Genomic DNA, 56,667 nt, shown 5'->3' on the forward strand with positions numbered 1-56,667 from the left:
GTTTATCCCAGGAAATTGGATACAGTTCCCTATGCTATAAAGTAGGCTCTTGTTATCTATCCATTCTAAATATAATAGTTTGCATCTACTAATCTCAAACTCCCAGTCCATTCTTTTACTTCCCCTTCCCCTGCTTTGACATCCATAAGTTTGTTCTCTTTGTCTATGGGTCTGTTTCTGTTTGGTAGATAGGTTCATTTGTACCATATTCTAGATTCTACATAGAAGTGATATCACATGGCATTTGCCTTTCTCTTTCTGACTTAATACACTTATTATGAAAATCAGTAGTTCCATCCATCTTGCTGAAAATGGGATTATTTCATTTTTTTAATGGCTGATTTGTATTCCATTGTGTATATGTACCAGATCTTTTTAATACATTCATCTGTTGATGGACATTAGATTGTTCCCAAGTCTTGGCTACTATGAATAGTGCTGCGATGAACACTGGAGTGCATGTATCCCTTTGAATCATTGTTTGTCTGGGTTTATGCCCAGGGGTGTGATTGCTTGATCACATGGTTAATTCTATTTTTAATTTTCTGAGGAAACTCCATACTGTTTTTCCTAGTGGTTGCATTAACTTACACTCCCACCGGCAGTGTAGGAGAGTTCCCTTTTCTCTACACCGTCTCCTAACAAACAGCATTTGTTATTTGTAGACTTTTTTTTTTTTTTTTTTGTCTTTCTGTCTTTTTAGGGCTGTACCCATGGCATATGAAGGTTAGAAGGCTGGGGGTCCAATCGAAGCTGTAGCCTCCAGCCGATGCCAGGGCCACAGCAACATGAGATCCAAGCCGCGTCTGCGACCTACACCACAGCTCACAGCAACGTGGATCCTTGACCCACCGAACTAGACCAGGGATCAAACCTGCTTCCTCACAGATGCCAGTCAGGTTTGTTAACTGCTGAGCCACAACAGGAACTCCTATTTGTAGACTTTTTAATGATGGCCCATCTGACTGGTGTGAGTCTTTTACTTACTTACCATAAACCCCAAACATTAAAAAATTTAAATAAATAACTATTTCCTAAGTATTATTTCTATCTTATTAAGCATGTGCTGTATATATTGGAAATGAAACAGGATGCCTTATATATTCAAGATTTTTTATTATGATTGATTTACAATGTTTTGTCAATTTCTGCTGTACAGCAAAGTGACCCAGTCTATATATATATATATATATATATGTGTGTGTGTGTGTGTGTGTGTGTGTGTATACACACTCACACACATATTCTTTTACCTAACAAAATATTAGCAAACCACATACAAATATACATTAAAAAGATCATACAACATGATCAAGTAGGATTTATCCCAGGGATGCAAGAATTCTTCAATATCAGCAAATCTGTCAATGTGATAACCACATTAACAAACTGAAAAATAAAAACCATATGATCATTTCAATAGATGCAGAGAAACCCTTTGACAAAATTCAGCACCCATTCTGATAAAAATTCTCCAGAGAGTGGGCCTAGAAGGGAACTACCTCAATATAATAAAAGCCATGTATGACAAATCCACAGGTAACATCATTCTCAATGGTGAAAAACTGAAAGCATTTCCACCAAGATCAGGAACAAGACAAGGATGTCCTCTTTCATCAATGTTATTCAACATAGTTTTTGAAGTCCTAGCCATGGCAATCAGAGAAGAAAAAGAAATAAAAGGAATCCATATTGGAAAAGAAGAAACAAAACTCATTGCTTGCAGATGACATGATTCCATACCTAAAAAATCCTAAAGACACTATAAGAAAACTATTAGAGCTCATCAATGAATTTGGTAAAGTCACAGGATACAAAATTAATACATTGAAATCAATTGCATTACTATATACTAACAATGAAAGATCAGAAGGAGAAATCAGGGAAACAACCCCATTTATATTGCATCAAAAATAATAAAATACCTGGGAATAAACCTACTTAAAGAGACAAAAGACCTATACTCTGAAAACTGTAAGACACTGATGACAGAAATCAAGGAAGACACAAATAGATGGAAAAATATATCATGCTCTTGGATTGGAAGAATCAATACAGTAAAAAATGACAATACTACCTAAGACAATCCACAGATTCAGTGTCATCCCTATCAAGTTACGAATTATATTCTTTATAGAACTAGAACAAAATATTTTAAAATTTGTATGGAAACACAAAAAAACCTTGAATAGCCAAAGAAATATTGAAAAGAAAAAATGAAACTGGAGGAATCAGGCTCCCTGACTTCAGGCTCTACTACAAAACTACAGTCATCAAGATGGTATGGTACTGGTATGAAAACAGAAAAGTAAATTAATGAAACAGGATTGAAAGCCCAGAAGTAAACTCAAACACCTATGGTCAATTAATCTATGACAAAGGAAGCAAGAACATACAGTGGAGGAAAAATAGTGTCTTCAATAAATGGTGCTGGGAAAACTGGACAGCTGCATGTAAGAGAATGAAATTAGAACATTGTCTAACACCATACACAAAAATAAACTCATAATGGATTAAAGACCTAAATGTATGGCCAGACACTATAAAACTCCTAGAGGAAAACATAGGCAGAATGGAATTTGACATAAATCACAGCAACATCTTATTTGATCCACCTCCTGGAATAAAGACAATTAAAACACAAATAAACCAATGGGACCTAGTTAAATTAGAAGCTTCTGCACAGCAAAGGAAACCATTAAAAAAAAGAAAAGACAACCCAGAGAATGGGAGAAAATTTTTGCAAATGACTCAATTGACAAAGGTTTAATCTCCAAAATATAAAAACAACTCATACAACTCAACAAAAACAAACAAACAAACAAACAACCCAATTGAAACATGGCAGAAGAACTAAAAAGATATTTCACCAAAGAAGATGTACAAATGGCCAGCAGGTACATGAAAAAATGTTCAAAATCACTAATTATTAGAAAAATACAAATCAAAACTACAGTGAGGTACAACCACACACCATTTGGAGTGGCCATCATTAACAAGTCAACAAATAACAAATGCTGGAGAGGGTGTGGAGAAAAGAGAATCCTCCTACACTGTTGGTGGAATGTAAATTGGTACAACCACTGTGGAAAATAGTACGGAAATAGCTCAGAAAACTATATATAGAACTACCGTATGACCCAGCAATCCCACTCTTAGGCATATGAACAAAACTGTCTTGAGAAAGATACATGCACCTGTATGTTCATTGCAGGGCAATTCACAATAGCCAAGACATGAAAACAACTTAATGCCCATTGAAGTATGAATGGATTAGGAAGATGCAGTACAATGGAGTACTACTCAGCCGTAAAAATGACAAAATAATGCCATTTGCAGCAACATGGATGGGACTAGAAACTCATATTGAATGAAGTAAGTCAGAAGGCTAAAGACAGACACCATATCACTTACACTGGAGTCTAAAATATAGAATAAATGATCTATCTACAAAACAAAAAAGATCATGGACATGTATGACAGACTTGTGTTTCTCAGGGGATAGAGGGAAGGAGTGGGATGGAGTGGGAATCTGGGGTTAGCAGATGAACATGATGAAGTCTAATATATAATTTTAAAAATACTTGCTTATGTACATCAGTAACCTAAATATCAAAATAATTCTATATTAAGATATTTTGTTTTCAAAATAACAAGAGATGTGGATTAGAAGCTCTTTTTACTTTTTTTTTTTTTACCAAATTCATTCTACAACTTTCTTAAATGCCTTCTTTCTCTAGTGCCAACAGAGTAGGCTGTAATTAATACATAGAAAGCATATTCTCAGGGTGCTTACTATCTAGTGCATAGGAAGAAAATAAACAAATTAAAAATTCGTACATATTTACATTTCATTCATTTATTTAATATGTGAAGCACTATTCTAGATGCTGGGAATTTGTAGTGAACAAAAGTCTCCTGTCCTTTAGGAACTTGTAAAACATTGGAAGACATTAAAAATTTAAAATACAGTAAATGCATGTAGAAATTTTTTTAATTTTCATTTTTATTTTCATTGTTCTGTCAATTTTCTACTGTACAGCATGGTGAGCCAGTTACACATACAAGTATACAATCTTTTTTCTCACATTATCATGCTCCTTCACAAGTGACTAGACATAGTTCCCCAGCAGAATCTCATTGCCTATCCATTCCAAAGGCAATAGTCTACATCTATTAACCTCAAGTTCCCAATCCATCCCAATCCATCCCCCTCCCCCTTGGCAACCACAAGTCTATTCTCCAAGTCCATGATTTTCTTTTCTGTGGAAAGGTTCATTTGTGCCATATGTTAGATTCCAGATATAAGTGATAGCATATGGTATTTGTCTTTCTCTTTCTGACATACTTCACTCAGTATGAGAGTCTCTAGTTCCATCCATGTTGCTGCAAATGACATTATTTTATTCTTTTTTATGGCAGAGTAGTATTCCATTGTGTATATATAACACATCTTCCTAATCCAATTATCTGTTGATGGACATTTAGGTTGTTTCCATGTCTTGGCTATTGTGAGCAGTGCTGCAATGAACATGTGGGGTGCATGTGTCTTTTTCAAGGAAAGGTTTGTCTGGATATATGCCTAAGAGTGGGATTGCTGGCTCATATGGTAATTCTATATATAGTTTTCTAAGGAATCTCCATACTATTTTCCATAGCAGATGTATCAACTTACATTCCCACCAATAGTGCAGTAGGGTCCCCTTTTCTCCACACCCTCTCCAGCATTTGTTATTTGTGGACTTATTAATGAAGGTCATTCTGACTGGTGTGAGGTGGTACCTCATGGTAGTTTTGATTTGCATTTTTCTAATAATGAGTGATGTTGAGCATTTTTTCATGTGCTTGTTGGCATCTGTATATCTTATAAAAATGGCCATACTACCCAAAGCAATCTACAGATTCAATCCAATCCCTATCAAATTATCCATGACATTCTTCACAGAACTACAACAAACAATCCAAAAATTTATATGGACCCACAAAAGACCCAGAATTGCCAAAGCAATCCTGGGGAACAAAAATTAAGCAGGAAGCATAGCTCTCCCAGACTTCAGGAAATATTACAGAGACACAGTCATCAAGACAGTGTGGTACTGGTACCATGACAGACATGCAGACCAATGGAACAGAATAGAGAACCTAGAAAGAAACCAAGACACCTATGGTCAGTTAATCTTTGACAAAGGAGGCAAGAACGTAAAATGGGAAAAAGACAGTCTTTTCAGCAAGTATTGCTGGGAAACCTGGACAGCTGCATACAACTCAATGAAACTAGAACACAACCTCACACCTTGCACGAAAATTAACTCAAAATGGCTTAAAGGGAGTTCCCATCATGGCTCAGTGGTTAACAAATCCAACTAGGAACAATGAGGTTGTGGGTTTGATCCCTGGCCTCACTCAGTGGGTTAAGGATCTGGTGTTGCTATGAGCTGTGGTGTAGGTCGCAGACAGGGCTCGGATCTGGCATTGCTGTGTCTTTGGCGTAGGCCAGTGGCTACAACTCGGATTAGGCCCCTAACCTGGGAATCTCCACATGCCACAGGTGCTCCCCCCCACCAAAAAAATAGCTTAAAGACTTAAATATAAGACAAGACACCATCAAACTCCTGGAAGATAACATACGCAAAACATTCTCTGACATCAATCTTACAAATGTTTTCTCACGTCAGTCTCCTAAAGCATCAGAAATAAAATAAAAAATAAACCAATGGGACCTAATCAAACTGACAAGTTTTGCACAGCAAAGGAAACCATAAAAAAACCAAAAATACAAAAAGACAACTTATAGAATGGGAGAAAATAGTTTCAAATGATGCAACTGACAAGGGCTTAATCTCTAATATATACAAACAACTTATACAACTCAACAGCAAAAAAGCCAACAACCCAATTGAAAAATGGGCAATGGACCTGAATAGACATTTCTCCAAAGAAGATATACAGATGGCCAACTTGTGGAAATTATTGAGGGGATCCAATGGCTGCTCTCAATAGAATAACTCCCAACAATCACAATTTCTTAGGAATGAAGAAATAGAGATGACTTCATGCAGAATGAAAGTCATGTTTTGATCATGAATCAGGTCCGAGCTGCAAAAATTCTTCGGTTTTACTCACAAGTGAATAATACAGATTCACTTCCTCTAACTTGCCTTGAAATGTGTAATACAAAGCAGCAGATGGCACCATCACCTCATTTGCTCCTGCTTGGTTTTGCTAAATCTTTTTGTTTAATTCATACTGACTCAGCTCAGATCACACACCACAGGGAATCTTCTTTTACTTTTTGGTTACACTGTACCTCACTTATTCACCATCCAAGGCTACCAACTGAGATTTAAGACCCATTTTTACTGATGAGGAAACAAACAGGAAATCAAACAACACATCTAAAGTCACTTAGTCAATCCAGTGACAGAATCAGGAGCAACAAGGCAACCTAATTAATTTATTAGATAGTATATTAAATTGAGAATTTTGCCAATTACTTGAGGATTTTTCCCCCTATGCAATTAAATTGTCCTATCTCAAGTAGTTTCCCTTCTTAAAAAATGAGTGGCATATACCAGGTGAATAACTTTCAACTGTCTTATGGGTTCAATTTTTCTTTTCCTAAATAAACTTAGGTGTGAAATGCCCATATAGAAAACAGCAAAACCAGGGATGCTATGGTTGTATCAGTACTGGGGTGAGCTAAACACTTTCCTGTTTGGCCTGTACTGTATCACATTTTGCTATAGTTTTCTTCCCTATTAAAAATGATACTGAGTTTAAAGTTACAGCCAAAAAAGAAATATAGTTAACATATTTGACCAAAATATAGATGGCCGATACAGTAACAAAAGCAAATGAAGTGGAGAAAGAAAAGCCACTGTGGGTGGAAAAAAGAGGGACAATGCCATCTGTCACCTAAAATGAACATGCATGCAAGAAACACCTCCCACTTGAAAATAGCACCCTTGAAAATAACACCCACCTTTCTTTGTTTTCTCCTGGCCTCCAAAGGCAATTGGAAGACATTTTTGTTGCAACTGGGACCAGAAATTGAAATTACCTTTAGTTCATCTCTTAGTGCATAAGAAGTATATATTTGTTTTCTTGCCTATTTCCATCATTAGACAGAACTATTGAGACACTGGCTGAAACAATGAGCACAAAAAAAAATCTATAGAGACAAAATTCTTAGCATTTTGGAGTTTATAAACTGAACCAGAAAATAACATTGAGGAATTTTAGGCTATAATATTTGAAGGCACTGATATATATTTTGTACATATATTATTATTTTTAAAGTGTTTTCATTTTCTTCATATATATATCATAAGCATTTATTCATGAGAGCTGGAACAAGAAGCCTTAACCAGAATATTGCCTTGTTCAGCCTCATCGGGGATTATGCATATTTTGTGAATCAACTTTTTTTTTTTTTGCTACTCTGTGCATGCCTGTGCTTGATTCTGAAAGAGCTGTGAGTCTTGATTTGGGGACTACAAATAAATTTTAATAGGTAGGTAAATTGACATTCTGGAATCCATGAATAATGAGGATCAACTATATATATATTTCCCATTAGCAGATCTGTGTCACTTTTCTTCTAGTAAAAATCGTATTCTTTATGGAAGTTAATTCACAGAATTCCCAGTTGTGCTGATTGACATATGTGGTTTGGGAGCAAATTGGAATGGTTTGGAATTGCTCAAGTTCACTCAGAGCATCACCTGGTTTACATTATTTGTAATTGCCCATTTTGGAATATTTCAGAGTTTCGAAAGTAGATTTGAAATAAACAGTGATAGGATTTCATAGACATTATAAAGTCAAAGAAACAACTTGAGTAACTTCATTGTCATTCCATGTGGTCATTTGCAATTATTATTTGTACTTAATCAATTTTTCAACCTGCAGAGACATTGGAAGGCTTCTAAAGTTGATCCTGAAGAAAGGAAGATATAGGAAATCTTGTAATTTCTGGAATTGTAAAATGGGATTTTTTTAAATAAACCTTTGCCACACATATCCTATGTATAAAAATTTTCCCATTTGTACATCGTTGCTTCAGTGAAAAAAAAAACTTCAAAATTGAAATGAAAAGCATTCAAATCAATTGTGAGTAATTAAATTGATGTCTTAGAATGCAGTTTACTCCACATGAAACCAAGAAAAAGATTAATTTTGTCCATATCTTTGACAAATTTGGAGAAAGGATCCAAAACAGTAATATTGTTACTTATTACTGGTGACATACCTATATGTAGGTATAAATTTCTTTTCCTTTTCCAAAGGGTGTTAATATAACTGAAAATATTGTATTTATAATTAAAAGTAGTTTGTACAATAATATTTGTTTTTATTTTAATGTACACATTTATGTGTACTTTTTTTTTTTTTTTTTTTTTTTTTTTAGTGGTGTGATTTTGTCATAACAAAAATCTTTTTTTTTTGTCTTTTTGCCATTTCTTGGGCCGCTCCCGCGGCATATGGAGGTTCCCAGGCTAGGGGTCTAATCCGAGCCGCAGCCACCGGCCTACGCCAGAGCCACAGCAACGCAGGATCCAAGCCGTGTCTGCAACCTACAACACAGCTCATGGCAACACAGGATTCTTAACCCACTAAGCAAGGCCAGGGATCAAACCTGCAACCTCATGGTTCCTAGTCAGATTCGTTAGCCACTGAGCCACGACGGGAACTCCCATAACAAAGATCTTTAAAAAAAAAAATTCACTGCCTACTTTTATTTTCCAGACATTATTATCATTCATTCTATTTCATTGTTGTTATTAATTTTTTTAAATTTTATTTAATGTTTGTTGTACGGGAAGAGGGAAGAAAAAGTAATAATGCTAAGTGAACTGTTCAAAATATGTTGGGTACACCACTGCTCAAGAAACTCATGGATTAGTGAGGAAAGCAGTTACAAGCATCTAACAAAAAGAAAATGACACATAAATATGTTTCTTCCTTGGGAAGACAGGGAAGTTTCAAACACAGGTGCCACATGAGAGTGAAGTTTGTATGCGCTGTAAACACTTCTCCCCAATGAAATGCAAGAAAAGGGGCTTGAGTTAGAGTGATAGCAGAGGTTCTATGTGGAATATGAACAGGATAGTACATGAAAACCATGAAACCATAAACAGATTCAGAAAAGAGAAGGTCATAGGTAAAAGATAGTGATGAGCACATATTCACCATGAAGAATGTAACAAAGAGAGCCTTTGGTTTACTTAAAATTTTTAGAGGCTCTAAGAAAGGATTCTCTGTCATTTGTAGTAAGCATAGAACATTGTGACTAAAGCTAAGTAATTTTTGTGGTCTACCCAAACCAGGGCGTACCTGAACAATTTAGGTAATTTGGGGGGGTTATCCCCCAAATATAATGTGAAATCAGTTGGGATGGGGACTGGGCCTCATGCCCTTTTGTATCCAAGCTCCTGAGGATATACTAAATGTTCAGTCAATGTTTAATTGCTTAACGGATGGAAGGAGGAAAGAAGACCCAAGTGAGCATTCAAATTAGAGGTGAAATTTGAGGATTTTTTTTTTTTTAATTTATGAACATAAAAGGAGACATTACTTTAGAATGTTTCTGTCTCCTGAAGACTTATATTTTTGGGGGAGGGAGGTACTGCATCCAGGGCATATGGAAGTTCCTGGGCAGAGGGTCAACTCTAAGCCACAGATGGGCCAACATCAAATCCTTAACATGCTGCACCATAGAGGGAAGTCTGAGACCTACATTTTCTTTTTCTACAATGGTTCTTCAGTGAATCTTAAATTATTTTTTAATAATCTTATTTAATTCATATATATATTTATTTCTCTTTATTCATTTATTTATGTAAAATTTCCAAAAAATCCCATTAGATGTTATGCCTCAGTATCTCCTGTGTTTCCTTTTCCTAATAATTACTAACTCTGCTAATCCTACTAATATAAATATTTATTTGGGGAGGATATTATCTTTAAGATTTAATTCTGGAAGCAAACACTGTTAACAACCATTTAATATACGTACAAATGAGGAGTTCCTGTAGAAACTAATCCAACTAGGAATCATGAGCTTTCAGGTTCAATCCCTGGCCTAGCTCAGTGGGTTAAGAATCTGGCATTGCCGTGAGCTGTGGTGTAGGTCACAGATATGGCTCAGATCTGGTGTTGCTGTGGCTGTGATGTAGGCCTGCAGCTATAGCTCCGATTGGACCCCTAGCCTGAGAACTTCCATATGCCCTGGGTGCAGCCCTTTAAAACAAAACAAAACAAAACACAACAAAACAAATTTGCATTTGAAAATGAGAGCGTGATCAGGTTGATTGGGCTGCCCTCATACCGTTCTTTTCACTGGTTTTATTGATATAATATTCAATCTGACGATTCAATTAATTGTACTATTAGTTTATAAAATTTATTTTCACTTCTAGAACTTTTCTTAGATTTCTCATTTTTCTTTGGAGAACAAACTTGCTATATAAGATGCAATTTTTCATCAAATCTCACTGAGAATGTGAATTAGATAGCTGTTTGCTGGGTTTTGTCTGTCTATTTATTGGTTAACTCGGGGGTCTTTTTCTCTGAATATGCAAACTATCTCTCCCCACACCCTCCTGCCTTTTAAAATACTGAGGGGTTATTTTCTTAGTTTGTCAAAGATTTGTGTAATCACTGTTTAACTGTTTTAGTCCCAGACAAAAGAGAAGACTAAAAAGTTTACATTTATTGGAAAAAAATGTAATTGTATTGGAGTTAACAGTCAAAATTTTTAGTTGACTTATAGGGTTGTTTTAGTTCAGGTGTTTAGCAAAGCAATTCAGGTATATGTGTGTATATTCCATTCCCTTTCAGATTCTTTTCCCATGTAGGTCACTACAGAGTACTGATTACATTTCTCTGTGCTATGTAGTGGGTCCTTGCTACTCATCCCTTCCATATGTAGTAGTGTGGGCACGTCAGTCTCAACCTCCCACTTTATTCCTCCCCACAACATTTCCCCTTTGCTACACGTAAGTTTGGTTTCAAAATCTGTGAGTCTCTTTCTGTTTCGTGAATAAATTCTTTAGTATCATTTTGATTAGATTCCACATATTAGTGATATGAGATTTGTCTTCCTCTCTCTGACCTGCTTCGTATTTAAAATTTTCTTCGAAAACTTAGCCAATTGTTTTTGTACAACTGTAATTAGAAAGAGAATGGCAGTCATAGACAATAAAAGCTATTACATGGAGTTCCCATCATGGCTCAGTGGAAACAAATCTGATTAGTATCCATAAAGATGCAGGTTCAATCCCTGGTCCTGCTCAGTGGGTTAAGAATCAAGCGTTGCTGTGAGCTGTGGTGTAGGTCGTAGACACGGCTCAGATCTGGCATTGCTGTGGCTGCACTGTAGCCTATAGGCTGCAGATCCAATTCAACCACCAGCCTGGGAACCTCTATATGCCAAGGGTATGGCCCTAAAAAGTAAAAAAAACAAAATTATTGCATGAAGATTCTCCCACTGTGGGGGTGGGGTCTGAATTGGCAGTAAAAAGCTTTTTGTTACCGCCTGGAAAGTGCTCCTCTGTTTACTATTCTCTAGTTCTATTTAGTCCATGGGGCTTTCTTCCTTGAGCTAATTTATTAACTGAGGACAATCCCCTGCTTCCAGCTATCCTCTGCTTTTCCAAGGGTTGCATTATGGAACTAGAAGACTGATAGAGATTAAGATTAGATCCATACCACCACTTTGCAACATGTCTATGAAAAGTTGGAAAATTTTTGCAGCCAGCTAGGTAAAAGGGAGAAATTTTTTTCCTACTGAAGTCCCTTCCATGTTGATAGGTATTTGCGAGAACCACAGAACCCCTGGCACAGAACAACTCCATCCAAACTTCTGCACTAAGAGATTTAACAAACTGTAACAGAATCTTGCAGTTTAAGGCTATGTCCCTGGGGTGACCCTAGACCCTCTTAAAAATGCCTGCCTGAGAAAGCTCAGAGCTTCCAGGAGAATTTATTGGTTGTTCCAGAGGAAACTTGGAGATAGACAGATAAGCCTCTGAATCTTCTCTTAGAGCAATTACTTCGGAAGCCTGCAACTAAAATCCTCTCTCTGCCCTTTGAGATGTAAATTGACCGCCTAAAACTTTCATCAAGGTCCGGAAAGACATCTCTGAATGCAAACATTTAGGGAGTTAGGGATGTAATTGGCCCTCTAACGTCAGTGGGGGCACCACTTTGCTTCAACATGCACCACTGTCTCCCATCAAAAAAGATGGAGAGGAGTTCCTGTCGTGGCGCAGTGGTTAACGAATCCGACTAGGAACCATGAGGTTGCGGGTTCGATCCCTGCCCTTGTTCAGTGGGTTAACTATCCGGCGTTGCCGTGAGCTGTGGTGTGGGTTGCAGACGCGGCTCGGATCCTGCGTTGCTGTGGCTCTGGCGTAGGCCGGTGGCTACAGCTCCGATTGGACCCCTAGCCTGGGAACCTCCATATGCCGCGGGAGCGGCCCAAGAAATAGCAACAACAACAAAAGACAAAAAGACAAAAGACAAAAAAAAAAAAAAAAAAAATGGAGAAGTTTGTTTCTCTTTTGGAAAAAAGATCAATTAATAAATCTAGATGGTCTTATCACATGGATTAACCCTCTCAAGACCACTCAGTACCTTTCCCTTAGCACACCCCAGTCTTTAAAAAGTCTCTAGTCTCCTCTTTTGGGGAAGTCGAGTTCAGTTTATTTGGGGCCTTCTTTTCTGTTGTAATCATATAACTGAACAAAATCTGTCCTTGCTGCTTTAATGAGGGCCTAGGGTTTTTTGTCTTCGACAACTGCCAGATATCTCCTTCACTCTGTTTGCTTCAAAATCTTGTGAATGGGTTGAGTACCTCTAGTTTCCAGCAATGATAAGTGTTTTCCATATCTCATTAATTTGGGAATTACTATGGAAATCGGAAAAGAGGAAACATCAAGTATTTAATATAATATTCAGTCCCAGAATTCTCTATAAGCTGTTACTTGCCATGTAAGCGTATGGAATGGTAGCATAACAGAAGAGGTCATGGGTTTAGCAGTAAGAGTAGACTTTGGTTTCATTCCTTGCAATATTTTTAGTAGTTTCTTAAAATTGAGCAAGTGGATAAAATTTCTATGTCTCATTTTTGTCATTTGAAAATAGGACTAAACAACAAGGTCCTACACTATGACACAGGGAACTATATTCAATGTTTTGTGGGAATTCCTGTGGTGGCACAGCAGAAATGAATCTGACCAATATCCATGAGGATGCAGGTTTGATCCCTGGCCTTGCTCAGTGGTCTGGGATCCAGCTTTGCCATGAGCTATGATGCAGGTCACAGACGTGGCTCAGATTTTGTGTTGCTGTGGCCGTGGGGGAGGCTGGCAGGTGTAGCTCCAATTTGACCCCAGCATGGGAACTTCTATATACCCATGGGTGCGTATAAATCTTGTATAAATAATAATGGAAAATTATATGAAAAATAATACATAGGACTAAAAGAAATAGGACCAGTAGTGTCTAGCTCACAGACTTGTTGGAAAACTGAGATTGTATGAGAGAACATGTAGATGGGTAGTACTTAGCTCATAGTCATTGTTGAATAAATAATGTACTACTTTGTATTATCAACCCTGACAAATCCCAAAGAGATGTGTTACAGTGTACCTTCTAATGGCATCCTTCCTATAGCTACTGTCTCTGGGTTCTTCTGTTAGTCAGTGAGATTCTTCACAGGTAATCATTTTGTTCTTCTAATCCCAGCTCTGGCCAGATGAAAAGATGGATATTTGCTAAGTGTTTACTAGAAGCGTGAGTACATGAGTAAATGAATGAATGTATAGGTCTAGCAAAGTATTGGTGAATTCAAGGTATCAAAATTATTTTAAGTTTACCTAGGCCAAGTCAACTGATGATGTCCAATTCAGTTGTGAGACTGATGAAAGCAGCCCAAGACATGAATGGTGTCATTTGTCTTACATTTGGCCTGAAACAAAGATCTATCTCGTGTGCTACCTTTTCATTTTTTATGTGACATCAGTCTCAGAAACAGGATCTGAAGGTACCAATGGGAAGTTACCACAGCCTAGTTTTCATTTCCTGCTTTTGGGTAGCTGGTCGGACTACTTGTTAATGCTTAGTAAACCAATCCCACATGATTTGACTCCTAGATCCTCTTTTGTCTAGAGGCACTTGTCTTAGGAGAAGAGAGGGATGAGCTCGCAAATGCTGTGTCAGTTTAGAAACTCACTTGAACCATGGAATACCAGTCTCCTTTAGAAAATGTGGATGAAGATGGATACACTCAGTTAGACTTCAGCTCTCACAACCTCACCAGGAGATCTGTGGTCTCCGAGAAAGGTATTTTTTTTTCTTTCTGATTTCAACATTGTCAATCTCATCAACTGAAATTGGAAGTGGAAAAGAGAGGCGAGACGTGATTTGTTGGGCTTTTATTACTATATGTTGATTTTCAGAAATCGCTGAAGATTCTTTGAATGTGCACGAAGCCTTTTCTCTCAGCAACCATTCAGTGACCAATCATTAGTACAGTTGACCCTTGAGCAACAGGGGTTTGAACTGCACAGGTCCACTTATATATGGAGGTTTTTTAATCATAAATACTACAGTGCTACACCATCTGAAGTTGACTGAATCTGTGGAAGCTGAATGTAGATATGGAGAACGTCAAATACTGAGGGTCCACCATAAGTTATAGAGGAATTTTTTCGACTGTGGGAGGGTAGATGCCCTTAACCCCAGTGATGTTCAAGTGTCAAATTTATTTAAGTTAATTATTATGATGATGAAAAATACCTACAATTTCTCTATTCTCTAGAGATGGGCACTTCCAAAGTAAGAAGTTGTACTAAGTGAGGTGAAATGCAAAGATGAAAGAATTTTGACAGGAGTGACCTACTTGATAGAAATGAGTAAATTGTAGCATGGGATTTAAGGAAAGGTAAAGCAGGGATTCCTGTCGTGGCTCAGCAGAAACAGATCTGACTAGCACCCATGAGGACGCAGGTTCGATCCCTGGCCTTGTTCACTGGGTTAAAGATCAGGTGTTGTCGTGAGCTGTGGTGTAGGTCACGGATGATGCTCAGATCTGGCGTGGCTATGGCTGTGGTGTGGGCTAGTGGCTACAGCTCCCATTTGACCCCCAACCTGGAAACCTCCATATGCCTCGGGTGTGGCCCTAAAAAAGACAAAAATAAAAAAGAAAGGCAAAGCAGTGGATATGAACAACATCAAGATACTGGAGATCAGGAGAAGAATGAAAAGATGGAAAAAACAACTTGTGATTTTGTGGAAAAGGCCAAAGAAGTCAGAAGTCTTAGGGCTTAGAAGCCCAAATCTGAATTTTTTGTATGTGTGATAATGAGGTTGATTTGATATTCTTTTTTTTTATTTTTTGTAAAGGGAGTTTTTGTATGTCAGTGAAGAAATATATGTGTTAGATAAAAATATCCCATTATCAGGACACGAGTCTTAAACCAAATGTAAAAGAAGTGAAACCTGGACAAGGGCATTGGTCTCTTTAGGAGTTCCCTTTGTGGCTTAGCGTTAACAAACCTGACTAGGATCCACGAGGATGCGGGTTTGATCCCTGGCTTCGCTCAGTGGGTTAAGGATCCGGCGTTGCCCTAAGCTGTGGTGTAGGTCACAGAGGCAGCTCAGATCCTACGTTTCTGTGGCTGTGGTGTAGGCCGGCAGAGACCTCTCTCTTCATTGAATGAGCCATTTAATCTCCCCTGTAATTCTCCTATTTGAAAATTCTCTGAAATGCTCTTAATGCCTATTCTCAATCTTGGTGTAGGGGTATTAATAGAAAATGAATTTCTTGTTATCAAGGGAGAGTTTATTCACAGGTTTTGACGTCAGAATTTGCTCCCTTCTGCTTTCTGCTCATTCATATTGCACAATTATTTTCCTCTCATCGCTTGTGCAATTCTTTCCTTGGGCAACCTGTTGGGGGAGAGTGGAAAAACTATGCAAAAGATAGGGAGGTATGTGTGTGTTTACATGTATGTGTGGTTAAACGGTGGGTTATCTAGACTGTGCTAGTAGTCTAGGTGCCTTTATGTGTGTTAACTTATTTAATTTTCATAATAACATTTTGATGTATTAGTACCCTCACTTTTCACAAAGAGAATTGAAAAAAAACAAAAACAAAAACCAGAGGGCATAATTTTCCCAAGAGCATGCAACAAATAAGAGAAAGGGGAAGATTACTCTTAGAAACCAGTGCTATTTCTGCTCCATGAAGCTGTCTCAAGAAGGAGTATGCTTTCAGGAATCCTGATAGTGTAAGACATATAAACATCAATGTGGAGCTGAAATTTAGAGTGCACAAATACCAAGGCACTGCACTCAAGTTACAGTTTCAGAAACATGAAGAGGTATTGCTAAAAGGGGAGAAAAATTCAGATTATTCCAGATGAGTAGATATTTCGGGGATCAGATTTTGATGAACTAGAGAACTGAAATGTTCCATGATCCATTATCCAGTTACTTTACTCAATTTCTGCTCTCTTTGGCTCCTCAGGACCTTGTGCTGCATCCCCTTATTGGCGACCCATTACTGTGACTTTGGGAATTTTATGCTTGTTAATGTTGGTGATAGCTGTGGTCCTGGGTACCATGGGTGAGTACTGGAGGAGATGAGCAATGGCAGATATTTAATTAAAAATGTGTAATGATCTAGGCACTCTTTTAAGAGTGTAACATAATCTTATTTAATCTGCATATTGACCTTATTGAATTAGTGCTATTAGTTCTTATTTTAGTCCTGGCATCATAAACCAGTTAATGGTAGGAACGTGATTGGATGTTTAGGCAGTATGTCTAAAAAACTCATACTTTTAACTGCAGTGATCTACTACCTTCTTGAATAGCTGGTTTCAAAGCTGTGGAATTCCTAGGGTAAATGAATGAGAGGAAACCAGCGGAGGTGAAGAAGGAAGTACAATTAGTGCTTATCTTCCTAATGAAATAAATTCTTTAAAAAGACTATAAGACATTTTTATATCTCATGATTTAAAGAAAGTGTTTTGTACCTGGTCCTTTAATCTGAATTTTTTTTTTTTTTGGATAATACCAGGAAATACTTGCAGCACTTACCAAGTACTAAGTGGATATCTTTTGATGGAGAAATAAATTTACCTAGATTTTATATCTCACCCATTCTATTGTCCATATTTTTGTGCCTTCAGAGAGTCTTTATGAAAGATTTCTTAATTAGGTGTTTATTGAGTACATTCTGTGTTATAGGCGGGTTCTCAAGAAGGTCCCATTTTTATATTTTATTTTTTTATTTATTTTTGGAAGCACCTGCTACATGAGGAAATTCCCAGGCCAGGGATCAAAGCTGCACCACAAGCAGTGACCCGAGCCTCTACAGGGACAGCCCCAGATCCTTAACCTGCTGCACCACTGGGGAACTCCTCTTGGAGCTCTCATTTTTAAATGATAGATGAAAGAAAGAAGATTTATTACTATTTCAAATTGACCATGGCTCCAATTGACTGTATATCGTTTGCCTCTTGCTTTCTCCCTCACACTCTTTCTTCTCTATCAGCTTCATTTTTCTCTTTTGTATTATACCTTCTTCATGGAAGTTATTTCTTTTTTCTATCTATTTAATCTACCATCTATTTTATCTCTATCTTTTGTCTATCTTTAGCTCTCCATCAGCAATGTATTATCTCTTTATCACTAATTAAGAATGTACCCCTTTATATATGGTTATGGGATTTTAATTCTCAAACATAGTAAAATGACTTTTTTCCCTCTCATTATTGCTGTTGGGCTATGAAGCTATTTGGAGATCAAGTTCAGGGAACAACATGTTGAAGAATGACAGCTTCCCATCAAGAAATAAAAACAACCAGAGTCAACCCACACAATCATCTTTAGAAGAGGGTGAGGATACCACCAAGGCTCTCCCAACCACAGGCAAGGGCTGAGTTAAAGGATTAATAGAACCTTTGTTTAAGAAGCATTAATTGTTGGTGCTAAGATTTGGAACAGGGCTGCAGAAGTGCGTTTACATGCAGTGATTGTGCATTAAAGGAAAGCACACAGCAGTATTACCTCAGTCAGAAGCCTCTGTCATAAATACAATAACTTGATATCTTAAAGACCTTCTGAACTTCGTTGATCGGTTCCAAATTAGATTTTTTTTTTTTTTTCAAATCAGTAACTCATTCATCACAGACTATGTATGGAGGCTCATGGAGATTGCATAATTTGATGCAAAGGGACAAAAGATCCTAAGGGGATTGATGTTTTAAAGTGGCATAGTTAAAGTAGGAAATCAGACATCAGAAAAGAAAAAAAGCGATAGAAGGGAAAATGCTGCTAAGAATTAAGATGCTGTATTAAACATGCACAGGAGAGAGAGAGACCTAAGATAATGTTTCTGAAAACTCTGGTTAAATGCGTTTTTACAAGTTCATTGATTTAATTACTATTTTATATACAGGAAACCTCGATTTCTTTCTTTTTTTTCTTTTTGCCTTTTGAGGGCTGTGCTCAAGGCATATGGAGGTTCCCAGGCTAGGAGTCCAATTGGAGCTGCAGCCGCCAGCCTATGCCACAGCCACAGCAACGTGGGATCTGAGCCGCATCTGGGACCTACACCAGAGCTCACGGCAAGGCTGGATCCTTAACCCACTGAGCGAGGCCAGGGATTGAACCCACATTCTCATAGATGCTAGTCAGATTTGCTAACTGGTGAGCCACGAAGGGAACTCCAAAACCTCAATTTCTAATTGCATCTTTATTGACTATGATGATATTTTGACTTCAGTTTTTCATCTCTGGGCACACACCTCCTCACTATTTTATCACAATACTCTCTGTAAGTGAATAATGGCTTTATGCTTTTATCTCTCTCTCTCTTTTTTTTGGAAAATTGCGTTCTGACATGGATCTCACACCTGTAAAATAAGTTAACATGAAATTACAGTTCACCTTAACGATTGATTTTGTGTTGATTTATTTTAGAAGTTATCATGGAGAAAGGGAGTTCTGGGCTGACTTTGAAGGAATGGAAGAAAATTAAGAAGGGAGGGAGGGTCAATGGTCTAAAACACAGTTTATAGTTACTTAGGTCAATTTTTAAGTTGAAATGAATAGGTTTTTTTTTTTTTAATATGGTTTCTTCTGTCAAATCATATCCCTATCATCTGAATAGAACATGAAATGAATTAATGACAACTCATTGATTGTTTTTTAAGTGTCCTTAGGATGAATGGTGCTTGCACTGAAAGAGGTATTGGCATAGGATGGACCTCATTGTATTTATCTTTTATTTCCAGGAGTTCTTTCTAGCTCTTGTCCCCCTAACTGGATCACACATGAGAATAGCTGTTATCTATTTAGCACATCATTAGATTCCTGGAATAGAAGTAAAAGACAATGCTCTCAACTGGGTTCTTATCTCCTGAAGATAGACAGCTCCAAAGAGCTGGTAAGTGTAGATTTCAGCTATAATAACCTATGACCTATACTGAGCAGAAAAATGGACATAGATTCCAGGTCACAGTGATTTTTCCCTAAGAGAATATCCTTTTACATAGTATTCATAATTGTAATAATAGCATGGATTAAGTGAGTAAAGTATATATTCCCTCTCTTTTTAATTAAACTAAGCACATTTTATTTCAAAATAAATCCTTCTACCACAACTCCCAGTGTGCATGATTGTAATAAGCAGGCCACTCCTCATTTCTTGCGGGTTTGGATTTCAATTTTTAAATTGGTAGAGTTAAAAGGAAAATTCTTCCTTTGTCATGATAATTAACAAGGAAATGTCAGCTATGATAATCTCCATTTATAAATCATTTACTCCTTGCAAGATACTGGGAAAGGCAAAGAGGTTTAAAACCATAGCTTGCAATAGCAATGTTCATGTATATAGTAAGAAAATAGAAACAATTCAAAGGCTATTAAAAGTTAAATGTCTAGTATTGGCAACAAATATAGAAGTTAAGAGAGACGTTTCCCTTGTGGCTCAGGAGTATTCAACAGAACTAGGATCCAGAGGGATACAGGTTTGATCCCTGCCCTTGTTCAGTGGGTTAAAGATCTGGTGTTGTCCTGAGCTGTGGTGTAGGTAGCAGACATGCCTCGAATCCTGCATTGCTGTGGCTGTGGTATAGGCCAGCAGCTGTACCTCCAATTCAACCCCTAGCCTGGAAATGTCCATATGCCACAGGTGGGGCCCTAAAAAGAAAAAATAAATCAATAAGTTCAGAGAGAGAAATCCCTTTTAGCATAAACATTTTACAGAATAAGTGTGACTTAATACATCATGAATGAAGGATAGAACTCAGACGGGCTGAGATGAGAAGGGGTTAATAATCAGGAAACATTTTATGCTATTAATTTAAATAATCTATAACTCTATGTTTGCTTTTTATTAATCCAATTTTTTTTTTTTTTGGCTTCTGACCTGTCTTACACAACAGCTGTAGTTCCCATAAAACTTAATAGAAGTAAATGTATGATAAAGAAAGACCAAGGGATTGGAAGTGTGTCTGGCTTATAGACCTTTCTGTAATTGCCACTATATTGTGCTATATTTGTCAATAATTCAAATATGATCATTAACTGATAAATAACAAGGTGCTACTCCGTAACAGAGAACTACATTCAATATCCTATAATAAATCATAAAGAAAAAGAATATAAAAAGAATGTATATGTATACACACATATATGTAACTGTATAAACGCATATACATATATATACACATATATATGTAACTATATACATACAACTGAAATACTTTGCTCTTTAACAGAAATTAACACAACATTGTAAATCAACTATACTTCAGTAAAAAACACATAGATGTGGTCATTAACCCCGGATTACATATTCATAAAACATGCAGTAGACTAAACTATTTTTAAAATTGTCATATAACTTTGAGAAGCATTTATTGACAAAGATCTTATAAATTTATATTTTTAATTAAAATTATGGAGAAGATAGTGGCCTTTCATCCATGGCATTACCAGAGGGAGGTTCCTCTTTGGATTTTTTGTCAGGTAGTTTGAACGTGAAAGTAGTGCAATTTTGACATTATGGCTCTATTCTTTATTGGAAAATTCAGCAACAATGACTGAAAAAATGAGAGATGCACTTTGAGACACTCAGAGCATTCAAGAGTTGGCACTTTTCTGTAGGCTGACACCAGCATATGCATAATCTTCTACTAAGGTGACTCATTCTGTTGTCTCTCAAAATCTGTAATATCTCTTCCTGCATCTTCTCTTTGTCTATATCATCTCTGTCTCTCTCTTTTCTTGATGTTTTGGTATTCATGTTTTCTTACAGGAATTTATATCAAGGCATGTGTCTTCCCAACCTGATCATTCATTTTGGATAGGGCTTTCTCACAGCCAGACTGAAGGGCCATGGCTTTGGGAGGATGGCTCCATGTTACTGTCTAACTTGTAAGTATCTGAAGATACAAAGTTTCATACCTTTTCTCAGCAAAAGTTAGTTAAGAATCTGATCTGTTGGGAGTTGCCGTCGTGGCTCAGTGGCTAACGAATCCGACTAGGAACCATGAGGTTTTGGGTTCGATCCCTGGCCTTGCCCAGTGGGTTAAGGATCCAACGTTGCCGTGAGCTGTGGTGTAGGTCACAGACGTGGCTGGGATCTGGCGTTGCTGTGGCTGTGGTGTAGGCCAGTGGCTACAGCTCCAATTTGACCCCTAGCCTGGGAATCTCCATGTGCCGCAGGAGCGGCCCAAGAAATGGTAAAAAGACTAAAAAAAAAAAAAAAAAGAATCTGATCTGTTGACTATAATAAGGAAGAGAGAGAAAAAGATACATAGTGATAGGAAGAAAGAAAGAGGGAGCCAGGAAAAAAGAAAACAGAGGGTAGAGGAAGACTTGAGAGTCAAAAGGAGCTGAGTGGTCACTGTGAACTGTCAACACAGTGTGTTTCCTCAGCTTTCATAGGAGGAGGGCATGTATTTGAAGCTGTCCAACCAGGAGCAGTCACTGTGACGTGGTGTAAAACTGTGGTTAAAAGCATGACTTTGAACTCAGTTCTCGGCTTGGGTCAGTGACTGGCCCACTCACTGTGTGAGACTGGATAACATGCTTTAACTTATCTGAGCCTCTCTTTGCCATCTGTAAATGAAAATAAAAATAGTACCTACCACTTAGGATTTTGAAATAGAGGAGAGAAAAGTAAACTCCCTTAGCACAGTGTCATGCACATAGTTAATGTGCAATACATGCTTTATTATTAATTTGAAGAACAACCACATTTCATATTTTATAAAGATCTTTTAAACAGATTTTGCATTTGCAAGATTATAAATTCTTCCTCAGTGTATGTGTATACACTAATATACACACAATGAAGGAAAATTTCTATATGGAGATTTATGATGAGGAGTCAGCTTGCTTGATTATAAAAACTGAGAATTTCCACAATCTGGCGTCTGCAAGCTGGGAACACAGGGGAGCTGGCAGTGTAATGCAGCCCAAGTATGAAGGGCTTAGAAGCAGAGGGGCAGCAGTGTAAAACCCAGGGCAAGGGCAGGAGAAAGCAAGATGACATGAGATGTCTCTACTCACACAGTAAGGCAGGAAAAAGGAACAAATATATTCTTCTGCCTTTTTGTTCTGTCCAGCCCCTGGATGGACTGGATAATATCCATTCACATTGGGGAAAGTCATCTATTTTACTGAGGTCACTGACTCAAAGGACACACTCAGAAATAATGTTGGATCTGGCGATGGCCAGTAGAATCAACACATGAAATCAACTGTCACAGATTGCTGAAGTTTCTTCACTGCAGTTGTCATTCGTTTTCTTCTTAATATCTGTAGAGTATGAACATATATTTCCCCTTTTAAACTTCATCCTTGGTGTGTTCTGTGTATATGCGTGTGTGTATGTGTGCCTACATAATCGCAATGCTAAGTGATTTTACTTTTTCTTTCCTTTTTTTTTATTCCCATCTACCTCAGTGGATGTAGTTTTCAAAGAAAGAATGGTGGCTTTGTTGATTCTTTCTCTGTGTCTTTCTTTTTCTTTTTTCCTTAATTTTCCATACTGAAATTAAACTCTGTCAAATCCTATTTGATCCCACCAGTCAAAGAGGAGCACCATAAACCTGAGACTGTTTAAATACTCCACTTTGGTTTTTTTACTGTCAGTCTATCTATTTATCTATCTATCTATCTATATATCTATCTGCCTACCTACCTACCTACCTGTCTATCATCTATAAATACATCGAGTAAAAAGACTATATATATGGTTACACTCTTATTGTAGGTTCAGGTAGAAAAACCGTGAGTACCAGCTCGTGTTCAACATCACGGGACATTTTTTCTCTCACTCGCCACCTGGTGGCAAGGTTGAGACATGCACTTTTCACTGCTATTCTTTTCTATTGGTAGCGTCCTTTTCCATTTACTCCTATACCAAAATCGTCCTTTGTTTTCCAGTTTCTGTAGGATTTTCTATTACATTTCCATCTTGAATGCACTTATTTCATAGAATTAAATTGAATAAATGGTATCCCAGCAATTGATGGCGTCTTGGATGCCATTTTCATTGAAAAATGCAGCTCCGGAAAACTGTAGATATGTATATTAAGCAGTTGATTAGATTTTCCCACATGTTAATGGTTTTCATTGCTTCTTATTCCTTTCTGCTTCTCCTTCCTTCGCTTTTGAGTAATTTTCTTAAATCTGAAGAATACCCTTTAGTATTTCTTTTAGAGTTGAAATTTTAAAATTGAGTTCTCTGTGCTCATCTAAAACTGTCTTCATTTTAAGTTTTACAAATATTCTGAGTTAAAATTAGAAATTTGCAGTTTTCTCTCTCAGGCATTCAAAGGTATCATTACAATGCGTTCTGTTTTTGAAAGGTCAGCTATTTGAAAGTAATATGTTTTAAATCTGATACTTTTTTTTCAGCTTTGACATTTTCTTCAAATGTTGCTTCCTCTCTTCTGAAATTTTAGTTATATGTATTACAGCCCCATTCACAATATCCTACATACCGTTTTTTACCCTATATTTTCATCAGTTTTTTCTTTAATCTATATTTACTTTTCTCATATAATTCCGGTTATTTTTTCCTCATCTGTATTTAGTCTGCTGTTAAAAGCCTCAATTTAGTTTTTAATTTTGTTAGTTTTTGTTTTATAATTCCTCAAATCTACCCACTCTCTATAATTTCTTGCTTTCTTCCAACATTCCCCACATTTTCTTTTAACTCCTAGAATACATTGTCTAGTAGTTTTAAGATTTGTGTTTGATTATACCAGTATTTCACACTTGTGTGTACCTGTTTCTATATCTTTTTCTTCTATTTTTTGTTCATGTTGATTTGTTTTCTTATGTCCCCGAGTATTTCCGATAGTGTGCTTAACATTACATCTTAAACGTTGTAAAATTAATTTGAAATCTACAGAGTGGCTTTTGATTTGCTGCCGGTAGGCACTATTGGTTGGGAATAGCACAAACTGCTGATTAGGATCACATGTTGATGTTATACCACTTGTTTCACTTCCCTTAGCCCAAGCACAGGGAATGTATCGGCAATCTTGACAAAATATATATCTTACTTTTCTATAGCACTTGCTTGTCTTAAGTTTTCTGTTGCCATTTTAATATATGACTAGCGCAGGAGTTCCATCGTGGCTCAGTGGTTAGCGAATCCAACTAGGAACCATGAGGGTTCAGGTTCGATCCCTGGCCTTGCTCAGTGGGTTAAGGATCCAGCATTGCCGTGAGCTGTGGTGTAGGCTGCAGATGCGGCTCCGATCCTGCATTGCTGTGGCTCTGGCGTAGGCTGGCGGCTATGACTCCGATTAGACCCCTGGCTTGGGAACCTACATATGCCGCGGGAGCGGCCCTAGAAATGGTGAAAAGACAAATAAAATAAAATAAAATATGACTAGCGGATTCTCTACTAAAGTCCTAAGGGTGGATCCAAATCAATGTGTTGATGTGTTACTACTTGCTGGTGACAGTAATTTAATTTGGCTCTGGACATATCCCAACATCTTTTAGATGTCAAGAAAATATTTTTGGAGAAGAACACTGGTCATGATTCACCCTGAGCAGGATCAAAATAATTTCTTGCCTTAGCCTAGTCATTTCAATAGAAGAATTCGCTCAGTCCTCAACCTCAGAGCTAAGACGAGGTCAACACACAAGATGAAAGAGTACCCGATCATAGCTTTTACACTGAGGCTCACTCAGTGATGTCCTTTGAGCGTGACTAAATAATGCTGCTCCTACAGGAATCCAAAGAGCAAATAGAATGGAGCCAGGCTTCTGTGTACGCATGGGTATTCTCAGAATTGTCTGTCATTATGTTGCAATACAGTTCAATCTTCAGGATACATTAAAAATATGGAGTTGTTTGAACTGCCTTTAAATAGCTTTGCTATCTATGATCCTTCCCTTGATACCCATGATCCCTTTCAAGAAGAATTCTTCTACTTGGTCTACTCAGTAAATACACCCAATGAAATTTTACCAAACTGTTGCTTTATTTAGTAAATACACTTCTAAGTAAAATGTTGACAGTTAAGAACTAGCTATAAACTATTAAATGGTTTTTACTTCTTGTCAGAAGTTTAATTTCATGCCACTAATAGTATTTCTTTAAAAAGTTTTAAGTCATTTTTATGCCTGCATAATGCAGGCTACTTAGCAGCAAGTAGAATCTAAATGCAAGTTTCCTTTTTCAGTAATATTTACACTTCAGAAATTCTTTTCGCTGATATCCTTCCCAATTTATTCCAGCGTTGTGCAGATAGTAAACAGTATTCCTTAAGTTTATCCTAACCTTATTGTATTATATTTTAACAGGTTTCAGATCAGAAGCACAGTTACCCAAAAAGAGTCATCTCACAATTGTGTATGGATTCATGTGTCAGACTTTTATGACCAACTTTGCAGTGTGCCTTCATATAGTATTTGTGAGAAGAAGCTGTCAATATAACGGTGAAGATGTTGCTGTGGGGGAACCGAGAGAAGTAAGGAGAGTAGAAAACAAAAGAGAAAAGGGGAGATATTTGAGCTCAAAATAAAGGCTGAAAATATCAAGAGAGCCCAGCCATCTTTAATCTCAGCTGCGAAACAGGATGGGGAGGCTGTGTCACCAAACTCTATTGGGCAACCCAGTATGTGTTCTAAGTATTACAGCCCTAAAAACAGAGACAGGGCTGCTGAACTTGAATTTTCATTCTCCCATTGACTTGGTGTTTACCTGGGATTGATGCAGGCACCTCATACCTCTGAGAGAAAAGTTATATTCCTTATGCTTCTTTTTGAAATGAAAACTTTGAAACTAAACAGCTTAGGGTCCTTCCTTGTCATTCGCCCTGACTTAATATCACCCTAAACGCAATCACCCATAAGCAGAAGTTTAGACAACCTGAGCATAATTGCCTGTGGGTTAAAGATTTATCAACACATGATGTTTTTCAGGAACTTTCCTAGTTTGTTCTCAATATGCCCTTTGCACAAGTATTATTATTCTAGGCAATAACCCAGAAGACCACCGTCATGGACATCTCCTGACTCCAGCTTTGAGGACTAAGATCCCCCCAAAGAAAGAAGAATGCATGTTTGTCCCAACCCTGATTCCTATCTGAAAACCTGTTTTTCTCCTTTTTTATTATAAAACTAACAATTCTTTCTAAGGTGGGGAGGGGGCAGAGTCTTTAAGGCATCAGCTTGCTGTGGACCCTCCTTTGCCTGGCAAAGCAATAAAGCTATTTTTTTTCTCCCTTCCCCAGAACTCTGTCTCTGCATTTCAGTTCGGCACCAGCAGACAGAGGCCAAACTCCAGCAACAGGATTAGCCACAAATTCTTGGTGTTTCAAGGACATCCTAATTGCTGACTGACCCAGAGTGGTGGTGTTGTTTTTTTTGTTCTTGAAATGTGCACATATGGCGTGTTTCCATGACTTGCTTCTCCATGTTAGCAGTCTGTCCCACACAGGTGGAAATCTTTTTTGAATGGTTAAATGAAAACAAGGGAAAAAAAAAAAAAAAAACTTCACTACAACCAGAGCCATTTTATTATTTTATTCATCAATATAGTCATGATTATGATTGAAAGCATCATAAAAAAATCCGTGCTTTCATCTTTTTTTCCTCAAATAGCAGAGCGTATCTCTGACTAAGAGAATCTTGTACAATATGAAGTTGTAAGGAATCTGCTCTTATAAGAAAGTGTTCTCCTTTTAAAATATGATCAATCAAAAAATCTGATAATGAGTATTAAAAAAACCTGTCCTACTGACATTTGACATTTTGTAATGCAAAACACATTTTTTATTATTTTTTCATCATTTTTTGGGGTTTTCCCTCAGTAATTATGTGAAAAGACATTATTGGAACATAACTAAGTTTCCTCATATGATGATTTGTCTCTCTTACTTTCTTTTAAATTTTCCCCATGATGCGATTTATGTTTCCAACGGGGATTTCCATATTATTGGAGAGGCATTTACAGCCTCTATTCGGTCTCTAATCCTCTAATCGCATTCTAATCAAATCAATTAGTATGTGAACAGAGATTGTGTCAAGGTCACTGGATTGTTCACTTTAAAATCATTAATGTTCTGTAAATTTCGCTTTAATAAAAATGTTAGTTAAAGAACTTCCAGCCTTTAAATTATGTGCCCTTGTGTAATTTGCCCTCTCCCCCAAAATGATGACAGATTAAAGAACTGGGGAGATGGGTGTGTACTAGGTAGTTTTGTATTGAAGAATCAATTTTGCATCCTAACAATGTAAACATCTAAGAGGAGAACATAGAGATTTTTGATGAAGGTGACTACTGTCTTTTAATATACTAACTTGTCACTATCTGAAAAGAAACGTGGGTGGGAAAAGATAATTCAGGTTGAGCGTTAAGGCACCAAGTGGGACTTGGATGAGATGCCATGTGGTCTCATTTTGTGTTTGGTTCAGTTGGTCCCTCCTGAGTCCTCGGATGAAGTGGATGCATTGAAGACATGATGCTAATCAAGAGAAATAATTTTGTATGTGGACCTGCCAGCTGTACTTATGTAGAACAGGCAGGCTAGGGAACAAATAACCTAGGACTCAAATGTGACCTTGACATAATGGATGGTCTAAAGTAAGGGTGCTGTAGGCTGTCCAAGGCGTACCATACCTCCCATATTAATGCATATTTAGACCACAGAGCATGTGGAAACGGGCATAGGAATGAATAGAAAACATCCATTCTTTTCTGAGGGACAGAAGAGGGAAAATAACTGCTCACTGACATTACGTGTAAAGGATAAATTCAAGATAAATAATGATCATCTTCGAGGAAACAGTCACCCATTCAAGGGCCACCACCTTCTCTTGCCCGAGTTATTGCAGTTCCTTTCAAAGTAGTTTCCTGGTATCTACATTCATCTTTCTACAGTCCAGGTACAAACATAGCAGAGCGATTCAATTAAATTTAAGACAAATCAGGCCAGCAAGCTACTAACTCTCCTGCATATCTGAGTTAAAAAAAAAAAGTCAAAACAAAAAGACCTTTACAATTGTCTAAAGACAATTACTAGTGACTACTTTATTTCTACAAGCTAAGCTATTTTTTTTCCTTTTCACTCATTCTATTTAGGATGCTGGTTTCTCTGCTGTTTCTCAACCAGAGCTGGCATTCTCCCATCTCAGGGCTTTTGATTTTCCTGTTCCCTTTACCTGAAAAATTCCTTAACCCAGGTATCTGCAGGACCTACTCTTTTATCTCTTCCAAATTTCTGCACAAAGATCAATTTTTAATGAGGCTGACGTAATTAAAAATTACCAGTCCACCTTCCTGTACATTCTTACTCTCCTTCACCCTCTGCATACTTCCATAGCTCTTATCATATGTTCTACCTATTTGCTTATTTATTTTTCTTACATATCATTTGTCTTCCTCCATACAATGGAGGCTCTCAAAGTACAGAGAACTTTGTCTTACACTGATGTATCTCAGAATCTGAGAATAGGACCTGCAACAAAGGAGGTGTCACCACAATATCTTTGTCATGGTTGCAAAAAAATAAGCATTTTAAGGGCAAGTAGTAAACTTATTAATGTAGGTTATTTGGCAAAAATTATCAATGATATGCTTGAATGAAGTTTGATAAAGTATTCTGACTATTTCATTAGAATCATAATTATCAGCACCTCCTAAATGCTTTTTTCAGGCCCCAGCTCTTGTAATTTCTAATACTCTATCTGCTTGCTTCATTCTCTTACGTGACTTACTCACCTCTCTAAATTTTTTACCGCCTTCCCTCCTGTAACATTTTCTAATAGATCAATCCGCTGCAAATGACCAAATCGTTTTTTAATTTTTTTATTTTTACAAAGCATTATGAAAGAGAAAGATCTTATTCGGTTTGCTTTATTTGGAATAACCTGATGAACAATACACAGCTTGAGACATATTAAATTTATAACATATGCATCCTGACCCATACTTCCCAGGGCCTGGCTATGCCAGACCAAGCATCTTCCATTTGTGTTTAGTATGTTTGATTTAGTAGAGCTCTCTCTCAAAATATAGAAACACATTGGTAGAATAATGTAATTCTACTATACTGATGCAGAAAAAAATTGGGGGGGTATTATCTAAGCAATCTTCTTATTTTCTTCTCAGTTTAGGAAATTTAGACAAATAAATTGTTACCTGGCTTTCTAAAGTTATAAATAGTAATAATCCCAAAATTCCTGACTTCCAATAAAGTATGTGATTCTACATGACTATCGTGTACCAAATATACATAAAATGTTGAGTCCATGTACCGTAGAAAGAAAGATCCTTGAATTGACAATCAGAGAGCATTTTCCAGGCTCATTCTGTCCCTAACCAGCTATGCAACTTTAGAGCCATCACTTCTAAAGAGGAGATTGGAGCTGGGCTTCAGTCTCCCTTTTTGTAATATGAAAGAGCAGAATCGCTTAAATATTCCCCTCGAGGACTCTTCCAGGGGAGGTTAAACGTAATCTGAGTGACTGAGTGTGTGGTGGCTAAGGCATGAGGTCCCTCTGACTGATCATTGCTCTGCAGAGGCTGAAGGAACCTTCAGGTAACTGTAAGTTCTCTCTCTCTCGCTCTCTTTTTTTTTTTTTTTTTTTTTTCCCACTGTAGTTACACAGTGAGTACTAACGAATCAACAGAAGAGAACTGAAAAGGGCAATCCCTTCAGGAATTGTTCAGGGAGAGACCGCCCAAATAGAAAACACATGCTATTTCCCCTCCGCCTGACCAACTTGGCATTCGGAGTTCAAGTTCACAGGAGAGGGGGTGGGCCTCTCCTCTCCGGGACAGGAACTGGAGTCAGAGGCTTTCCCTGCAACGGGTTCAGAGAGAAGAGCAGTAGGAATGCCCTGCAGCGCCTGGGTTCCTGAACCGTCTCCCTTGGAAAAGTCCGACCTCCGCTCGCCCTCACCCCTGCAAGAATCCGGATGCAGACCAAGTTCAGCAGCACGCGGGACATGCTGGATGCCGATGGAGACACCACCATGAGCTTGCATCCTCGAACCTCTACCACAACCCAGCGGCCAGAGCCTGGCCACCCAGGTACCCTGTGTCCCACAGCTCCAACTGGCCAAACCCTTGAGAAATGCCTGAGAGGAACTACCTCTCCCGGGAGTATACAACGTGGAGGAGAGAGAGAAAATGCTTTTGCGGTTTATGATAATGTGTCACTGTGCACTTTCTATGACTTGTGTGCTACAGGCATGAACATGTGAAAAATTACATTAAGGATAGGCAGAGATGTTTTTCTAAGGTTCTATTGCTAGCAGAGCAGTTTGTTGTTGTAGGTGTGTCACTTTACCTAGTAGCTGTAGCATGCAGAGGTGGGACTGTAGGTACAAATACAGTAACATCCCTTCCCCTTCCTGCGTTCCCATGGAGGCCAGACCCGATGCTGTTTCATTTACAGCCTGTGATTGACCTGGAAATTTAGATTTAGAATTCTCTTTTTGCTACTTTTGAGCTCATGGTTTTATTTTATTTTATTAATTAATTAATTAATTTATTTATTTATTTATGTTTTTAGGGCTACACCAGCAGCATATGGAGGTTCCCAGGCTAGGGGTCTAATCGGAGCTGTAGCTGCTGGCCTTTGCCAGAGCCACAGCAACACAGGATCCAAGCCGCGTCTGCGACCTACACCACAGCTCAGGGCAATGCCAGATCCTCAACCCACTGAGCGAGGCCAGGGATCAAACCCGCAACCTCATGGTTCCTAGTGGGACTTGTTTCCACTGTGCCACGACGGGAACTCCGAGCTCATAGTTTTAGAGGGAGATTTCCAAGCAGACATACCAACCCTGATATTTTGTTATGGTAATTCTGCATCCTGATGTTGTGAGGGCTTGGGAGAGGGTTAACAGTGAGTGTTTGGTTTTACCATCTGTGAAATGAAAGGGAGTTAAATGCTTTCTAAGGTCCCCTAGCTCTGAAATTCTATGATTCAGTGACATAAAGAGTGGCCCCAGGGAGTTCCCACTGTGGCTGAGCGGTAAAGAACCCAACTAGTATCCATGAGGATGCGGGTTTGATTTCTGGCATTGCTCAGTGGGTCAAAGATCTGGCATTACCATGAGCTGTGGTGTAACTCGCAGATGTGGCTCAGATCCTGCATTGTTCTGGCTTTGATATAAGTGGGCAGCTAAAGCTCCCATTGGACCCCTAATCTGGGAACTTCCATATGCTGCAGGTGTGGCCCTAAAAAAGCAAAATAAATAAATAAATAAACAAATAAACAAACAAACAAAAACAAAAAAAGAGTGGCCCTAGATGCAATTACAATCTGTCTCATTTTGTTCTACTGACTCCTAGAATATTATTGAAATGATTGGATTCAATTATACAAGCATTTCACTTTAGTTACCTTTAGCTTCCACCTTATGCTTTTATTTCCAATAATTCACCTTCTGACATAGTAATTATATTATATATATATATATTTTATTATACATATATGTATTTTTCTTTCAGTCCCTAGAGGAGATAATTCACATACTTAGAGAAAGATTTTGTTTCCTAGGAAACTCCTCTAATCTAAGGCACAGATATGATTTGAGTTCTAGTGAAAAGACCCCAAACTCTTCTAGAGACAGGACAAGGTTGCACTACCAAGGGTATCACTTACAAACTGTGTGATATTGGACAAGCGTTACTGAAGCATCCTTGGGCCTCAGCTTCTTCCTTTGTAAAAGTTAATGATGGTAACCATGTATACAGGGCCCATCACATGCGCGATACTGTTGTGAGCACTTTATACATATGGATTCATAGTAACTTGAACTAATGTTAAATAGAAGTAACAACATCTCTGTTATAAGGTGGTTATAAGTACTAAGGTTGATAGCTAGGAAAGTCCTTGGTCAGTTGCAGGCATATAAAAAAATGTGAATTTCTTTTCAATACTCCATTCCTTGAAAATTCCCAAAGTGGTCTGTTTAAACTTTGCGTGGGTCTGCCTCAGAGATTGATTTGTGTAGTGTCTGTATCTGAATATGTCCTTCCTTGTTGACCATATCCAGATTTTCCCAGATTTTCTTCAGGGAAATCTGGGAGTTCCCTGGTGCTCAGTGCATTAAAAGACCTGGCATTGTTACTGCTGTGGCTCAGGTCACTGAGGTGGGGAACTTCTACATGTCACAGGTGCAGCCAAAAAATAAGTAAATAAAAAATAAAATAAAATCTGGAGTTCCCGTCGTTGCTCAGTGGTTAACGAATCCGACTAGGAACCATGAGGTTTCGGGTTCTATCCCTGGCCTTGCTCAGTGGGTTAAGGATCCAGCATTGCCGTGAGCTGTGGTGTAGGTTGCAGACACAGCTCGGATCCCACATTGCTTTGGCTCTGGCGTAGGCCGGAGGCTACAGCTCTGATTAGACCCCTAGCTTGGGAACCTCCATATGCTGTGGAAGTGGCCCTAGAAAAGGCAAAAGGACAAAAATTAATTAATTAATTAATTAATTTAATTAAATTAAATCGGGACACACACTTTTTTTTTTTTTTTTTTTTTTTTTTTACTGTTCTCCTTTCTCCTTTATCAAATACCCTTTAGGTTTTCTTCCTTTCCCTTACTAAACTTTTCCATTCATTTTCTATTAATTGAATTGCCCTCGACCTGAGACCCAATGATGCGGCAGCGTTCTAAGTTTTTATTTATTTATTTATTTTTACTAGACTATCTAGTAGTTTGTGAGGGGGTCTTGGGGATTTCCAGCCTCCTTGACATGAAGCATAGGAATGTCAGTTTCTGTAGCCACAGGATATGAGTAATAGGATACGGTATGGTTTCCTCCATCAAATCCTTGAAGAGTCAACGCTTAGGGCTGTGGTTTCAAGTGGCTTGTATACAACTTTGTTTTCACCTTTGACTAGAGCCAGGAACTCTCCACAGGACTTGGTGATCAGCATAATCAGGAACAGGGAGTACAAAGAAGTTCTGCTGAGGTTGGAGGGTGAAGGAGGAGGTTGAGCAGGATAAAACATCTGGCTGAAACATCTGGCAACCTTTTTTGTAAGAACAGTAGGAGTGGAGGTTCCAAAGAAGTGTCCTGGAGGAAAACATCTGAAAACGGTTATCTTATCCTAGATGTTTGATGTTTTATTTCCATCTTGTAATAATACAAATAGAGGAACGTCACTGTAGAAGTCACGGAGTTCCCGTTGTGGTGCAGCAGAAACGAATCTGACTAGTATCCATAAGGATGTGGGTTTGATCCCTGGCCTCACTCAGTGGGTCAGGGATCTGAATGCCAGGATCTGTGGTGCAGGTTGCAGATGAGGCTTGGATCCTGCATTGCAGTGACACAGGCTGGCAGTTGTGGCTCCCATTCTACCCCTAGCCTGGAAACTTCCATATGCTGAGGGCATGGCTGTAAAAAGCGAAAAAAAAAAAGTCAATTTATTAAAAAAAAAAGAGATCTGCTGTCATTTTGTGGCTAAGAATAACAGCAACAACTACTCTGAGAATTTGTCAGCAATGCAAAAGATTCATATTCAACTTAATATTGAATATTGTGGGACAGTTATAACTGGAAATTTTTCATGTTTTCTTTAGAATTAGTAAAAATAAGTTATACACCTTTACTTATTTCTAGAGTTCAGTTTTTCAGTTTTCAATCTTTGATATAAAATGTATGTTTGTATTTTAAAATGCCATCATGGAGGATAAGAAGTAAAAATGAAAGATAACACCTTCAGACCTTTCCCTAAACTTATGCTCTGGTCATGTTATGCCAGGTATGTTGCAAAGTACTAAGGATATAATGTCAAATATGACATGATCCCTGCTTGTGAGGAAACTTAAAATTTAATACGATTGTCCACTGAGCAATCAGTGGGATACAATGCCTGATGGGGCATGCTCTTGGTACAAAGGAGAGCTCAGTCACTTCTGTCTGGTAGGAGTAGAGGAGATCAGGAAAGATTTGAAAGCAGAAGTGACCATTGAGTTGAGTTTGACTTTGAGATGTTCCGCATGATACAGGAGGAAAAATGGGAGGCTTTGAGTGGTGGGCACCACGACAAGCAGGCAGACACACAAGAGGAGAGCCGTGGAGGTCTTATGTGACTGTTCTTTAGAGAATGTTAATAAATATGTTATAGTTGAGTTGTGGGGTTGGAGGAGTGAAGCTTGACAAGAGATAAGTCTGAAAAGTTACAGAGGGCCTATTATGTCATTTGGTGGTATTTTGATTCTATCCTGTCGGTGAAATGAGGTCACTGAGAATTTAAAGAGGGAATAACCTGATCTGTTTTGTGTTTTTAGAAGACAGCTTAGACTTCAATGAGATGGATGGATTAAAGGAGTAGCTGAATGAGCTAAGACCCAGACTTTACACTAGTCAGAGCATGACATTAGAAGAACCAGAACTGAAATGACATAGGGATGAGGAGGAGGAATCAGATAGGAACGCTATTGATGGGGGAGAGTTTAAAGAATTGGTGACTGGTTATGAGGTGAAAGACAAGGAAAGGAGAACATAGGTTGACTAGGTCCCATCTGATATTAAGCAGATGCTTAACGGAGAAAGAAATTCCTGGAGGAATAAGAAAGATGACGGGCTCAGTTTGAGTTTAAAATGTCCATAAGAGAAAGGACATGCAATTGGAGTTGCCCAAAGACACTTGAATGTACAGCATGTGGGTTTCAGGTGAGGATCCTGAGCTACATATACATCTGAGCCGTGTTGGCATTTAGGTAGGAATTAAACTTTCTAAGGGTGAGTGAGATGACGGAGGAAGACAATGTAAAATAAAAAGGCAAAGAATAAAAACCAAAAATAAACAAACAAACCACAAAAGAATGCCAAGGATACAATCTTAGATAATACCTCAGTGAAGGGCAGGCTAAGAAAGAGATTCCAATGGGAATATTCCAATAGGAATAATGAGTGGTAAAAAGTGACAGATGTGGACCCGCAGAGAGAAGCTTCTAGGAAGCCAAGAGACAATAACATCAAGGGAAATGGACAAGTCAAAGGTAATAAATAGTGAATTTTAAAAATAACCTTTAACACTGCAGAGAGGTCAAGAAAGAGGAAAAGTAAAAACAATATGCTATTTTAGCAATAAGAAGAAAAATATATTATTGGTATTTTTTCATAGGAGGGGTTTAATAGGATTAATAGGTAAGTAGCAAAATAAATAGTTTAAGTCGTTTTCTTTTTTTTCTGTTTTCTTTTTTGAGGCGCCTGGCTATAAAGAGAAAAGGTAAAGTGATGTGATATAGCTGAGGTGATGGGTCGTTGTGTGAGTGCTAAATTTTTTAAATTATATTTAAGGTATAGGAGATTCTAACTCAACTGTAGCTTGAAAAGTAGTGCACCTATGGCACTTCGCAGTAATACTATGCTGGCAGGAGAGAGAGGGAATGAAATAACTGATGGGCCAATTTCCCTCTGAAGACTAAATTTGTAATCCTATCAAAAAATATGAAAACATGAAGTTCCCGTTGTGGCTCAGTGGTTAACGAATCTGACTAGGAACCATGACGTTGCAGGTTTGATCCCTGGCCTTGCTTAGTGGATTAAGGATCCGGCATTGCCATGAGCTGTGGGGTAGGTCGCAGACGAAGCTTGGATCTGGCATTGCTGTGGCTCTGGTGTAGGCCGGCAGCTGTAGCTCCAGTTAGACCCCTAGCCTGGGAACCTCCATATGCCATTGGAGTGGCCCCAGAAAAGGAAAAAAATATATATATATTTATGAAAACCTATTTGCGTTTAAGGAAAGAATCCAAATAAACAAAAAACCCTTTAATGAAAATTCGAGTTCCACTTTTCCCTTACTCATATTAATTACAACATTCTCAAAAATTTTCCTAGACTTTTAGCTTCATTTCCTCAACCACAGTACAAACCCTCATTAAAGAATCGTGGCGTAAATCACATAATTGATTCAACAAATATTTAATTCATACCTACTAAGTATTAAGCATTAAGGTAGGCACTGGGGAGACTCTATTTTTTGGTGTTTGGGGAAGTAGTAATCTGAATCACTGATTAGAAGAATATATTATTCATATTAGGTAGTGCTATTGAGGAGGCCCCAGAAGCAAATGCAAATGAATAAGTTATGACCTTGTTTACTCATATGTGTATTTTTGAACCAGGTGACATTTGATTTAGTCTGTAAGTCTGAGTTCAAGCTTTCTAGGAAAAGCAAGACAGGCACAGAGTGACCTTCCACAGTGAGGACCACCTATGCAAAAATAAAAGCACAGAGATAAGAACTAGCATGGTGCAATGTACACATGGGTAAAAGAAGTTAGACAAGAGTACAGAGGAAAAGAGGAGGTGTTTTGTTTTTGAATTGGAATTTAAGTCAGGAGAAGATAATTTGGAGAATCATCAGCAGAGTCAAACAGGATGGCCAGGTAGACTGTTGGGCTGATAAATGAGCAGTCCTCAAAGAGAGGCATAGATGAGGGGTTTGGAGGCAGCTGAGGCTGAAAAATAGGATGGGATTCTACTATGGCAGTCCTCTTATAGCATGCTGAGGAGTATTTTTCCCTTAAGGGACGGATTAAATTGAATGAGTCACCTTGGTGGTAGGGTGGAGAATGTATGCTATAAGGTGGCCATTACTGAGCTATTTCACAGCCTAGACATGAAAGGCTGCCAGTGGTAAAATGCTGGCCTTTCTATAATTCCTTACAGGGCTGCTGTACAAAGGCACATATTAATGGGGGAATTGTTGAAAGGGTTGGAAAGTGATTTACAATGATCAGGTCTAGAATGAGAATACTTGAACAGCATTTCTGCTCCATCATTTCCTAGCTGTACAACCCTAAGAAAATTAAGCAGCTCCTGGGTATTACAGTTTTCTTATCCAAATAAAGGTTAAAAATGGCGCCCTCTTGAATAATTGTTGGAAGATTCAAGTGAAACACTACAACATATATAACACACTCAATAGGTATTATTATCAGTAGCTACATGCCCTTGATCAGGTAACTAATCTCTCTAGGACTCAGTTTCCTACCTGTTACAGTAGGAAACATCATTGTCTTTACCTCATTAGGTATTTGTAAGAAGAGAGGAGATAATCCATACATAGCATTTATCTCAGTAACTCAAGAAACGTTAGCAATTATCATTTAAAGTACTGTTATTTTTGAATGATGTTTCAAGGATGAAACTTCTTGATTGGATATAAATTTTGCTTCAAAGGAAAAAGATAATTGATTTCTGATTGCTGTGAATTGGAAACTCAATATTCTAGAAATAGTTTGTATGTTTTTAGAGGTGTGTTCTTTTGAAATTATAGGAGCCATGCTAGCTCTTATCTCTGTGCTTCTATCTTTCCATGTACAGTCCTCACTCTGGAAAGTTCACCCTGTGCCTGTCTTGCTCTTCCTAGAAAACCTGGATTTTAAAGGAGAATGAAAAAGCAAATATTTGAAATAGACTTATAAGAGAAAGGAGACGTGCATTTTCATAAACACTCTAAAATACTTCCAGCGCACAGAACCTTGAACCCTCTCCCATGAGGCTGACTATGTGCCACATCCAAGGATTAAGGAAGAAAAGAGAAGTAGCTAAAAAGACAATATTTAAAATTTTTAAATGTATGCAAAAGTCAGATATATACTCAGCAATGTCTCATGACTGAAAAATGTTCAAAGTGCAGGAATCTAAAGGATGTCACTTCTAAAATATCATTTATTTGCCACCCGTTAAGCTGCATGTTTCTGTGAATCTGGCTCACGGGGAAGTGTCCAAAGTGTGTTGCTAAACATGACAATTTAATCCAGGCTCTGCCACTAGTTTGCAACCTAGACTTGTGCAAATCATTTAAATTCCTTCTGTCTTTTCAAGCTTTTATGATCCTTTCTCTTTCAGAGGCCTATGAATAGCCTACATTTGATAATGTCTGTTTCATTCTTTATAAGACCCTGGGAATAGAGGTGTACAAAGTGTTCCCTCTGATGCCTGATGAAGGGGAGCTGGTCAAATATGACACCCCTCTTCATCTGCAAAGTTGCTTATAAACACAAAGGGATTTGTATTCAAAACTTGACCTTACCACTGTAGCCTTTTATAGTATAGTTACAGTAAGAGGATACAGGAAAGGGATGTTTTTTTTCTATATATATCTTATTATTTCTAGGGGTGTTTATATCATTCCTTGGCCTGTCCACACCTTTTTCCAAACATGCCTCAGGAGACAGCATAGGGGTTCTCTTCCAAAAAATAAAACCATGAGAAAGCCAAGCCAAACCGAAGCACCTTCCAAGCAGCATACTTTTCTTATTTTAGGGTGGGAGTGGGTCCCTAGAGAGAGAGCCTCGTTATGATCAGGGCACTTGGAATAAAACTCAGGAACATTAAATCCACAGTTAGAAAAAAAAAAACTTGGTGGAAAAATAGCATCAAAGAAAAGGAAAAAGTAAAACTTTCAACAGTGTAGTTTTTCCATCACGGAAGCCTGCTTTCCTAGGAAATGGTCCTACCTGCTGCAGAAACTCCCTAGGGTTGTGTTTCTCTGGACCTTTAGTTAAAATGGGAAGGGGCTGTGAATGTTGAAGGAGAGAGTAGAGTTGAAGTGAAAAAAATTTCCAGATGATCAGGGAAAGATAACTCCTTACAAGGGAACTTTTAAAACTTTGCTTCCTTAGCAGAAGTGATACTACACTTCTCTTTTCTCTTTCCTTTCCCTTTCTTTCCTTCTCTCTCTCTTTCTTTTCTTTCTCTTCTTTCTTTCTTTCTTTCTTTCTTTCTTTCTTTCTTTCTTTCTTTCTTTCTTTCTTTCTTTCTTTCCTTTTCTTTCTTTCTTTTTTAGGAAACTAAAAGACACAGCCAACTTGGTCAAGGTAATTGAGACGACGTGGATCTGAACTCATGCCTGTGGGGCTGCCATGTCTGTACTTCAACCCACAAAGCTCATGGGAAAGCTGAAGGACAGAATGTCAAAGGGATAGGAGAGAGGACTGGCCCAGATCCTAAGCAGGGCATGCCTAAAAGTCCCAATGGCCAGTGGTGACACTGGAAATCCCAGTAGTAGTAGGGCCTGAGGGTGAAAAGATCTGATTTCTACCTCCAGCTCTGCTGTCAGTTCAGCTGTAGGATCACAAGTCAAGGACGTCTCTGGGCCTGTTTCCCATCAACAGAATAGGAGCATTGGACAGGGTCACCATTGAGGACTTCCCACCCTGGGATAATAAGCTCTTCAGACCTGCTGCAGATCCAGAGGGAGGAAGCTGACCTGAGCAATGGGGCTCAATCATTTATGATTAGTGGGTGTGTGTGTGGGGGGGTACAATTCTCAGCTCTAATGTTTGGAGCAGGAGAAGGGAACTAGGGACCCTGACAGGATTGAAGTGGTCCCATACCATTGAGAGTCCTATAGGAATGGGGGAATCTTAACAGGGCTAGGAACCTAATTGGCTTAAAGACCTTTGCAAGACAAGGAGTCACTAATAAGATTAGGGACCCACACAGACTAAGGGATCCCTGGCATAATTGTGTGTGTGTGTGTGTGTGTGTGTGTGAGAGAGAGAGAGAGAGAGGGGGGAGAAAGAGGGAGAGAGAGGAATAGGCGAGGCATACTAACAAAATGGGGGAGGCAGGCTCTAGCAAGTCTGGGTCATCTTACAGTGTTGTGAGAATCATAGCAGGATTGGGGAGCCTGGCAAGATTGGGGAACCCTAGCAAACCAAGAACAGCATGATTGTGGAGCTCAGTAGGATTGGGGGTATCCTGAAAGGATGAAGAATGAAGGGGTCCTGGAAGGCCTGCAAGGTGCTGAGAGCTTTGAGAGCCATGGACAGAATTCTGGGCCTTGACAAGCTGGAGCATCCCTAGAAGTTCTGGGGATAATGACAGGATTGGAGGAGCCTCTGGCAGCCTAAGGAGGGGGTGGAGGGAGCACTGATAAAATGGGGGGTGCCAGCAGAGTTGAGGAATTCGGATGGAATCAGCGTTGCCCAAAACCTTCAAGCCCTGGAAGCTCGTCGCCCCTTCCGCCTCAAGGCCTAGACCTCCAGCGCTTTCAGACTCAGCAGCTCCAAATGCTCTCTCTGGCCCTGAGGACCCTAATTAAGGGGTGATAGGGCCTTGGTCCTGGCCTCCCCAGCTGCCCGCCCCTCAAAGCTCACTTGACAGCTGCCCCATCCACAGGAAGCCCTGGATCTATACTTCTTTTCTTATTCCATCCTAGAGGCAACCCTGGGGATGATCATGTGTTTATTCTTTGCATGGATACAATTATTAAATAATGTTCTAATCCCTAACGTCCATCCCCTCCTTTCACAGTAGAGACTTAAGAGCATTCTTGTTGATCCTTTGGGCAGAAAATCAACACCTCCTTTACCTCAAATATACAAGGAAAAGTGGGTTTCCAGAGGCACAAATAATTTAGTTGATTTTCCATAATTCTCCTTTACCTTCTTATTTCTAATTTTGGCCATAGAAATGTTAATTATAAAAGGGACAGTATTTGTAAAAATTTTATGCCTTTGATATGTATGTTAATAGAAATAGATTTGAGCAGAGGTAAACAGGCACATAACAGATATTTGTATATAAGAGACTCATTCCTTCAACTTTAATTGAACTATTTCAGTGGAAGTTCCTGGGGCTAGAACTTAGTGTTCTAGTGACTAAACAGACAGTAGTCTTTTCAAAGAAGGAGCTTATTTTCTTCTGGAGTAATACAGATGTAAATACCTCCCCCCCCCCAGAAAAAAGGTAAGTTATATATTTGATGGTAATAGTAGATAATGGGAAAAATAAAGCAAGCTACTGCAGTGGTAGGTCGACATATGCGCTTGCCTCTGGAATCTAGAAACATCTATCTCGTTAATTTTGGGGGGCATATAGAACTTTAAAAAGACACAGGGTTTGATGTTTCTCTTAAGCTATATTCTGCCCTCTGATCTTATTTTTTTATGTTCTGCTGATTTGAGATACTCTTAAGGACAGTGCTATGAGAAGCTAGCACTTTCTGGAAAAATTTAGACTAAACCAGATCAGCCAGCTCATTGAAGGAAATAGGAAAGAAAGAAAATCCCTGTTGTATCTGTATATGCTTCAGAATCTCACATTAAGCTGTTGTATAGAAACCAGTATTGCCAGGAGATGAATTAAGTTGAGACTGCCTTCTGCTGACAGAAGTATTACTGAAAAGTCAATAGATTTTTGGAGTTTCCATTGGAGCACAGCAGAAACGAATCCATGAGGAACCATGAGGTTGCAGGTTTGATCCCTGGCCTCCCTCAGTGGGTTAATGATCCAGCATTGCCATGAGCTGTAGTGTGGGTTGCAGATGCAGCTCGGCTCCTGCGTTGCTGTGGCTGTGGTGTAGGCCAGCAGCAACAGCTCCAATTAGACCCCTAGCCTGGGAACCTCCATATGCTGTGGGTGCAGCCTAAAAAGACAAAAAAAAAAAAAAAAAAAAAAAAAACAACAACAACAAAAAAACGGAAAGCTAGGTCACTGGAAGTAGGCTACCAGTAACATATCCGAGGATTGATCAGCACAAGGATACAGGCAGAACTAATGCAAAGGTACTAAGATTTGCTTGGATCTAGGGTAAACAGTGACTAGTGCATTTGAGTGAGAGAAGAATAATTCAGAAACAGATGAAAGCACTAGATAGGGTCCAGATGAAAAGATTCTCGTAGAATTTTATTCTAAGTGCACTAAAACTATTGCCAGTTTTTAAGTCATGAAGTAACATAATACAATTTCCACTTTAAAAATAAATCTGGGTCTTTAGGAAAAGTAATGCAGATCTTATTCTAAAAATAAGGATATGATTATAAAGAAAGTTCCCATTGTGGCTCCTTGGGTTAACAACCTGACATAGCCTCCATGAGGATGCAGGTTCCATCCCTGGCCTCACCAGTGGGTTAATGTTCTGACATTGCTTGCTGCAAGCTGTGGTGTAGGCTGCAGATGTGGCTCAGATCTGGCATTGCTGTAGCTGTAGGGTAGGCTGCAGCTGCAGCTCTGATTCAACCCCTGGCCCAGGAATTTCCATATGCGGCAGGTGCAGCCATTAAAAAAAAAAAAAAAAAAAAAAAAAAGGAAAAGAAAAAAGATCCACATTCTAAAATATATCAATGTCTGCATCCAGATTTTTATTTATTTTCCCTGTTAACTTGTAAGTCTCAAAGGATAGTGGTCATATTTTCTATTCCTATACTATCTCTACTAGTTATAATTCCCCACTTGGAACTAATGTTTAGCACAGATCTCTGTACCTGAAATATATCATGCAGAGAACTTTGCTAAAAAAGGAAATGAATGTATGTGCCTTTAATTTTTCTGCTTGAGAACTTGACTTAAATTCCCGATGAAGTGAAATTCACAGGTTGTGAAGAATTTGTTTCAGGGTTTTCCATCCCTCTGTTTTATTTTAACCACAAATCCCAGATACTACCTGACTGGGGGTCTTCCTTGTCAGGTATTTGTGGTCATTCAGATCCATAGCTGACCTCACTAGGTAATGGGTTTACTCTGGACTCAGAGGAGCCTTTGCAATCTGCACAAAGGCAAGGGCAAGGGAAGGATGCTGGCAGCAGGTGATCACTTGGATCACTTAGAAGATCATTTAGATCCATCCTTGGGAAATAGATAACCATATTTATTTTTTAGTCTGTATTTATAATCTATTTTTGGAGCTAGAGATCAAAAGAATGAGCAGACAAAATCCCTATAAAAGTGAATCTTCCTATAAAGAAATTCCCCAAAGAAACAGTAAAACAATCATTTGCCATTACTGATATGTAGTTTGCATACCAGTTTATTAGATATAATTATAGATAGAGAAATGATAGATATAGATATTGTAGATAGAGATTGATTATAGATACAGATATTATTATAGCTATTATAGATAGGGTATATTAGAAGAATCATTTGGGGAACTCGGGAGGGGGTGTTTTGCAGTAACAACGAATTAATTCCACTTGTTCTCTGATCATGTGAAAAATTGTTCTTTGTTAAGCCATTTTTTTGAGAGTCTTTCACAACTCTAATTTTGACAAAAAGAAGGTTATACACACAGCCTTATAGAGATAGTGTACAAAACTTGAATCAGTGCAACGTAGGACTGGGTGGATGGGGAGGGGAGGGGAGGGTAGGGCTTGTGAAAGAATCTAGCTGTGATAAGTGAGGCTTGGCATGGAGCCCTGTGGCCACGTTTCCAGGACAGAGGGAGTGTTATCCAGTTCATGAATACTGTTGTCCGGCAAATTCTGTGTCTTCCCAGAACCAGCTCCTCTCACTCACATGCTGCTGACATGGATCCAAGAGGAAGACAAAGTGAAACCCTGTCTTTTGTCTTGTGCCTGCAGAGCACCGGCCTCCCTCTTCTGCTTGGCGTCCCGTGGCCCTGACCCTGCTGACTCTGTGTTTGGTGCTGCTGATTGGCCTGGCAGCTCTGGGGCTTGTGTGTAAGTCTGCGCCTTGACTTGGGAGCGGCTCCTGGTGTAACCGAAACGAAGCCTCTGTACACTGGCATCAGTTAAGTCTCGGAGACAGAGTTTGGGGTGATGCAGAAAGAACAGCTTTATGGCTTTGCCAGGCAAAGGAAGCCACAGCAGGCTTACACCCTCAAAACTGTGTCCTGCCTGGAGAGCAGGGGGTTTTATAGGGTTAGCTTGAAATAAACAGGGCTTTGATAAGGATTAGGGTGCCTGCAGTTTTCTCCCTCCATAGATCATTTCATTGTCATCAAGGCTGGCGTCAGGGGATCTGGTGCCAGTTTCTGGTGGTCTTTGGGGTTATCGCACCTTGACCTTCTCTCTGCAGGGAAGATTGCTCAGAACAGGAAGAGGGTATTAGGGAGTGTCTCAGAGGAAACGAAAACACCAGGTTCGATGTAACTCTAACAAGAAAGTAACCATTAGTAACCAGTTAGCGGGCCAAGGCAGGACCTAATGGAGACAGCTGAGACTGAGGGGTGGCCCGGGAGGCTAAAGGAAAAGCCTTTTACTTCAAAACAGAAGAACTCAGGGGTTTGTACACAGTTTCACTGGTTGCAAGATTTGTCTAGGATGAGAAATATTTGTTATGAATTTTCTTTCTTTTTTTTTTTTACTTTAATTCTGGAGCCTCTGAAGAAGTCAATACGCCTTATTCTAATGCAATTCAGTAAATGATGAATATAATGGAAGAAGCACAAAAATACACCAATCACTTACCAGCTAGACTTTTACATTCTATTTGAAAGGTTTTTGCCGGTTGGTTGATAGGACAATATTTAACGTCAGCAATTTTTAATGAATGTATACCTCAGCCCTCTTCCATTCACAAAAGAGTGCAGCGGCAGCGGTTTTTGCTTTTAGCATTCGGAGCTCAGTGGGCTAAGCAGAGAGAAATATTTTTTTATATCCCGCCCCCTCCATGTAAAGAGAAGAGACCAGGACTTTAATCATGATTACATTTTTCAAAAAGTGCAGGAAGTTATAGAATCATTTTGCAAAGACTTGTGAAAATCAAATAAGGAAGAATTCACATATGAAAGTCTTTAAATTTCAAGCTAGTTAAGGACAAAGTAAAAAAAGGAAGTGGGTGAATTTGTTTCATCAGATGGAGACCCTACAGCAATATTTCCTGAACAGGTGAAAACATGGTTCAAGGTAAAAGATCACATAGAAAAGCAAGTTTTAAAGTAAAAGTTTTTTTTAATAGAAAATTTTAGAACTTGTTTGTAACCTTAAATTTTGAAATTAAAAAATATGTATTTCTTAGTGTTTCTATCCTGATCCCCCAATTTTTACTTCATTTTGATGTAAGTATTGTTTTGCAAACACCATTCTTTTTAGTGGTATAAAGTAATTCCCATGATTCATGAAGGATTTTTCTACTTAAATTTAGAAACCTGGAGTTTAAAGCTAAGTGTTGAAATTTTCTACCCAAGTGATATTAAGAAAGTCACTTGTTCTCACTGAGCCCAATTGCAAAGCTATAAAAATACAGAAATAATAATATGACTATTTCAGCGACTGAATGGGATAATAATGCATGGTGCATTGTCACTACTCAATATAATCATCAGCGGATACTTGAATTTATTTATAAGTTTAGGTTGAGTAATGGTAAAAGACTTATTGAGCAGTAAATAAGGTTAAGGAATTTATCCCTGAAGTTAGAAGCTGTTATGATTCCACGCTTTCAGGTAAGGAAGCAGAGAAAATAATTTGCCCAAGGCAATACAATTTATTGTGTACTACAGTCCAGCCTTGAATATAAGCAATACGAGATCTCAGGATCTGGGATCTTAAACACCATCCTGTTTTGTCTTCCCTAGGTATAGAAAATAGAAATAGAAATACAAGTGAAGAAATAAGCTGTCCAGTCTGACTTGGTAACTTGGGTTAGTTTTTCAGTTCTACCAGCTCTCCAACACTCAGCAAGACAGCATTTCTCAAAAGGAAGAAAGGTTGGGGAATCTCTCCCAACAGCTGCAATCTCTCCAAACCCAGAACAGGAAGCTTGCGGAAACTCTCCACCATGTGGCTGAAAAACTCTGTCGTGAGCTCTATAACAAAACTGGAGGTGAGTCCTGACTGCTGCGCTCCCCTCTTCCCTCAGGTATCTGTGTCCCCATAGGGCTGATTCTCCCATCAGTGTGCCTGGGAACCATGTAGGATTTAACAAGTTGTCTGGAAAACTTAATAAAGAGTTTGGACCTCCAGATCGTCTTCCATTATGGAGATCCTATAGTCCAGCTGTCTGTGTTACAGTATGTGAAGGAATTCACCAAATTCATGCATTTTAATATGCACACTGAGATACGTAGAATGACTGGCCAACAAGGACCTGCTGAATAGCACAGGGAACTCTACCCAATATTCTGTGATAATCTATGTGCCAAAAGAACCTGTAATAGAATGGATGTGCATACCTGTATAACTGAATCTCTTTGCTGTACAGCCGAAATTATCACAACATTGTCAATCAACCATACTTCAATAAAACTTTAAAAAAATCAGATGTTTTAAATAGAATTAACTTCGAATAACCAAAACAACACTACAAGTAAATAAAATACAGTTATTTCTCAATTTATCTTGGCACATAAATATTTAAGAGTAGTATACATCTCATAATGCATTTACAGTTCCTTCTCCATTAAGAAGTTAATGAACACTTAACTGTAGTTCTCGAATTTGAAGAATCATACAGAAATAGGGTTAAAAAGACAGATAAATAGAATCAAATTCTAATTATTTTAATGTAGTATGACTGGTCTGGGTACCAAAAATCTGCATTTTTATTAGGACCACTTACCATGACAACACTAATGTTGAATGAACTGAGTTTTGGTCAACCCTACTGAACGAACCTAGATGCCTCATGTCAGGCCCGTGCCTTCTTTTTCTTCTCTCCTTTTTGGCTTTCACAATATCCAACTCTGTTCAAGTCGGTCTCCTTTGCTGTTCTAATTATGCATGCTTAGGAAGCAACATACATTTCCAAGTTCCTGCTTTTCATTTTCCTTTCAGAGATTCAACAATAGAATGAAGCCTATGAGTCTTCCATCTACATACTGGTTCCCACACTAACCAGACAAATAAAGAGTTGAAGATAACTCCAGAATTCTGGGGGAAAACAACTAGGAAAATAGAGATGTGATCAGGGGAAATGGGACAGAAGTCTGTGGTTGTGAGGAGGAAGGCTAGGAATTAAGAATGCTGTTTTGAGCATGTTGAATTTAAACTATAACTTAGATATCCAGGCAGAGATATGAGTAGGCAGTTTGAGATAGAAGAACTAAGTTCTGGGCCAGAGATATAGCCTGACTTACAGATCTCCCAAATTATTTCTTTAAAACCTCATTTTACCTTATGCAATAATTTCAAATAGAAAAATACAAACAATAATGTAGTATCCATTTGTGTATTGACCACTCAGATTTTAACATGTTACCATTTTGACACTGGATGGCTTTTATTTTAAAATTTTATATCTTTATCTTTTATGAACACACCCATGACATACGGAAGTTCCTCAGTCAGGAATTGAATCCAAGCCACCGCTGCGATCTATGCCTGCAGCTATGGCAATGCTGGATCCTTTAACCCACTGCACCAGGCTGGGGATCGAACCCATGCCTCTGCATTGGCTCAAGCCACTGCAGTCGGATTCTTAACTCACTGCGCCACATCAGGAACTCCTGGATTGCTTTTAAAAGGCATTTTTATGGAATGATTGAATTCCGATCCCACTGTATACCCACAAGGGACTTGATTACAGGTGTTCAGCAATCAAAGGCCCAAGGCCATGTACCCACATAGGTGTTAAACCATGGATCTCACAGCCTAGTTCCTATCTTTACAGCCACTACCCACATAGTGCATCGCACCCTTGACCTGTGCACCTATTTCTCTGACTTCAGTGCCCATCTTAATTTCCAATATATGAAGATTTACCATTCTAATCCTAGCGTGGCTTAGTATTTACGGGAGTTTTTTTCTAATATTTTATTCACTTATATTTTGAATGAGAAAATAGTCCACATTCTATTGATATATATTTCATTAAAAATCTTTTTATTACTATTTAAGAGGATTTTGAAGAAAAAAATGATAGAAACTTCAAGTGCTCCTCAGAGTCCAGAGTGCTCACCATTTATACCATGGAAGTCCTCTTCAGTTGCTTCTCAAAATGCAATGCATATTGAGTTTCTAACAGATGAAAAGTTCATTATGAAAATGAATATCCTCTCTGTATGCTGAGAATTGCATAGGGCAAGAAAGGTTTGATGCTCCAATCACTCCTAGATTCTGCTATCCATGAAAGCAGGTAGTTCCTGTTTTAACTTCCACTGTATACTCAGTACCAATTATAATTCCTGTCGTATAATGAATGGATATTCAGTAAATGTTTGCAATTATCATTGCCTGGGCAATTAAATATCCGAGAGAAAGGGAATCAATTATGTCTTAGGTCATCAAATACTGTATTATTTCAAGAGAAGAAAGACAGCAGACCTGGGTATAAAGCAACTTATTAAATTTGATTTCTTTTCAAGAGCACAGATGCAGCCCTTGTCCAGAAAAATGGAAGTGGCATGGGGACAAATGCTACCAATTCTATAAAGAAAGCAAGAGTTGGCAGGGCTGTGAATATTTCTGCATTGCCGAGAACTCAACCATGCTGAAGATAAACACACAAGAAGTTCTGGTAAGGTCCTGAGGCTTGGTCAGTGTTTGAAGTACCCTCAGAAAGAAATATTTAAGATTCTAAGGAGTCAAGATCTACAGATTCACCCATGGCCCAGAATCACTCCGCATCTCTGCCTCCCATATGTTTTATATCAATCTTGTTTAATCCAACATTTAACCCTGTGACTTGAAAATAAGGGGTCATTTATAAATCTTGATTGATGTGACTCTCAGTTTCAGAGCATCAGAATGTAGTCCATGCTTATTAAGACAAAATAATTATTTACCTTGGGCAAATTAACTGGCCTCAGCACAGATGCTTTTTTTTTCTCTCTCTCAAGTGGACGATCATCTATAAGGGCAGGCAGGTCTCATGTGTTGCTCTGGTATTAAAAGTGCTGGCCAGCCCTACACATCTCTGTACGTACATGTTATAATACCTCTAAAGCTAAAGGTTTTCTTGTGTGCTTTTCACAGGAGTTTGCCATGCCTCAGAGCTACTCTGAGTTTTTCTACTCTTATTGGACAGGGCTATCCCGCAGTAGCAGCAGCAAAGCTTGGCTGTGGATGGATGGAGCCCCTTACTCCTCTGAACTGTAAGCCTTCAGCGTGTTTCATGGGAAAAGCTTTGAATAGAGAGGTTTTGCTTGAGTAACAAGAGTTCAACAGTTTGGCTCAATGAGCATTAATGGAACATCTCTATGCTTGGAGGACACCATCCAAAGATCTATTTTTAAAAAAGCATAATACTTACCCTCAGAATGGCTTGTAAATCACTGAGAAAGAGAGAGGGAGGTGTTTGTTATGGATGAATAAACCAAAGTCCAGGTTGTACTGGTGACCTCCTTGAGGTCACACAACTTGACAACTGGTCAGTATCCAGAAAGAGTATAAGACTTTGATTTCTTGGCTTTCTGGGCAGTGACGTGGGGAACACATGTTTAAAAATACAGTCTGTGAGGCGTTCCTGTCATGGCGCAGTGGAAACGAATCTGCCTAGGAACCATGAGGTTGCAGGTTCCATCCCTGGCCCCGCTCAGCGGGTTAAGGATCCAGCATTGCAGTGAGCTGTGGTGTAGGTCGCAGACGCAGCTCGGATCTAGTGTTGCTGGTGGCTCTGGCATAGGCTAGGCCCCTAGCCTGGGAACCTCCATATGCCTCAGGTACGGCCCTAAAAAGGGCAAAAAAATAAAATAAAATAAAACAAAAAATAAAAACACAATCTCTGAGAATAGGTTTACTGACAATATAAACAGTAATATTTTTAAAAATTAGTTTTACTTATGCGAGCGTTTAGGTAGGAAAGCGCATGGTGTCCTTTGAAATTGGTAAATGTAATATCTATATCAAACTGTATACAATTTATTTATTTATTTATTTATTTGTCCTTTTTTTCCTTTTCTAGGGCCACTCCGAGGCATATGGAGGTTCCCAGGCTAGGGGTCGAATCGGAGCTATAGCCACCAGCCTACACCAGAGCCACAGCAATGTGGGATCCGAGCCGAGTCTGCAACCTACACCACAGTACATGGCAACGCCGAATCCTTAACTCACTGAGCAAGGCCAGGGACCGAACCTGCAACCTCATGGTTCCCAGTCAGATTCGTTAACCACTGCGCCACAACAGGAACTCCTCAAACTGTATACAATTTAAAGCCATGTTTGAACAGACACCTTTCTATATACCCATATAGGATTTATTTTACCAGAAGATAGTACATAGTCAACATAATTATTTTTATTTTATAATTAAATAACCGAGTTACAGAGAAGGTAGATGATGGCAGTAAAATCATATGATAAGTTGGATTATAAAGTGTGTTTTATTAAAAAGTTCTTTTTGTCTTTTTAGGGCCGCACATGAGGCATATGAAGGTTCCTAGGCTCGGTGTCAAATTGGAGCGGCAGCTGCCAGCCAATGCCACAGCCACAGCAATTCAGGATCTGAGCTGTGTCTAAGACCTACACCACAGCTCACCAGCAATGCCAGATCCTTAACTCAATGAACAAGGCCAGGGATCAAACCCACATTCTTATGGATACTAGTCAGATTTGTAACCTGCTGAGCCACAATGGGAACTCCATAAAGTGTACTTTAATTTTAGTTAGAAAGTTTTTTTGGAGTTCCCTTGTGGTTCTGTGGGTTAAGGATTAGGTGTTGTCACTTCTGTGGCTCTTGTTATAGCTGTGGCGCAGGTTCAATCCCTAGTCCAGGAACTTCTGCGTGCCACAGGTGCAGACAAAAAAAATGAAAGAGTTTTTGTTGTTTTGGAGTGACCTGCAACTTCTAAGAATGCATACGGCAATTGAAGACTTAAGAGGAAAGAGGCTGGTGGCCCCATCTTTCCAGTAAACTCATTCTGGGTGTCGATTCTATAACTTTGTCAAGCTAAGGACACGCTCTATGTATTATCTGGATACTTAGAATTTCACTTTAGACATAGACTATAATAAAATTTACTTTTTTTTCCATTTTTTGAGGTTTGAGATTATAATAGACATCACCAGCCTAAGAAACAGGGACTGCGTGACCATCCTCAATGGAAAGGCTTTCTCCAAAGACTGCAGGGAGTTGAGGCGGTGTGCATGCGAAAGAACAGCGGCTGCAGTGAAGCTGCAGAGGCTCTAGGAGCCTCTCTGAGCTGGGACGTGGGGCGGATGATTCCCCAGCAACAGCCACAACTGCAAGCTCCCTTCAGAGAAACTGAAGATTTTGTTTTGCGGAACAAAAGTCCATCGCTTTGGGTGCACCTGGTGATCTCAGTTCTTATTTTCTTCCATTGAATCCCTGTTTATACCTTCCAGGTACTGACTATTTAATAATAATAAATGTAACTAATGTGAAGTGTTTGTGATTTTAGAATGGACTTGCGATTTCAGGGGGAGGAAATTCAGTGTAAAGGTGCTCCTCAAAATATGATAGCCATCAGTGTTTTGGTTGTGGGTGTCTAATTATTGAGAATTTGTAGGGACTCTACAAGAGTACTGATTATTTCATTATTTGAGGAAAATAGCAGGTGCCAGAGAGGCATGCTGTTTTCAAGGGGATGGTTTTAGCATTTTAAATTTTAAATCTCGGGAGGCATGCTGTCATCAATACACGACTGAAGATGAGTTACCCGAATGAAGGGTGAGTTATCCAGTCAGGTCATGGCAAGTGAAAGAGACTGTGACATCTGCATACACAGCTGCTTCTTATGTAAATGCTCTTTCTCTGGAGGACACACACACAAACAACACCATCATAGTCACTGACCTTGTGGGCTTATAGATAAATCACTTGTGGGGGCTTAACACAAGAAAGGATAAGCTCTTATAATTCTTTTTTTTTTTTCTCGTCTCTTGTCTTTTTAGGGCCACACCTGTTGCATATGGAGGTTCCCAGGCTAGGGGTTGAGTTGGAGCTGTAGCTTCTGGCCTACACCACAGCCACAGCAACGTCAGATCCAAGCCATGTCTTCGACCTACACCACAGCTCATGGCAACGCCGGATCCTTAACCCACTGAGTGGGGCCCGGGATCAAGCCCGAATCCTCATGGATACTAGTTGGGTTTGTTAACCACTGAGCCATGACGGGAACTCCTCTTATAATTCTTTATTTCTCAAAAGTGAAAACTGGGATGCTTCAGTTTTATTTTCGGTAAACATCTATCGATGATGAAATGATGTTAAATTAGCAAATACATGATAAAGAGGAGATGTTTGCTTATAGTCTTAAGACTATCACTTATCAATCCCTATTTGTAGATTTCTTTAGAATTTTCACTTCAGGAGTTCCTGTTGTGGCTCAGCAGGTTAAAAACCCATGTCTGTGAGGATGCAAGTTTGATCCCTGGCCTTGCTTAGTGAGTTAAGGATCCAGTGTTGCAGCAAGCTGTGGAGTAGGTCACAGATGTGATTCAGACCTGGTGTTCCTGTGGCTGTGGCATAGGCCAAGTAGCTGCAGCTCCAATTTGACCCCTGGCCCCAGGAACTTCCATATGCCTTAAGTGCGGCCCTGAAAAGAAAAGGAAAAAACAACAACAAAAAAAAGAATTTTCTCTTCAATATTCTGCTGATTAGTTAGGAAATTTATTCAGTGTTGAACAAATTTTGCTCTGATTTATTGTGTTGTGCAAATAGAACTGCATTTGTAGCCATAAAATGAGAATTTGAGATCCCTTATTCTAATTTATTATCAGGCAAATACCTTTACTTCATAAAAATTATTTCATTAACTATAAAGTGGACTTATTTACAATGTTCTCATGGTGATACTGTTAACTGAAATGAGGTCCATGTGGAATTAGTTTCATAATCTACACTGCAAATCTATATTGAAATATAAAATGTAAGGGATACTAAAAATATGTTAAAAAAGCAGAGAAGAAGATTAGGGGTTTTTTTGCTTTTTTTTTTTTTTAAATGGGGAGCAAAACGAGCATACGCAGCTTTCTTTGGAGCTCCATATTCATGAAGACATTGTAGAGAGGCACCTGCTCTGGGGAGCTGTGGATATTACCAGATATTTTCTATGAAAGATATAGATGTATCATGAATGTGGTTTATATAATAAAGACGAGGCAAGAGACATGGATCATGCCTTTGGTTAAGTAAGTGTTACCTTCCTTGCTACTGCAGAAAGTACGGCTAATCTGAGAAAGTCAAATGATTTTGTTAACTAAGTAACAAAACATGAGTCAGCATGTTTTAAGCCTTGACCCCTGGTGTCTGACACAACAGCAGACTAGTTCAGGGCTACGTGACAAGTGTCTCTCTAAATGCCATTGCTTTAATGAGTCTAACTGCCTAGTTAGTGAGTGTTGACTACTGATCTCTGTCCAAATCTGCAACCTAAGGGGAAGTGTCGCTTCAGATGGTGGAGAAGGAAAGATAATAGCATTAATTTGGCATCGGTTAGTCTAAAGTTTATCCACTCCCCCATCTTTGTCCTCACTCCCCTCCTTCATCCAACAAAATCCACGATACTGATCACACTGTGAGCAAATACTTCAAAAGAACAGAAAAAGGAGGATGGCACAGAAGTCTCTCCACAAACTTTTTTTTAAGACTAGGAAATAATCATAACATGAACTTGAAAATAGGACTTTCTGAGAACAAGTTTCCACTGCGAAGCAGAGAGGGCAGCATCCTGTGAATTGATTTTCCATCACGAATAGACTTTTTTCTTCAAGGCTCTTGTGTGTTAGGTAATTCTGAAGAAATTGCGGGGAAAAGTCAAACGAGGAACATAGCCTTTCCTGGTAGATCGAAGTTCCCCAGGGTACACAATGAGCTATTTCTTTTCCTGAGGATATTGAACCAGCTCTTAAAACTTATCAACAGGAAACAGGTCAGGAGCCCTGTAACAGCAGGAAATGTGAGAAGTGTGCTGGGAGCTTTTACTTTGCAGATAGAAGCTGATCATGAAATAAGGAGAAGGGTCTAGAATGTTGCCTCAGGGTTGGCCTCAATATTTGGGAGTCAAATCCTTTCTAATAGAATTCTTACAGTTTTTAAAGATTACAGACAGCAGCGTGATCTGATTTAAAGTGTACATAACTTCTTTTACAACTTTCATTGTATGACTAGACTTTTAGAATCTAATGATACTTACAATTCTATCAATATTACTATTTTATGTTTTTTCTTTTGATACATTTAATGTCCTTTGAACAGACCATGGTAAATAACATCTTTACATTTGTTGGATAGAGATTTATTTTTCCTATCCTTTCCTTTTTTTTTTTTTTAAGCTAATCTAGGGAGTTCCCTTGTGGCACAGCAAGTTAGGGATCCAGCATTGTCACTGCAGCAGCTCAGGTCGCTGCTGTGGTGCGGGTTTGAGCCCTGGCCCCGGAACTTTCACATGCCTTGAGTATAGAAAAAAGTGAACAAACAAAAAGCTAAATCTGGAACTCATTGAGGGGGATCAAATAGACCCCTTTCATTATTGATGAGTCTAAGGTTTGAAACTGGTTTTCTCAATGCTAAGGTCCAGGTTCTTCTCACTGTGTTGAAAAATGCGTTCGTATTTTGGGCCAAAAGCAAACTGCAAGGAAACTTCTTCCACCCAGACCATCTGTGTAGAAAGCAATACTGCTGATGAGATCTGGAGAGGTTTACGCCAGCCGCTCTGTAGATAAAACTCGGGCTTGTAAATACTGTATCCCATGTGTGCAGATGACATCAGCCCAAGGATGTTTGCCTCCTGCTTCATTGTGCTTCTTTTAAAAAGAGTTCTTAAATGCTTCCTATCCTTTCTCTAAACACAGCTCCATGACAATACTTGGAAGAATCTTGAAGACAAACAGTCTCGACTACTAAAATTTGCTATTGTTTCTCCTTTATTCCAGGTTATTATATTGAGTAGCCAGCTGACAGCTGCAAAAACCAAACAGAGCAGACACCTATACTGTGTTTCCCTTGCTATTTTCCTTTTATAGGTTCAGCAGAAAACTAAAGAAAAATCCCTTTTATTGAAATTCTCAATGTTTTAAACTCCAAGGGTAAATAAAGACACAACACAAAAACAGGCTCTTCCCATCCTTGAAGGAATTTCTCCTTTTAGAGGTCATTTTTCACAATAGACTCCCAGGTTCCATTAAATGCTTTGTATTGCCTACATGAATTAGGTTTGATTTTATTTCATTTATTTTTAGCACTGTGCTTATTATAAGGAGAGAAAGATGAGAATCTAATGTATCTTAGCTACTCCTTGTGAGACATGAGAGAGTAAGTAAAACTGTGTTGAATTTAGCATATATTTGATGAGAATCTTTGGTCTGGTGTTGTTCTAGAGATGGTAGGTAAGTGGTAGAAAAGTACTGTAATAATAATTAGTGAATTTTCCTTGCTATAAATCACAACACACTTTTACATCCATTCTCTCTGGGGAACAGGCTAGTCCATCCTTCAAGGAGCCTGCAGACCCAGGGTGAAGATTATCTACAGATTCATTAACTTTAAAGCAGATCTTCTCTCCAGATAGTTGATGACAATTTACGCACGAACTCTACCTTTCCAATATTCTTATAACATGAGCAGGGAAAAGGGTCATTTTTATCTGATACACACAAAGGAGGTTGATGCCTAAAGCTGACTGATGATTTACTCTCTACTCAAGCAGAGAATGGAATGTGAAACTCCATGCAAAGTGCATTCTCAGCCATTTAGATATATTAATGGTTTCATCCTCCAACAGTATTTTGAAGTAAGCTCTGTTATTATTTCACAATGAGGAAATTCAGGCACAAAGAGATGTAGTTAAAAGTACTAGAGTCTCGGAGTTCCCTGGTGGCCTAGTGGCTAAGGATTTGGCATTGCCATTGCTGTGGTGCAGGTTTGATCCCTGGCCCAGGAACTTCTACCAGCCACAGGGATAACAACAACAAAAAAAGTGCTGGAGTCTTAAACTTGAGGATTCAGGTCATGAGTCTTTTTTGTGAGAGGTGGGCCTGGTCAGTGAGATGGGAACTCATAGCTCATCTTTACTGGAGACATGTCAATATCGGCAGCCTGACTACTCCTTCTACTTCCTTGTACCTCTCGTTGTTCCTCTCTCCAATAGAACTCTGCAGTCCTAAGAATGGTGTTGTCTTTTCTTTTTTCTCTTTCTTTCTTTCTTTCTTTCTTTCTTTCTTTCTTTCTTTCTTTCTTTCTTTCTTTCTTTCTTTCTTTCTTTCTTTCTTTCTTTTTACAGCTGCACCCACAGCATATGGAGGGTCCCAGGCTAGTGGTCGAATCAGAAATGCAGCTACCGGTCTACACCACAGCCACAGCAACTCAGGATCTGAGCCTAATTTGTGACCTACATCAGAGCTCATGGCAATGATGGATCCTTAATCCACTGAGCGAGGCCAGGGATTGAACCCTCATCCTCACAGAGACAATGTCAGGTCCTCAACCCCTGAGCCACAGCAGGAACTCCAAGAATGGTATTGTCTAACAGGCAGCAGATAGTAGCTTGTCTTCCTTCCTATTTGAAAGTCCTCATCTCTGTCCTCCCATCCTACTGGCCTGAT

The 56,667-nt window shown here is 38.7% G+C and overlaps 2 protein-coding genes across 16 annotated transcripts; both read left to right on the forward strand.

Moving 5' to 3' along the window:
• CLEC7A (C-type lectin domain containing 7A) lies at window positions 14,130–27,661 on the forward strand. Of its 13 annotated transcripts, none has more exons than XM_005655667.3 (7): window positions 14,135–14,349; window positions 16,538–16,636; window positions 17,809–17,946; window positions 19,314–19,465; window positions 21,341–21,459; window positions 25,861–26,027; window positions 26,482–27,661. In XM_005655667.3, the coding sequence occupies exons 1-6, from the start codon at window positions 14,247–14,249 to the stop codon at window positions 25,991–25,993; spliced, it is 744 nt and encodes a 247-aa protein (XP_005655724.2). In that variant the 5' UTR covers window positions 14,135–14,246; the 3' UTR covers window positions 25,994–26,027; window positions 26,482–27,661.
• On the forward strand, window positions 30,262–51,508 carry CLEC1A (C-type lectin domain family 1 member A). Of its 3 annotated transcripts, none has more exons than XR_002344110.1 (6): window positions 30,262–30,595; window positions 43,846–44,014; window positions 45,804–46,051; window positions 48,531–48,682; window positions 49,141–49,259; window positions 51,145–51,508. XR_002344110.1 is itself a non-coding variant. In XM_003126483.5 (6 exons), the coding sequence occupies exons 1-6, from the start codon at window positions 30,481–30,483 to the stop codon at window positions 51,290–51,292; spliced, it is 810 nt and encodes a 269-aa protein (XP_003126531.3). In that variant the 5' UTR covers window positions 30,267–30,480; the 3' UTR covers window positions 51,293–51,508. The 3 variants fall into 3 exon arrangements, 1 of the variants encoding a protein (XP_003126531.3); XR_002344111.1 differs by having other exon boundaries at window positions 30,263–30,595; window positions 43,846–43,944; XM_003126483.5 differs by having other exon boundaries at window positions 30,267–30,595; window positions 43,846–43,944; window positions 45,875–46,051.

This window comes from Sus scrofa, chromosome 5 (assembly GCF_000003025.6).
Source record: "Sus scrofa isolate TJ Tabasco breed Duroc chromosome 5, Sscrofa11.1, whole genome shotgun sequence".
NCBI classification, from domain to species: Eukaryota; Metazoa; Chordata; class Mammalia; order Artiodactyla; family Suidae; genus Sus; species Sus scrofa.

Excerpts from the sequence above, each read along its gene's own strand:
- CLEC7A (XM_005655667.3), top strand. The coding sequence starts at position 14,247 with ATGGAATACCAGTCTCCTTTAGAAAATGTGGATGAAGATGGATACACT. Across the intron at positions 16,637-17,808 it reads TGTGGTCCTGGGTACCATGG|CTATTTGGAGATCAAGTTCA; the intron begins GTGAGTACTGGA and ends TGGGCTATGAAG. Across the intron at positions 19,466-21,340 it reads TAGACAGCTCCAAAGAGCTG|GAATTTATATCAAGGCATGT; the intron begins GTAAGTGTAGAT and ends GTTTTCTTACAG.
- CLEC1A (XM_003126483.5), top strand. The coding sequence starts at position 30,481 with ATGCAGACCAAGTTCAGCAGCACGCGGGACATGCTGGATGCCGATGGA. Across the intron at positions 30,596-43,845 it reads GCCAGAGCCTGGCCACCCAG|AGCACCGGCCTCCCTCTTCT; the intron begins GTACCCTGTGTC and ends TTGTGCCTGCAG. Across the intron at positions 49,260-51,144 it reads GCCCCTTACTCCTCTGAACT|GTTTGAGATTATAATAGACA; the intron begins GTAAGCCTTCAG and ends CCATTTTTTGAG.